Genomic DNA, 72,089 nt, shown 5'->3' on the forward strand with positions numbered 1-72,089 from the left:
AGGACTTTAGATGCCTTAACCAGGATTTTAGATGGGGTTACCCAGTTTTCATGTCTAAACCCTATCCTTTTGGGCGTGTCAAATATTAACGGGCGCCTGATCGGAGCAACAATTGATCCAATAGACGCCCATTAGTTAGATGCCAAGTGCTAACAATTGAATTCCACCTTCTGTGTCAGGAGAGACGCTGTATTTGAGACAGGTCAGACTTGTCGATGTGCGTCGATGTTAACGATATTTACCGTGACATCGGACGCAGATGAGAGGGCAGCATATGATAGGGTAAGCATTGGAACTATTAGCATATTTTCCCTGTTGCGTTCCGTGTGAAATGTTGCCTGCGATCGCATTAGTGCCCATCTCTGAATCAGGCCCTCCATGAGCAACACCGGAGTCTGTGCACACGCTGTGGTAGGCATGCACAGTAGGGTTTCCCTGGAGAATTTTGCCTATGTGCAGTAGCATAAAATCCACTCAACTGCGCAAACATCTGCATTGCGTCCACCTCTGAATCAGGCTCTCTCTGATGGTGATTATATCCACTATCAGATCTAAGCACCAATTATTGCCTCTATTGGGTATGCTAAAAGATGGCCAACAGTGTGATAATTGGTGCTCGGTCGCAGCCATACACTGCATTTAATGGACTGATCAACCGATAATTAGCTGATTGGTCTGACAATTGCACAGTGTATGGCCATCTTTAGCGATGAGTAGGCACCATTTCAGTTCCCACTTCAGGAGGGTAGTTTACTAAGCAGTAGTGTCATATCATTGCCACATATCACAACACATCACCAGTGATTTTCAGCTCCAAATACTAGACTTGCTATTCAGCAGTTTGAAGGGTAAAAACTGAAAGCAGAATCCTCCGGTGATTTACAGCAAACCACAGATTTTCTGGTTTGAAAAACTGCAGATTGAGGCCTTGGTCACTCTTTTCTCCCACTGATGGATGATGGATTGCCTGCAGTATGTGATTAAAGTGTTACTATATTAAACATATGCAAATTAATTTAATTACACAGCAAATACCACATAAATGATGTCTTCCAGGAGAGTAGACCTTAAACTAGAGATGAGCGGTTCGGATTCTGTGGAATCCGAACCGCTCCGAACATAGGGGATCCGAATCCACCCGAACCCTGTTCGGGTGTTCCCCGCCTGACTCGGATGCCCGTTCGGGACCGAACGGCGGCCTCCTGATGTCGGATTCTCACCAGAGAATCAGACGTCAGGGCTCCTCTAGTGTAGGGCAGACCGCTGTGATAGCGGTCTGCCCTACACAGATCAAACACACAGCCGCCAGCGGCAGATGGGTGTTTGTCATAGCAGCCAATGAGAGTCAGGCAGACTCTCATTGGCTGCTGCACAGAGGGAGCCGGTTGGAGCTAACTCATGAGCTCCGCTCTTCCGGCTCCCTCCGTGCATAATAGAGCAGCAGAGCGGGATGGACGGTGGCAGGAGCGGGGATTCAGGTAAGTTGTTTTTTTCTCTTTTTGTTTGTGTGTTTTTAGGGGGGCGCTACTGGGGGCACTGCTACTGGGGGCACTGCTACTGGGGGCACTGCTACTGGGGGCATATTACTGGGGGGCATACTACTGGGGGGCATACTACTGGGGGGCATGCTACTGGGGGCACTGCTACTGGGGGCACTGCTACTGGGGGCACTACTACTGGGGGCATACTACTGGGGGGCATACTACTGGGGGGCATACTACTGGGGGCATACTACTGGGGGGCATATTACTGGGGGGCATACTACTGGGGGGCATACTACTGGGGGCATGCTACTGGGGGCACTGCTACTGGGGGGCATGCTAATGGGGGCACTACTACTGGGGGCATACTACTGGGGGAATGCTACTGGGGGCACTGCTACTGGGGGGCATACTACTGGGGGCATGCTAATGGGGCACTGCTACTGGAGGGGCATACTACTGGGGGGCATACTACTGGGGGGCATACTACTGGGGGCATGCTAATGGGGGCACTGCTACTGGGGGGTATACTACTGGGGGCATGCTACTGGGTGCTAATGGGGGCACTACTACTGGGGGCCTGCTAATGGGGGCACTGCTACTGGGGGGCATACTACTACTGGGAGCACTGCATAGGGGGCCCTACTACTAAGGGGACTGCATAGGGGGCACCACTACTGGGGGCATTGTGTAAGGGACACCACTGCTGGAAGCATTGTATAAGTGGCACTACTACTGTGGGCATTGTGTAAAAGGGTCACTACAAAGAGACACTACTTTATGGTGTAATGTGAATCAGGGACACTACGTGTGGTGTAATGTTAATAAGATTGTGCACTGTGACTCCTAGGGCGGTAGCCCACTTTGTAAACAAGTACTGTGATTCTGCTGGCCGTACCCCACTGGGTAGGTGCACTACTTTTAATTTCTGCCACTGCTGTGTGGCAATGTGTCATTGATGTGCTTTAAACAGTGGTGTCTGTGACGCTGCTTTGTCACTTGGTAACCAGTCAGCTCACTGCAACCTTTGTGGTAATGGTGAAAACTATAATTTAAACTATGAGGTGGTCTAAATTGACTGTAAATGACTGGAAATTAAGGTTATTGAGGTTAATAATACTCTAGGAAGAAAAAAAGCACAATTTATGTGATTTTAGCTTTTTTTGTCAAATTTTGTAAAAAAATCCAAATCCAAATCGAAATCCTAAGCCAGTCACTGCAGTTTGGCAAATCCAAATCCAAAGCCGGACAACGAATCACAACCAAATCCGGCAAAAATGGTCCAGCGCACATCCCTACCTTGAACATCTCCTAGACTATGGATGATACAGGGCCGATGCAAGGTTTCCGGGCACCTTAGGCAACATTTCAACAACCGCCCCTGCTCCCTCCAATTCATAATAAGCCACGCATCAGTCTCCCCAGTTAAATAACATGCCACGCAGCAGTGTCCCAAATTAATAATATACTATATACAATATTACACACAGCAGAGCACCAAAATCAATGTACCTCATCAAATTCTTAATATGCCACAAATTCATTATATGTCACTCAGCCATGAATTATGCCATTTATTTTTTTTTGTATGGGCTCAGCGGCGCCCTCCAGTGGCCACCGCCCTTAGGTTGCCTAATGGTAGCTCCGGCCCTGGATAGCCAGTTTGCCCCTATGATGATAATCCACCACTGCATACTGTACAGTATATGGTATGCAGTCGGGAAGCCGGCGGACCTAATCCCGACAGCTGGCTTCCAGACTGCTTTAAATCTAGACGCCTGTCATTTTACCAACACCGGGAGACCGGAGACCGGCGCCCGGGGGGAGGGGGGGAGGGTAGGTTTAGGGTTCCCGGGGGGGACTTAGGGTTAGGCACTCTCCCGGGAGGTTAGGGTTAGGCTAGGGGGAGGGAGGGTTAGGGTTAGGCACCCCCAGGTGGACTTAGGGTTAGGCACCCCCCGGGGGACTTAGGTTTAGGCGGCGGGGAAGGGGGGGTTAGGTTTAGGCACTTAGAGGGGGGATGAGGGTTAGGCACTGGGGGGAAGGTTAGGGTTAGGAACCCCTGAGGAGGCTTAGGGTTAGGGGAGGGAATTAGGTTAGTGAATACTTACCTGGGTATGATCTGGATTTTCACCCATGTCGAGCAGCCGCTGTCGGGATTCCAACCGCCGGTCTTGCATCCGGCGGTAAATCATACCGCGCCCCTGTATAATTGCTATGAAAGTAAACACATTAAATTAAAAATGTCTGTGAGTGTTTTAGTTGTCCATAAAAAACAATTCCCTATATATCAGCCCAATGACTGATAGATATTATTTACACTAAAATAGTAACATTAGTACTATGCTAATAAATAAAATATCTTCACTACAAAACACAAGCTGTCAATGGATTGCAACTACAAAATACTAGAAGGGAATAAAGCAGATATTGTTATTCTGTAGCGTCTCTAAGCAATGTTCATACTTTTCATATCGCCCTTTGAATTTTGCAGTCTACAGTTGAAAATTGATTCTCTTTGATGTGATGAACGTCACCCAGTGCCTATGTGTGCTGTAAGAACATGATCTCTTCCCTTTTAGTCTGCACAGAAATTATATTAGACAGCTTCAAAATATTTTATGAATCTCTGTAATCTGTACTTTCTATAATATTCAAGAGACAAAAATTATAGTCAGAATTGTATAAATATGAGATTGGGCTCTAGCTATAGAGATTTAATAGGGCCACTGGTATTTAATTGCCTATGTCAGCTTTTAACAAGGTCAACGCACTTTCCTCCGTACAAAGCACATTACCATAGCCTTCAATAATTATGCTTACAAATATTTACCACCAGGGGCGTCTTTAGAGAGGAGGGGGCCCGTGTGCATTCCCCGTCCGTGGCCTCCTCTTCACTAGAGTGTGCCCGGACACCCGGCGCGGGACCTCAGAGAGGTACGTTTTAAATAATATGGGTGCAGGGTGTGCAGTGCGGGCCCCCGGTGGTCCGTGTGCACCGCACACCATGCACCCATTATAGATATGCCCCTGTTTACCACCCCACCCCACCCCACCCCATCCCACCATCTGCCATTTCTTAAAGATATTCAGGGGAATTTACTTTAATAAATAGGACCCTTTAACTGTTTGTGTCTACTTTGGGCACCAGGCTTGATGCTACACCTTTGCATCCCACTGCCTGTTTCATCAGTCCTGGGTTTGGATATCCATTCACATACTCTGATGGCATGTGGGGTGGTCTGATGGCATATACTGAGCATGTGGAAGAGTCTGATGACATACTGTATAATGGACATGTGGACAAGTATAATGGAATATAAGGGGCATTTGGAGTGGTCTGATGGCACAAAAGGCATGTGAAGGAGTGTGACTGCATAGAAGTGGTATGTGGAGGGTTCTGAGATTATATTTGAGCTGGCAAACTAACGCATGCACTAGGCATCAGGCTTTGAGCAAATGGGAGAAATCTGGTCCTGTTGTGTTACCCACCCCCATACCAGGCTCTGGAGGAAAGGCATTCCATCTGTTTTTGACACCCTTTTTCTTCAAATACTTAGGGAGACAAAATAAGACATGGAAACTGAATGTAAAGTGGTTCATTTATATCAGGGGTGGCCAACCAATCAGAGGCAAAGAGACAAAAATTATCTGTCAAGTTAAAGCACCGATAGCAAGCGTGTGCCAAAGGTGGGCGCGCAAAAATGGAGCGTGGCCTAGCTGTCACAAGGACACGCGCCATTTTTCTGTGCATGGCTTTGGTATGACATGTGCAGTAGCATAACCTTGTGTCACACCCCCGTTTTTAGTCATGATGGGGGCAAGCCCAGCACATTGAAAATAAATGAAAGAAGAAGCCAGAGCAATATAGAAAACACTGAAAAGCCACGTTACACTGATACAAGCACGATCCACATAAAATACACGGAAACAAGCCAGATCCACATAAAATATAGTGAAACAAGCCAAATCAACATAAAATACATTTTTAAATCCAGAACCACATAAAATACATTGAAAAAGCCAGATCCACATATTACACACTTTAGCTTCTCCATGTGTCACTCCAGCCCCCTCCTGTACCATTCCAGCCCCCAACTCTCAGACTGTCCCCCCAATGGCTCTCAGACAGTAGTGCCCCATATGCAGTGCCCCCTGTAGTTGTGCCCCATATGCAGTGCTCCCTGTACTTGTGCCCCTTATGCAGGGCACCCTGTAGTTGTGCCCCATATGCAGTGCCCCCTGTAGTTGTGACTCTTATGCAGTGCCCCCTGTAGTTGTGCCCCATATGCAGTGCCCCCTGTATTTATGCCCCTTATGCAGTGCCCCCTGTAGTTTTTCCCCATATGCAATGCCCCCTTAAGTAGTACCCTTTATGCAGTGCCCCCAGCCCAGTACTTACCTGACCATGCTGGCTCCCGCTCCCACTGCCGCTGCCTCTGACTGGATCTAACTGGCAGGCTCATTTTCATGACGTCATCCGTGCACTGCATCACTGGGAACGCTGGCATCTGAGGCGATCACAGTGCCATTGGGGGTCTGCCGAGCCACAAGCCGCATCTCAAAACCAAAAGAGCCGCATGCGGCTCGAGAGCCGTGGGTTAGCCACCCCTGATTTATATACGGAATAAAAATGAGATTGGTTATCAATCTTTTAAAAAGATCAGGTGGAGCACTGTAGAGAGAGGTGTCTCTAGAAGCATTGGAGGTGTCTTTAAAATGTTGCTATGGGATCCACAAAGGCCTAGTTATACCCCTGCATACAACTGTGAATCAGGCCCATAGCAAAGTGTATAGAAAAGAGGTATTAGTGTTTAAAATGTGCTGTTTAATATTAAGTATAACATATACGGTTCCTTGTTAGTGCATACCAAATCATTTTTTTGTCAGTGGAAAATTAAAAAAAAAGTCTTCATCTTTCACTAGGGAAATAGAAAATAATCTAGTAAAACTCTAATAATAGTAATGTGAAGTATCTGAAGGTCCTAAAGTGCACCCTAATATAAACGTCTAACAGTTCAGGATATAGATTTTACCACCTTAGGAATTGTTGCAATGCAGCAGAAGTGCCATCTAGTGGCTGCAGCAAGACATCTATGTGAGCAGCATTACTCAATTTATATACAGTTTGCTGTGTAACACAACTCATTTGCAGTTTTTGCCTGCTTAAAGCACGAGGAGGTTAATTTATGATGGTGTAACTGTCAGTGTGTAGCACAAACGCTAGTCTGCTACTTTGCATCTATTATTGCACTAATGCATCATATATTTTATCTGGAAGTCAAGGAAGTGCCTAATAATTATAAGATAATTTGCACTAATGTAAATTTACACTTTATCTTGCACTTTTAGATGTCTGCTTGCATCTCAGCAGGCCTTATAGAATAGTAAGTTTGACATAATCTCTGCTGCTACTCCCCATTACCTCCCCCAAACTGACTGTCCATCACACTGCAAGTAAATAGTCGCTGCGATCGCCTATTGTAATGTGCCTTGACACATGCACAGTGCGACTTAGACGCATGCGCAGTTTGCCGATTATCGCTCAACTGCAAAAACATCTGCATAGCATACAACTCTGAATTAGGCTCTATATAGCTAAAGTGGATGCACTAAAAACCTACCTATATAGTTCACTGACATAAAATGAAACAATAACAGAATACAGTCCAAACCGGTTGCAGAGAGAAAACAAACAGTTCAAACTACAGGAATAACATAAAAAACTTACCTTTGATGGAGGTTTGACAATTATAATCTACATTGGAGGGAACTACTGTAAGCATCTAATAATGAACTCTCCAGTCTGTGTTCACCCTGGGTAAAAGGAGATGCTGCATCAAATGCACAGCACGACCTATAGACTGTCACCTTCTACCTAAAGTGTGGCCTACCTGCCAGTGGGGTTTGGCAGGCTTAATGCTTACCATACCAGTACTGCACAATAGGAACCGGGGCACAGGCTTCCCAGTGCTGCACTCTAGCAGGAAAAAGGAATTAGAAGATTGCCTAATGCCTTGGGTGAAACTGCCAATATTATGGCCTTGTGCCCTTTACCAAAAGGCTTAACACCTGGCTAATTGCAGCCACAGGCTTTGAGCGTAATACAGTCTATGGGCCTTGTGTCCAGAATCTTCAGGGCCATGGGTCTAGCGCTCGATTAAAACCACTTAGGGTACAAATGCACAGTTAGCAAAAATGCACTACAGGACTGGTGCCCAAATATACAAGCATATACCCTGCTGGTCTAGTGTTGTATTCTAAACATATAATTTTTGGGGTCGCCACTTTCCAAGGATTTCCAGTCCAGGGCTGACCAGATTGGGGCTGGTTTGATGTGATGGCTGGGGACACCACATTGTGTATCACCCTGCTATGGCGTAAGTCCCCAGCTGGTTAATGAACAAAAGGGGGGACCCCACGCCAACCCCCCCCTCCAATTTAACATGACCAGAACAGGCTGAGAGGTCCAGGGCTGGACATGGATTGAAGGGGGGACCCCATGCCAGATTCATTTTTCCATCTTTAACTCTTTATTTGCTTTTTACCCTAATGGTGCGAATCCACTTATAGACGGAGAAACGAGAGCACAATTACAACATTGTAATCGCGCTGTTGTTTCACAGTCTGTGCTGTGCCTACACTGAATGTTCAGTCGTTCAGTGTAGGCACATCCATCATCCCCGTACATGCTGAACCTGACGTGATCGTCAGATTGACCAGCATTAACGGGCGATGATAGATGTCAAAAATGACCAGCGGGCACGTGCATCGCTGGTCGTTTTTGACATTTAAATGCCCGATTTGCGGACGATTACTGAGTGATTGCACGATTACGATGCCGTAATCGTGCAATCGCTCAGTAAGGTCGCATAGTGGACACGCACCTTAAGAAGCCTGCATAGATCATGGTGATCTGAGCAGTGCTTCTGTTTGGACGGGTTACCGTCGTGTTTTAAATTGTATATGCCGTCGGTTTTGAACTGAAAGATCAAAACTGATGGCATTTAGAGCTGCAAAACAGACATCGCCATCGGGTTTCAACTGAAGCTAAAAGCTGACAGATGCTAAATGTGAGATTTCTAGACAGCAACACGCCATCGTTAGCAGTCCGTTTCCATCGATTTTGAAAATGACAGCAAACCAACATTTAGTAAATTTACCCAATAGATTTTAGAAGTCAATATTTATTTACAAGTTAAATATGTTTCTAGGCATATTATTGAGTGATATATAGCAGTGGTTCTCAACCTCAATCCTCAAGTTTTCCCAACAGGTCATGTTTCGAGAACTTATGTATGTGAAAGCAGGTGGGATAAATACTGACACAGCAAAATAGATTAAGGGCTCTCTTCATCATGTTAATTATCGGGGTCTGGGTTCCTACTCGTCGCGAGCACTGGAACAATTCATCATTGATCTGGCGCGGAGACAGCTGATACAAAAATCAGCTGTTTCCCTGAATCTTTTCACTGCTCCTTTTGGAGCAGTGTAACTAGTGCACCTGCATGACCTACAAGTCACGCATGCACACAAGAGCCCCGGCATCAGGTGGAAGAAGCCAATTGGGGGAATAGAATGTTTCAGTGATGACATTAAGTAGCTCCTTTGGCACTGCTTTATTTATGTATACCTACACCTATAGGAAGCTCCCTTAGCAAATATGCATTGCACCTATATTATTGTGAGTACTACTAACCATGTCCTGTCTACCACCATTATTATTATTTCAGGTCTCCTAATATATTTTATAAGAAATTTCAAATAACACTTTGTGGTCATGCCTGGGAACACTTCCATTACTTTAAATGGCAAAGCAGTGACTTATTTTAAACTCATACTTTATAATTGAAGTTTAGGATTTTACCTCAGATGTGTCACTTTTAAGTCCATTGAAACACAATGACTGAATGAGGAGAGAAGGAGGGAGGGGATCAAAGAGGAGAGGGGAGAGGAAAGTGCTGATCAGAGAGGTGTGGTGACAGAAGCCAATAAGAAAGGAGAGGAGAGGGGAGGGGCAAAGAGCCGAGCAGCAGGGGTGTATCTAGGGATCCGAGTGCCCCTGGCAAGGTAATGGACTGGCGCCCCCCATAATTTCAGGAAGTGTCCCCCCAGTAGTAGTCCCCCCTATGCAGTGCTCCCCAGTAGTAGTCCCCCTTATGCAGTGCCCCCAGTAGTAGTCCACCCTATGCAGTGCCCCTAGTAGTAGTCCCACTATACAGTGCCCCTAGTAGTAGTCCCCCTATACAGTGCCCCCAGTAGTAGTCCCCCTATATAGTGGCCCCAGTAGTAGTCCCCCTGCACAGTGCCCCCAGTAGTAGTCCCCCTATACAGTGCCCCCAGTAGTAGTCCCCCTATACAGTGCCCATAGTAGTAGTCCCCCTATACAGTGCCCCAGTAGTAGCCCCCCTATACAGTGCCCCCAGTAGTAGTCCCCCTATGCAGTGCCCCCAGTAGTAGTCCCCTTATACAGTGCCCCCAGTAGTAGTCCCTCTATATAGTGCCCCCAGTAGTAGTCCCCCTATACAGTGCCCCCAGTAGTAGTCCCCCTATGCAGTGCCCCTAGTAGTAGTCCCCCTATACAGTGCCCAAGTAGTAGCCCCTTATACAGTGCCCCCAGTAGTAGTCCCCCTATGCAGTGCCCCCAGTAGTCCCCCTATACAGTGCCCCCAGTAGTAGTCCCCCTTATGCATTGTCCCCAGTAGTAGTCCCCCCTATACAGTGCCCCCAGTAGCAGCCATCCCCCCCATAACATGCCCCCAGTAGCGGCCCCCACAGTACAGTGCCCCCAGTAGCATCCATCCCCCCATAACGTGCCCCCAGTAATGCCCCCACAATACAGTGCTCCCAGTAGCGTCCATCCCCCCCATAATGTGCCCCCAGTAGCGGCCCCCACAATACAGTGCCCCCTGTAGTAGTCCCCCTATGCAGTGTCCCCAGTAGTAGTCCCCCTTATGCATTGTCCCCAGTAGTAAAGTCCCCCCTATACAGTGCCCCCAGTAGCATCCACCCCCCCATAACGTGCCCCCAGTAGTGGCCCCCACAATAGTGCCCCCAGTAGCATCCATCCCCCCATAACGTGCCCCCAGTAGTGGCCACCCACTATACAGTGGGCCCTAGTAGCCACACTCCCCCACTGTGCTGTGCCAGAAAAAAAAAAGTAACTTACCTGATCCCCGCTCCTGCCGACGACCGCCACTGTCCACTCCTCTGGGCCCACTCTCACTCTGCACTATGGGATGGGAGAGACATCATGACATCTCTCCCATCACCCGCTGCGGGGGGAGCCAGAAGATGGAGCTTATGAGTGAGCTCCAGCCGGCTACCTATGTGGACGCAGCAGCCAATGAGAGTCTGTCTGACTCTCATTGGCTTGCTGCTATAACAAACAGACAGCCGCCGCTGGCGCCCACTTGGGGCCCGGGGGACTAGCAGGGTAGTCCACCCGTTGGCTGCTGGTGGCACTGCCAGACGGTGCCCCCGCTTTGGCCAGCACCCCTGGCAAGTGCCATCCTGGCCAATGGGTAGATACGCCCCTGCCGATCAGAGAGGGGTGGTGACAGAAGCCAATAAGAAAGGACAGGGGAGGGGCAATGAGCCGATCAGAAAGGAGTGGTGACAGAAGCCAATAAGAAAGGAGAGGAGAGGGATGGTGACAGAGGCCAATAAGAAAAGGAGAGGGGAGGGGCAAAGAGCCGATTAGAGAGGAGTGGTGACAGAAGCCAACAAGAAAGGAGAGGGGTGGTGACAGAAGCCAATAAGAAAGGAGTGAACAGGGGCAATGAGCAGATCACAGGGTAGAGAGGGGAGGGAATTAAAGAGATGAGAAGTGGATGTAATCAATCTGACAGGAAAGGGGGAGGTGACAGAAGTTGATCACAGAGGAGGGAGGGCTGTAGGGGAGGCAATCTGGGCAGCTTGAAGGAGCATGAAATGTAGAAACGGATCTCAGATCTGTAACTTAGTATTTAAGATATAGAGCAAACAAACTGAGATCAAACTAACAGGCGGCCGTCATACAGTGCAGCTCCCCATGAATTCCGGAACCCTGGATGGTGCCCTCAGTCTATTTTGGTGCCCGGAGCTCATGCTCCACTGGAACTACCCTTGCTACACCCTTGGGGGTAGCCATTGTTGCCAATTGGCTACAATTTTGGATGCTTCTCCAGTAGCCTAGGTTTGCATATAACTCCTGATGAGACTGAGCAAACAACTATTTAGGAGCAGGATTTACAGGACACAAACATACTAAATCTCTGCAATATGCGATGATACAGGATTAGCCTTAATACAAATATTAATAAATAGGCCCCTTAGACTTTCATCTATATATATATACCCATTAGCTTTTTTTATCACTTATTCTTTTCCATATTCCATTAGAACAATGGAATGTGCCACATAACTTGCATCGCCACAAAGCAGTACATTAACATTTTTGTAGCCATCACATCAGCTTAGTTAGAGGACTGTTGGTAAAATTAATATCTGTTAAGGGACGTCACTCAGTGTAGGGAATATGAACGGCCATTGTCGCAGTCTAGGCGTCCAAGAGATATCGTACCCCTCAACTTATTCTGCTTAGCCTTGACACACATTAATAATTTGATATGGTACTGTGGCCCCATTTGTTCTCTGTGCTGGCCCACAAGGCTTTTGACATGGAATTTAATACATTTTATTATACTTCCCCCAAGTCCTCACTCCTCCTAAATGGATTATGGGGGGATTTCATTGAACTGAAAAGGGGAACTTGTCAAGGATGCCCTCTCTCCCAATTATTATTTAACCTTGCCTTAGACCCCCTGTTTTGGTTCCTACAGAATTGGCCTTTGTTTTGACCCGGAAACCACTTTGGAGTCCATTATGGAGAAAATTAGGGATTATGGTTCTACAATGGGATTCATCATAAGCACTAATAAATCTACTGCCATGCTCTTAAATACTATCCTTAAGCACCCATGTTGGGGAGGCTCTATTCTTCTACAATGGGTCAAGACGAGCATTCCATATTTGGGGATCAGACTCCCTAGAAACCCTGGCCACCTTTTCACCTTACACATTACCAGTGTGATTAAAACCTGAATAAGGAATTTAAGGGTTGGAACCCTCTTTTGTTTTCTTTCTTTGGTAGGGCCATTAAGATGATCTCCTTCCCTAAACTAATGTATTTAGTTCCAGTCCCTTCCTATTGTTTTTAAATATATCGTAAATGTATTTGCAAGAGTGGTCGTGCTCTAACTAGTCTGCACAAATTATATCAGCCAAAAATGAACGGGGGGAGGGGGGGATTACTTATCCCAATATCACTGATTATAACCATGCAGCCACATTATGATACTTGCGTGATTGGCTGAAAGACATTTATGTATACTCTTGCTGTGGGCTGGAGCAGGGTTATTAGTTTTTATTCGTTTATTAGTTTTCTCCACCAACATTACCAGGAGATTCCCTTAGATATTTGAGATAATCCTCTATTGTGAGTACCTGTAAAAAGGACAATTTAAATGCCCACAAATCACTTAATCTGTCATTCCTTAACAATCTAATCTTTCAAAATGGCATGGCTTCTTACCCCTTTACAATATGGAGAGTGGGTGAAGCCTCAGACAAATTTGAGTTTTTAAGACCTTACCCTATGGCTTTTCTATAGGCAAAATACAATATTAGTAACACCATCTGGGCTCTCTCAGATTTGGATTGGCATAATTCCCTTGATCCCATCTTGAGACAACCCAAGCCAAGACTGGTATGACCCAGCGGCTGCATCACTTACCCTCCCTTTCCATTCCCCAAATGGTTTGTTCTTTTTATTCTTCTTGTAAACTTCTACCATTCAGCATGTTCACTAAGTTGTTCCTCCACATTCTCCATTATGCTTTTTTCTCACCAAGCAGATACTATTTGATGGGGCTCTTAGACTATCACAGCTGTTCAAAATGTTCTCATAATGAGGCAGATTTTTCCATTGTCTTTGGGAGTGTTGTTTAGTTAGGCGCTTTTGCTTTTAGTACGTAATTACGCAGAAAATCAGCTGGTGAACCAAGTTCCTTTTGGCCTCAGTGGGTTGTATTAGGTTTATTTTGTAATACCTTGAGGTTTACTAGGGGCAGTAAAAAACTGCTATTAGCAATCAGTGTAGCTGGTAGAAAAAACATTCTCCAAAACTGGATTCAGAGGGAGCCCCCTCTGACTCCAAGCTGGGGCATGTGTTCAGGATGGGTTGGATATAGACCTTGTGGGAAAAGGAGCAACGTACAGGTTTCTTTTTGAAGTTTGGGAGAGCTACATTGATACACTTCCTAATGCCACCAGATATCATATCCAGAGCTTGCAACATATCTCCTAGTATGAACTCAGAATAGTTGATAATGACCCTCCAATCTCTCTGTTAACTTCTACTGAAGTTACAATAATCGTCCAACATCCCCACCCCCAATATATAGCTCCCTGGGCACACCCACACATTTTGTATGTTTCTTTTTTCTATGTATTACCCCCTTTCCGGTATATTGGTAGCGGCTTTTCCGCATGTTTGTGTACACCATATGCCAATCCAACATATTTTCTGTCATTTACTTGTGTGTCACTGAACATCTTTTACTGTCTTTGTGCACAAATGTTGTGTCTAATGGACTGTTGCAGTGCATTATGCTTCATTAAAAATATTTAAAAATGTTTTACTATCTGGTAGAATAAGCTATACCAGCAACATACACAAGCCCTACCCAAGTATCTCTTACATTACATTTTTTATCAAACTTTTATTATGTTTAAAATTAGGGTGTGTAGTCCAAGCACCCTCCCCCTTTCCTGTACATTTGTGTATATATTGTACACTTGAAGGCTGAGACTCCTTCTACTTGGTATTAGCACCCCTCCCATCAGCTGTGTTTTTAATAAGCACAGGTTCCTACATTGCTGTCTACATATTAGAATGGGCACTATTATAGGTAAGTCCTAGATAAATTGACATAATGTGTTAGTATTAGGGATGTTAGGGACCCATCTAATGGGGTTCACCTTGGCGTGGTAGATGAACATTTTTGGCCAAACATGTACTAAGAACCTCACTTATACTCCATGTTAATTTTAGAGTTTATCAAAATTATTTTGACTATCATTATTCTTAGTGCTTAGAGTGTGCACCTGGATTTTCTTTTTCCTGCATTACACTACAAGTCTCAGCATGGTAGCAACTCATAGGGGTATATTTACTAAAGTGAAAGTTTTTAGAAGTGGAAGTGTTGCCCATAGCAACCAATCAGTTTCTACTTAACATTTAACTAGCACCTTCTAGAAGATAATAACTAGAAACTGATTGGTTGCTATGGGCAACATCTCCACTTCTAAAAACTCTCACTTTAGTAAATATAGCCCTTATTATGTTTAAAACTAGGGTGTGCAGTCCAAGCCCACTCCCCCTTTTCATCACATATGTGACCTCACAGCTATTACATAAAGAGGATGTCATAGTTGTTTCATAGTTTAAAACATGAAACAGGAAGCCTATACATTATACATTAGCCACCAGCCCCTTGTCGAAAGCAAACAACATCAGATATCATGGCTTATCAACTGATCAGGAGGCACAACCAGAGGAGGTACAGGAGACCTCATAGTAGAAGTAAGTGTGACTAACTATAACTGGAATACAATAGGATCATTAAAAAACTAAAACATAGCATACATTTTTATTAGTGATAAAGGAACATTTATTTACTCTAGCTCCCTCATTGCTTCCGTCCTACTATAGGTCCTAGTCGCAGACACCGTTATTATTATAGGGCAAGACCATACTGAAAACAATGTGAACATTTCCTGATGTTACTGGTGCCAGTTGCTTCTGACATTAATCTCCTGATGGACAATAAGCAGCGAAGAGCACCAGAATGCATGGCTACAAAGCCAGCCACAGCAAGAAACATGTAGTAAATAAACAATCAAGAGCACAATGTGGTCTGTCATAATTTTATAGGAGTAAGCGATTGTAAGCCAAGTGTCACATGGAAGTGTCAACATTTGTAGAAGCTTATTGTGCCATTATGGAGCATGCATTTTTGTATAATGGGCTTATAAGGACCCATGATGGCACACTTTACATATATATAGGCCACTATACAGCCATAACCTCAGATTGGGGAAAGGATTATATGAATATGTCTTTATGAAACAAAGTTTATACTTTCACATGTTATTGTTATTTTTGTAATCATTCAAGGTTATGTTTTTTGTTTTTTTCTTAAGTCAAAAGTCATTCTATATTGGGTACTTATACCATACTTCTTTACCTTTTGATCCTCTATCCCAAGGGTGAGTGCAGGGAGAAAGGGTATGATTATGGGATTCACATCATTGCAGCCCTGAGTATTAGCAGACAAACAGAGGTAAGAGGGTCCTGCTCACAAACTTACAGTCTACAGGATAAGAGTGTGATATATGAGGATAAATGTGTCATATTGCAAATTAATCCAGCTATATTGCTAAGGTAAAAAGTTCTTGGTGATCTATATGATCCAATCCCACATCAATATTGGCCTGCGGTCTGAAGGCTGAGCGAGTATAGACAGATAACACATGTAAGTGTTGTGTGAACTGTGAAGAGAAATAATTGGGTACAACAGCTTATGGAAGTTACATGGTTGGTCCCAGGGCTAGCTCCAGGGGTCGGAGCACCCTGTTCCGGTGCTTAACAAGGCACCCTTACATTGCGCGCAGCGAAACTGGGTGTGTGGCCTAATTACCATAGCCCACGCCCCCTACGTGACGTTATTTGGAGGTGTGTCCGCATGGCACGTCTCCAAATAACGTCAGGCTGGGGGTAAAGCAATTTGTTATGGATATATATTTCACCACTTTAGAATTTGCTACAATACAGCCAGATTGGGGATGGCTATCAACCATCGATAGTTAAGGACCATCGATTAACTACCAATGATGAATGATTTTGCCATCAAAGACAGAAATCCAATGGTTCTTCCCCATTGATGGCAGACAGGGAACCAATGTTTTTTTTCTTCTTCGCACTGAGCTTAGCCCTGCCCCTGTTGGCCTGCTAAGCCCTGCACCTGATGCTGATTGGCCCATGGCCTGCTGTGCCCCCCTCTCCAGTAGTGCTGGCCATCGAGGTATGCAAACCAATAATGGTTCACTGTAGCTGACTTTGTGCCTTCAACGGTAATCAATGATAGAACTATCAATGGTGATCAACAATGGGCAGCCCACCGATGGCCATCCTTAAGTCAGAAATGCCATCTAGTGGTTGCATCTCCATTGTCATTTACTGAATAAATGAACACATTTGTGGGCAGCATTCATTTTTCAAATAAATATAAAAAAATATTTCCTGCTTAACACCATTTTTAGTTAATTTTGCCTACTTAAATAACAAGAATGTTTATTTATTAAAGTAATTCACTAAGCCTACACAATGAATGCATCAATATTTTATGTGGGAGTGCATGATTTTGTATCTTCCCATAAGAGGAGTCTGGCAGAGAGAAACAATCTGATGAGTACAGGCTATGGGGCATATCCAATTAGTTGCGGGGTTTACCCCGCAGCTAATGGTCGCGCTGGTGGGAATTCAATTAGCGGAGATTCCACGCGCGGGTGTCCCCGAGACCCCGTGCATGAGTCCCCACTGTCGGACTTTACCTCGTACCTCATGTAGGTGCGAGGTAAAATCTGCGTGAAGCCGCCCTATTCGGCCTCGTGCGAGTGGGTAAACCACCACGATTCTGCAGTTCTCGCGGAATCAGTGTGTTCTCGCGCAGTCCCGTTCTAATGACGCGGGGAAATAGCTATTTAATTGAATAGCTAATCCCTACGTTGCGGAACTTTTGCCTGACAATTAGCCGCGGGTGAAATCCTGCAGCTAATTGGATATGCCCCTATGTGTATGACTGCACCTACTAAAACACCCAAATGATAAAATTAGATTTTCATTGTGGGATGAGATAATGTAAATTAATCGAAGGTATAGTGAAGGTGCACTTAGAGTGTAATCCGTACTAAGTGACGGCAAACAAATTGTTTTTACACATTCTCCGAAGTTGTGGGGAAAAAACCCTCAGCCTGCACCTTCCAGACGCATGTTATACGGGAAATCGCATTTCTAAGATACATTTTACCAGCGTTTACACATAAAAGTCAGTCATGTAATGAAGACTCCCAATGTCCTCTCACTCTCGGATTCATTTAAGGCATGAATGTCATTATAGGAGACAACTTTTTTAATATGAAAGGGATGCTGACCCTGACCACAGAGCTGGCTCCTTTAAATGACATGTACGAAGCAGTATTTTAGGAAACAATGGAAAGGATGAAATTAATTTAACATTTTTACACTTTCCACTATAGCTGGATCCGTATTACCATACAAGGTCGCACAGAATATTTTTATTATGGCAATAACAATAAATGCTTTTTATTATTAGTAGTGTTAGAATTGTGTATTGGTATTAATAATGTGGGAATACTCTTTGTAGTGCTTGAGACGGACATTTTTGTGCGTTTGCACTAACAGAAATATATTGCATGCTCACACATTTTGTGATGCAAACACATTTTGGGGACTTTTTAACACCCCTCATTTTTCCATAGAACCAGACAATGACAAATAGAAATTGTATTTTCCTATTAACATAAACTAATCGACAATAATTGATAATAATTAATTCATAAAGCAAACAGAATGTTGTCTTGCTGAGAATGTGAGGCTTCTATCTGTTAAGTTTTCCCTGGCCTATTGTGGTGGGTTTTGTATTTTCTTTTACATTCGGGACACAAAATTGTTTACATTATATCCGTTGCGCTTTACAATTGTAAACATTAATAGAACAAAACTGGGTAATAACAGACAGATATATAGGTAGGAAGGCCCTGCTCGCAAGCTTACAAGCTATAGGGAAATAGGCATTGATACACAAGGATAGGTGCTATATATTGCATTTTGGTCCAGCCAGAATGCACAGTTTCTTGGTTGGCTGCATGATCCAGTCACACAGGAATGTCGACCAAATATCATAAGGATGTGAGAGGAAGACGATGTGTGAGATTGTGTGTGGACTGTAAAAAGCTGATGTAATTAGATATGGAAGCTATGAAGGTTATGTGGGAGGTTCTGGAGTTTGATAAGCTTGCCTGAAGAGGTGAGTTTTCAGGGATCGCTTGAAGGATTGGAGACTAGAGGAAAGTCTTATTGTGCGAGGTAGTTCATTCCATAGAGTGGGTGCAGCGCGAAGAAAGTCCTGTAACCGTGAATGGGAGCAAGTAATGCATGGAGATGAGAGACGCAGATCTTGTGCTGAGCGGAGAGGTCGGGTTGGGAGATATTTTGAGATGAGTGAAGAGATGTATGTTGGTGTGGTTTGGTTAATAGCCTTATGTGTAAGTGAAAGTATTTTGAATTGAATACGGTAGAAAACCGGCAACCAATGGAGGGACTGACAGAGCGGGGCAGCAGAAGAAGAACGTTTCGCAAGGAAGATAAGCCTTGCAGCTGCATTCATAATGGATTGTAATTAGGGATGAGCGGGTTCGGATTTCTGAAATCCGAACCCCCCCGATCCGAGTCAGGCTCGACTTTTCCCGCCTGACTCGGATATGAAATCGAGGCAAAACGTCATCATCCCGCCTTCAGGATCTCGCGGGTTTTGGATTCTATAAAAGGTCCCCGCGTCGACGCCATTTCTCACTCCGGCTGTGGACAGTGAAGAGGGAGGGTGGGAGCTAGGGCTGGCTGGGCTGTGTTCTGCTGCTGTTGTCCATAGGGGCTGTGGCCACTCAGTCCATAGGGGCTGACTGGGCTGTGTTGTGCTGCTGTTGTCCATAGGGGCTGGCTGGGCTGTGTTGTGCTGCTGTCATAGGGGCTGGCTGGGCTGTGTTGTGTAGTCAGTTGCAGTCATAGGGGCTGTGTCCACTCCAAAGTCTATAGGGGCTGGCTGGACTGTGTTGTGCAGTGTCCCAAAAAGGCTGTAGTCCTAGAGGGGTGCTGTAGTGTTGTCCAGGGGGTGATCTGTGCATCAGGGGTGCTCCCCCAAAGTGCACTCCAAAAATTTTTTTTTTTTTCTGTGTTTGTGAATTGTGTGCGCAGTAGCCACACGTGCATCAACAAAGTAACGCCAACCGTGCGCCTGTGTCATAAGTAAAGGGCCAGCTGGCTTGACCGTTAAATGGTGCTGTAACCCCCAAAGTGCACTCCAAAAAAAATAAAAAATATATTTTCTGTGTTTGTGAATTGTGTGCACTGTGGCTGCACGTGCATCAACAAAGGAGCAGCGCCAAGCGTGTGCCTGTGTCCCATAAGTCTGTTAAAGGGTGGTGTAACTCCCAAAGTGCATTCCACAAACAATAAACAATTCTATTTTGCCTGTGTTTATGTGCGAAATGTATGCGCAGTAGCCGCAAGTGCATCAACACAGCAGCAGCGCCAAGCGTGCGCCTGTGTCATAAGTGAAGGGCCGGTTTGGACATCTGGTCCGGACTGAAAGACGTGTCAACAATGTCAATTTCTGACATGTCTACTGTCACTGCATATGATACTGTCACCACTGACAGAATGGTGGAGGAATTATTTTCTGTGTTTGTGAATTGTGTGCACTGTGGCTGCACGTGCATCAACAAAGGAGCAGCGCCAAGTGTTCACCTGTGTCATAAGTAAACGGCCGGATGGCTTGTCCGTTAAAGGGTGGCGTAACCCTCAAAGAGCGCTCCACAAAAAATAAAAAATTCTTCTTTTTTTCTGTCTTTGTGAATTGTGTGGGCTGTAGCCGCACCTGCATCCTCAAAGCAGCAGCGACAAGCGTGCATCTGTCTGTTAAAGGATTACATCGGTGACAGCATCCAAGTAGGCATGTCAGACAGTCCGTACCTGTACTGGCAGGAAAAAGAGGCAATTTGGAGGCCCCTGTACAAACTGGCTCTATTTTACCTGAGTTGGCCCCCCTCCAGTGTGTACTCCGAAAGAGTGTTTAGTGCAGCCGGGAACCTTGTCAGCGAAAGGCATAGGAGGTTGCTTCCACAAAATGTGGAGAAGATGATGTTCATAAAAATGAATTATCAACTCTTCCAGGGAGACCAGCCTCCAGAACGTACAGAGGGACCTGTGGTGGTGGATTTCAGCGGGGACGAATTAATACACTGAAGAGGGTGAGGAATCGGTGGATGAGGTTGATGAGGACGACATCTTGCCTCCGTAGAGCCAGTTTGTGCAGGGACAGATTACTTGCCAGCTTATTTTGTGGGGGCTCAAACGAACCAATCATTTCAGCCACAGTCGTGTGGCAGACCCTGGCGCTGAAATGATTGGTTTGTTAAAGTGTGCATGTCCTGTTTATACAACATAAGGGGGGGTGGGAGGGCACAAGGACAATTCCATCTTGCACCTCTTTTTTTTCTTTGCATTACGTACTGTTTGGGGCCTAGTTTTTCAAACTGCAATCCTGTCTGCCACTGCAGTGTCACTCCTAGATGGGCCACGTGTTTGTGCCGCCCACTCGTGTCGCTTAGCATAGTCATCCAGCTACCTCGGTGCAACCTTTTGGACATAAAAACACTATTGTGAGGTGTGAGTGTTCAGAATAGACTGGAAATGAGTGGAAATTAAGGTTATTGAGGTTAATAATAGCATAGGAGCAGAAAAACCCACAAATTCTGTGATTTTAGCTGTTTTTATGCTTGTTTTTCAAAAAAATACACATCCAAAACACAAAACCCAGAACCCAAAACACGGAAGGGTGGTTTTGGCAAAACCAATCCAAATCCAAAACACGAAGAAAAATCCAGATCCAAAACACGAAAAGTAGCCGGTGCACACCCCTAATTGTAATGGTGATAGCCTGTTTTTGGGAAGACCAGTAAGGAGGCTATTGCAATAGTCAAGGCGGGAAATAATAAGTGCATGGATTAGAGTTTTTGCAGTGTCTTGTGTGAGATATGGTCGAATTTTGAATATGTTTTTTAAATGTATGTAACATGATTTTGAGACAGATTGAATGTGGGGAACAAAGGACAGTTCAGAGTTAAGGATGACACCAAGGCAGCGAGCTTGTGGGGTGGGGTGGATGGTCGAGGTATCAACAGTGAAAGAGAGATCAGGTTGGTAACTGTTATTGGCCGATGGAAATATAATTAATTCTGTTTTAGACATATTAAGTTCCAGGTGGTGAGATGACATCCAAGATGAAATGGCAGAAAGACATTCAGTGACACGGACCAATACAGATGGAGATAAATCTGGAGAGGATAGGTAGATTTGAGTATCATCCGCATACAGATGGTACTGAAATCCAAAAGAGCTGATTAGTTTGCCAAGAGAGGTGGTATAGATTGAGAATAGCAGAGGACCTAGGACAGAGCCTTGCGGTACTCCAACTGATAAAGGTAGCGAAGAGGAGGCAGAATCAGAAAAATGAACAGTAAAAGAGCGATCAGATAGGTAGGAAGAAAACCAAGAAAGAGCTGTGTCCTTAAGACCTAGGGATTGCAGTGTTTGTATGAGAAGAGAGTGGTCAACAGTGTCAAAAGCAGCAGAGAGATCTAGAAGAATTAGTAGTGAATAATGGCCTTTAGCCTTGGCAGTGACAAGATCATTTACTACCTTAGTCAGTGCTGTCTCTGTGGAGTGTTGGGAACGAAAGCCGGACTGAAGTGGGTCCAATAATTTGTGTGAGTTAAGAAAGTGTGTGAGGCGGGTGTAGACAAGTCTCTCAAGTAGCTTGGAGGGGCATGGGAGCTGGGAGATAGGACGGTAATTTGAAAGCGTACTAGGGTCAGAATTTTGTTTCTTCAGAATGGGAGTAATCACTGCGTGCTTGAACAATGATGGAAAGTTGCCAGTAGAGAGAGAGAGAGATTACAGATTTTAGTTAGGGTTGGGATAAGCACAGGAGACAGAGCTTTACTGATTTGTGAGGGTATAGGATCTAGAGGAGACGTAATAGAGTAGGAGGATGAGAAGAGTGTAGATACTTCATCTTCGTTTGTGAGATCAAATGAGGTGAATGTGCCAGAGGGTTCAGGTAGGGAATTGAGCAGGTCACTAGCTGAGGAAGAGCCTACTATTTCATTTTGGATCTTACCAATCTTGTCCCTAAAATAGGAAGCAAGATCTTGTGCACAGATAGTAGCATGTGGTTTGGGTGATGGAGGGGTAAGAAGCAGTTTAAATGTATTAAAAAGTCGCTTGGGGTTAGAAGCTTGAGCAGAGATTAGAGATTGGAAATATGTTTGTTAGGCATTGTCCAGAGCAGTACAATAAGAGTTGTAGATAGTCTTATATGTGAGGAAGTCACTTGGAGTATGAGACTTTCGCCACTGACGTTCAACTTTACGCGAGAGTTTTTGTAGATGCCTTGTTAAGCTAGAATGCCACGGTTGACGTCTAACTCTACGTGGTGTGTGATGGGTAGCTGGAGCTACTTCATCGAGGGCTTTTTCTAGAATCTGGTTTAGGTGTGATGCAGCAGTCTCAGGAGAAGTGAATGTAGAAATTGGTGAAAGTTGTTGTTGTAGAGAGGTAGATAGTTGTTGAAGGTTAATGGCATTAATATTTCTACGGGTTTTGGGTTTAGATTTGGTTGATTTCAATGATGTTGATGTAATGGAGGAGAGTGTGCAGGTGATAAGGTTGTGATCTGAGAGAGGGAAAGGAGCATTAGTGAAATCAGAAACTGAGCATAGTCTGGTGAATACAAGATCAAGACAGTGGCCCTCCTGATGAGTAGAGGAGTCAGTCCATTGGGAGAGGCCAAGAGAGGATGTTAAAGAGAGTAGTTTGGAGGCATGAGGAGATTGTTTACTGTCAATGGGCATATTGAAATCACCCATAATGATGGTGGAGATGTCTGAGGTAGAAAGTGAGGGAGCCAGGCAGAAAAGTTTTCCAGAAATTGTTGAGGTGGCCCAGGTGGGCGATAGATAACAGCAACTCGCAGAGAGAAAGGGGTGAAAGTCCTGAAAGAATGCACTTCAAATGATGTAAATGTGAGTGAAGGTACCTGTGGGAGAACTGTGTATGTGAAAGATTGGGAGAGTAATATTCCTACCCCACTTCCTTTACAATTACCAGGCCTGGAGGTGTGTGAGAAGTGTAGGTTACCATGTGAAAGTGCAGCAGGGGAGACAGTGTCTGATTGTGTGAGCCATGTTTCTGTTATTGCCAGAAGGTTGAGGTTGGTTGAAATAAAGAGGTCATGGATGGATGTTAGCTTATTTCAGACAGAGCGTGCATTCCATAAGGCACATTTTAGTGACTTGGATGGTGAAGGGAGGCATGCAATGTTTATGAGGTTAGCTGGATTTATAGTTCGTTGTGGGTGTGGCATGTGGGTTGGGCCTGGATTTGGTGATATGTCACCAGCTAATAGAAGCAGCAGAAGAGAGATATAAATATAATTGTTGGATTTGTCCAAAAGATTTTTATGGCGACAGGTTGTAAATGTTATTGTCAGTGTGTATAGATAAGTTAAAAGCTCATGTGTGTTCATAAGTGGAGAGTAGATTAATGAGGCAGCAATATGTACAGAAGGGTGAGCTGCAGGAAGAGTAAAGGATGTAGTAGCCTTAGAGAGGATTCCATGGAGTGAGATTATAAAAAGATGTTTTTGATACATTGTCTTTTTTTGTATTTGGAAAAAATAAAATTTTCTAAGTAATGGGTTTGTAATTACCTGGTCTTCAATGTTGTTCAATGTTTTTCAACTGTTATTTAACTGTTCAGAAAGCACACTTGACTTTAACCACATCAAGCTGCTACCCTCAGCAAGCTGCCCTAAGACTGAATGTTAAGAAATAGTATGCCTGATTAAGACACTAGCTTACATCTGAGCCAATTGGTCAGCTGGTTGAAATGCAGATTGCAGATTGCACTAAGTTTAAGTAAACAGGCAGTATGGCACTATAAACTATGCTTCAGTGATCCCCATCCAAACACAGGTCATGACTATGGCTAGCAAGTCAAAAAAGATTCAGACATTTAAACAATACCAATTACAAACATGTACAGCATTAAGCACATACTTTAAATACACAGCTAATTTTGCATTAATGAAACTATAGATTAGGAGTTGTGGTTTGCAGGATGTCAAATAATATCACATACATTGCCTAGACAGCTGATGGTGCATGGGGGTTAGTGCAGGCTCTGGCAGTTGTACTCAGCAAGGACAATCACATACGTTGCCTAGATAGCTGATGGTGCATGGGGGTTAATGCAGGCTCTGGCAGTTGTACTCAGCAAGGACAATCACATACATTGCCTAGACAGCTGATGGTGCATGGGGGTTAATGCAGGCTCTGGCAGTTGTACTCAGCAAGGACAATCACATACATTGCCTAGACAGCTGATGGTGCATGGGGGTTAATGCAGGCTCTGGCAGTTGTACTCAGCAAGGACAATCACATACCTGGGATGAGAAGAGACAGATGATAAGTCCATATTCAGTGAGATTCATGAGGTTCATGCAGAATAAATGTTATACAACTGTTCAGAAAGCACACTTGATTTTAACCACTTAATGCATAACCACATCAAGCTCCTACCATCAGCAAGCTGCCCTAAGTGTGTTCAACGTAAAAACAAGTGCCAAGGCTCAAAAGTTGAACACTTTTCTTTGTGTGGACAGGTGTGGGCTATTCCCTCGTTATTTCATTATCAATTAAGCAGGTAAAAGGTCTGGAGTTGATTCTAGGTGTGACATTTGCATTTGGAATCAGTTGCTGTCGACTCTCAATATGAGATCCAAAGAGCTATTACTATCAGTGAAGCAAGCCATCATTAGGATGAAAATTGAAAACAAACCCATCAGAGAGATAGCAAAAACATTAGGTGTGGCCAAATCAACTGTTTGGAACATTCTTAAAAAGAAAGAATGCATCGGAGAGCTCAGCAACACCAAAAGACCCGGAAGACCACGGAAAACAACTGTGGTGGATGACAGAAGAATTATTTCACTAGTGAAGAAAAACCCCTTCCCAACAGTTGGCCAAATCAAGAACACTCTCCAGGAGGTAGGTGTATATGTGTCAAAGTCAACAATCAAGAGAAGACTTCACAAGAGTGAATATAGAGGGTTCACCACAAGATGTAAACCATTGGTGAGCCATAAAAACAGGAAGACCAGATTAGAGTTTTCCAAACAACATCTAAAAAAGCCATTACAGTTCTGGAACAACATCCTATGGACAGATGAGACAAAGATCAACTTGTACCAGAGTGATGGGAAGAGAAGAGTATGGAGAAGGAAAGGAACTGTTCATGATCCAAAACATACCACCTCATCAGTGAAGCATGGTGGTGGTAGTGTCATGGCGTGGGCATGTATGGCTGCCAATGGAACTTGTTCCCTTGTATTTATTGATGATGTGACTGCTGACAAAAGCAGCAGAATTAATTCTGAAGTGTTTCGGGCAATATTATATGCACATATTCAGTCAAATGCTTCAGAACTCATTGGACAGCGCTTCACAGTGCAGATGGACAATGACCCAAAGCATACTGCAAAAGCAACCAAAGAGTTTTTTAAGGCTAAAAAGTGGAATGTTATGCAATGGCCAAGTCAATCCCCTGACCTGAATCCGATTGAGCATGCATTTCACTTGATGAAGACAAAACTGAAGGGAAAATACCCCAAGAACAAGCAGGAACTGAAGACATTTGCAGTAGAGGCCTGGCAGAGAATCACCAGGGATGAAACCCAGCGTCTGGTGATGTCTATGCGTTCCAGACTTCAGGCTGTAATTGCCTGCAAAGGATTTGCAACAAAGTATTAAAAAGTTAGATTTAGGATTGTGTAGTTTGTCCCATTACTTTTGGCCCCTTAAAAAAGTGAGAGGCACATATAGAAACCGTTGTAATTCCTACACCGTTCACCTGATTTGGATGTAATTAACCTCAAATTAAATCTGAAAGTCTGCAGTTACAGCACATATTGTTTTTTTTTCATTTCAAAGCCATTGTGGTGGTGAATAGAGGCCAAAATATGAAAATTCTGTCAATGTCCCAATATTTATGCACCTGACTGTAGATAGAAGATTATTCTGGTGTCACTATCAGTGCATGTTTGGTGTATCTATCTCCTTCCAAACACTGTGCTCATTCAGTTCTTTCAGTGTAAGGAGTTCCAGCGACAGACAAAGGGGCCTAACAGAGATTTGTTTTGTGTCTATAGAAGGAAATTGTCCGACCGATATATCAAGAGAAGTTTGCTGCGACAGCTGAGCAATGCTTGGATCTTCTACAACACAGGCTTTCAACAGTAAGAAGATATCACTTCACTGGCCAATCCAGGTCCCCATGCTTGACCTGGCAGAAGGCATGAAGATCTTCGCCAGAGATAGCTGCCGCCTATCTTAGGCATTTCCACCATAGATACAGCATTTTAGGGCTTAAAACTTTGCCCATATCAGCATATTTCTGTGTGGTCTGTGTCATAATTAGAACTCTGAGGACCTTTTATAAAGACAAAAGAGATTGTCCTGCGCTCAATTTTTGTTTGGTAGTTTTTTTTTATCAACCTTTTAGTTAGGTGATATATTATTAGATGTAACTGTTATATGTTATGTAGTCTGTTCAGGGGTGGTACTCCATACTCAAAAACAGTTTTCAAACATAAATACTTAGGTTTTATCATTTATTATTTTAAAAGCTGTAAAGGAAACACCCAGAGTAAAATAAACAAAATGTAGTTAAAAATAGTTACTGTGAATTAGAAAAAAATTGGATTTTGGTACCTACCGGTAAATCATTTTCTCTGACTCCACAGGGGACACTGGAGGTGCTTACGCTGGGGTATAGAGGTGTGGATAACTGGAGCCGGCACTTTAATTAATTTAGAAGTGTGAAGCTCCTCCCCCTCTATGCACCATCAGCCCTCAGTTTATAAAATGAAGACCGAGAGGAGATGGAGAACAAGCAGAGTAAGAAAAGGAGAGAAGAACACACAATAACTGTATTATACAACATACAGAACAAGCCGAACAGGCATGCAAAGAGCGCAGAGGTGGGCGTCCAGTGTCCCCTGTGGAATCAGAGAAAAGGATTTACCGGTAGGTACCAAAATCCCATTTTCTCTTTCATCCACTAGGGGACACTGGAGGTGCTTATACTGGGGACGTCCCAAAGTTTTCCCCACGGGCGGGAGCGCTCTGAGGCGCCTGCAGAACTAGGTGGCCAAAACGAGATGCCGAAGAAGCAAACGTATCAAATTTGTAAAACTTGACAAACGTGTGAACTGAAGACCAAGAACTGAAGACGGCACAATTGTGACGCGGAGGCTCCTCTACCGGCCACCCATGACGCACCCACAGAAGGTGTGGAATGAGGTGAAATGGACGAAGGAGGCCGACAGTCAGCACTAACATAAGCCTGATGAAGTCAGCAGAATCCAACGTGCCAAAGTCTGCTTAGACGATGACCAACCCCTCCGAACAGCATAATAGAGGACAAAAAGCAACTCAGACTTACGGACGGACGCTGTCCTGGCAAAATAAGTGCGGAGAGCCCTAACCACATCCAAGACATAAGAACCACCAGAGTCCTCCATCAACGATGGTACCACAATAGGCTGATTGATATGAAAAGCAGACACAACCTTGGGAAGGAAAGTGGCTACCATCCGGAGTTCCGCCCTATCAGCATGAAACAGAAGGTAAGGTGGCTTATAAGACAGAGCACCCAATTCTGAAACTCTACGAGCCAGGAGGAGGACCATCTTCCAAGACAGGTACTTAAGATTAACCTCCTCCAAAGGTTCAAATATGGGCGACTGAAGAAACAGAAGCACTAAGTTTAGATCCCAGGGAGCTATTAGAGGTACAAAAGGGGGCTGCACACGCAAGACCCTTTGAAGAGGCGTCTGCACCTCAGGAATGAGGGCCAATTTCCTTTGAAAGAAAATGGAAAGGGCAGAGACCTGCACCTTTAAGATTCCCAGACGAAGGCCAGAATCCAGACCTTTCTGAAGGAAAAGTAGAAACCGGGATAAGCGAAAAGTCCTAGACGGAAGACCCCGACTGGAACACCATGAGATATAAACACGGCAGATGCGATGATAATGCACAGCCGAAACTGGCTTTCTGGTGCGTATCATAGTGGGAATAAGCGCGTCTGGGATGCCTCTGCATCTTATGGTATCGGTTTAAAGAGCCACCCCGTTAAATGCAGTTGCGCTAAGTTGGGGTATATGAAAAGGCCCTGCTGTAGAAGATCCTGGCGCAAAGGAAAGGACCACGGATCGACTGACAATAGGGACCGAAGGTCCGTGAACCAACTTTTCCGAGGCCAGTTCAGAGCCACGAGAATTACAGAGGCTGTCTCTTGTTTTATCCTTTTTAGAAGACAAGGAAGAAGCGGAAAAAGGTAAACAAAGTCGTAGATCCACTGACTTATCAGAGCATCTACTGCTTCCGCCTGCGGATCTCGAGTTCTTGACACGTATACTGGGAGCTGACAATCGAGTCATGATGCCATGAGGTTCACCTGAGGACATCCCCATCGACGCATCAGTGTGTTGAACATGTCTGGATGAAGCTTCCATTCCCAGGGATGGATATCCTGTCGATTTAGGTAATCTGCTTCCCAGTTGTCCACACCTAGGATGAATACCACCGACAGGATTACTGACTGCTTCTCGGCCCACCGGAGGATCTGAGTTACTTCTCGCATAGCCATGCGACTCTGAGTTCCTCCTTGGCTTTTGATGACGGCCATTGCATTGTCGGACTGAACTCTTACCAGATGAGCCTTTAGAAACTCTGTTGCCTCTATCAGAGCATTGTTCATTCTGAGTTCCAAAGTATTTATGGCCCACTTCTGTTCTAGAGGGGACCCTCAACCCTAAAAGTGGTAATCGAGGACTACTGCTCCCCATCCTCGGAGGCTGGCATCTGTTGTTACAATGATCCAGTCCCACACTCCTAATCTCCGGCCCACTAAAAGATTGGTGGACTGCATCCACCAGAGAAAGGCCACTCTGGTAACCCGACTCAGACTGATCTGTCGATGTAGAAACAGATGAGACCCTGACCCCTGTGCTAACAGGTCCAGCTGAAAAACCCTGGAGTAGAACCAGCCGAACTGTAGTGCCTCGAAAGCAGCTACCATCTTTCCTAAGAGATGCAGACAAAGAAGCATTGACGCCTTCTTTGGTCTGAGAACCAGCTGAACTAACAACCAGATATCCCTGGCCTTGTCTGTTGGAAGAAAAATCCTCTCTGATTCTGTATCCAATATCATGCCCAGAAATAGAAGCTTCTGGGACAGTTGAGATTTGACTTCTTGAAGTTGATTATCCAACCGTGTTAGATTGTGATAGGTCAGTAAGACATGATCTGATAGCAGAGATACCGATGGAGCCTTGAGCAACAGATCGTCCAAATAAGTGATTATGGGTCTCATTCAGACCCACTCGCGAGCGATGTACGCTCGCAAGCGGGTCGATAGTGCCCAAGTTCGCATGCGCACGACGGAGGGAGCTCCGTTGTGTGCATGCGTGAGACCCGGCGAAAGACGGGGAAGCCGTCGCTCCAGGTCTCGCACCAAAGGGGGCGTGCTGTCGATGTGAGTGACAGCAAGCCCCCTTTGGTGGGCATGCCAGGGCGTGGCTGCCCAGACGGAGGCGTTCCCATGGGAATGCCTACCGTCTGGGTCCGGCCCCACTGACATCACTAGTGATGTCGATGGGAGTGATTTTGGCTCTGATAGAGCCAAAATCACTCCAGGGCTTGCGGCAACGAGACCCTACCGCAAGGGTCTCGTCGCAAGCCCGATGGTCGCGATGGTCTTGACGCACGCATAAGCTGTGGGTGGTAACCCACAGCTATGCGAGCGTCCAAAAGGCCGCTTCACAATTAAAAAAAACACGCCCTGATTCAGAGCGGGCGCTCGTTCAGAGCGTCCGGCTCTGAATCAGGCCCTATGTTTACTCCTGATGACCGAAGGAGAGCGATCATGACTGACATGAGTTTGGTGAATATGCGGGGAGCCGAGGATAACCCGAACGGCTCAAGATTGGTCTGACTGCACCATCCGGTTTGGCGCACTACAAACAGGTTTGAGTAAAACCCCATACCTCGCTGATGCTCCGGAACCGGAACTAGCACAGATGACACTAATAGAGACCTGATAGCCTCCTGTAGAACTTGAAATTCTTGCAAGCGGGCTCCCACTGCAGGAGACCCCAGGTGGGACAGAAAACCGTCATGCCACCTGTTTCTCAGCCGGTTTAGGCTCTGGTCTATGTGCAACCGTGTGTGGACGACCTCTACCTCTGCCGCCTCTCGGTTGCATGGGAGCACCTCTGGCTCTACCACAAAAGGAATGAGGCGCTCGAAAGGAATGAAATGAAGGTCCAGTATAAGGTCTTCTGGGAGCCGGAGCAGTAGACGGGAGGAAAGAGGACTTACCCCCCGTGGCCTGGGATATCCACTTGTCCAATTCCGGGCCAAAAAGCATGTCCCCCATGAATGGTAAACCCTCAACTCAGGGGCGTATCTATAATGGGTGCAGGGTGTGTGGGGAACACGGGCCCCTAGGTCCAGGGGGGCCCCACACTGCACACCCTGCACCCATAATATTACTTACCTCTCCAGAGTCCCACATCGGCGTGGGGGTCCGGCGCTGTAAAACGACTGGAAAATGTCCATGGTGGCCATTTTCCCATCATTTGCGCATGCGCAGTACAGGGAAAATGGCTGCTGCAGCCATTTTCCCGGTGACCTGTGCATACATTATAGACTCTGGCCACACTCTAGTGCCCAGAGTCTATAACTCCGGCGCTGGCCGCACACAGCTCAGTGCACTGCCAGCTGCCAGACGGAGAGGAGGGGGCCCGTGTCGGAGACTGCACACGGGCCTCCTCCTCTATAGAAACGCCCCTGCCTCAACCGCATGCTTGGACTCTGCGTCTGCCTGCCAAGCGCGCAACCACAGAGCTCTGCGTCCTGATATAGCAGATGCAGATATGCGAGCACTAAACTGACTAATATCCTTAGAAGCTTCTCCCAAGTAAACTGCAGACTCACGGATGTGTTCTGCTAGTAGACGTAATTCTGCTCTGGAAGTACCTGAGTCCAAACCTGTAATCAACTGGTCAGCCCAGCAAACCACAGCCTTGTTAACCCAGGCAGTAACAAGGGTAGGACTAAGTTGAGCTCCCGCTGCGCTATATATAGATCTTATTGTTGTCTCCAACTTACGATCTGAAGGGTCCTTTAAAAAAGTAGCTCCCGGCACCGGAAGTGCTGTTTTCTTAGAAAACAGATGCATCTACAGGAGGAGGTGTTTCCCACTATTCCATCATGGATGATGGAAAAGGGTAGCTAGACGGAAACCTACGTGGAATTTGGAACCGCTTATCTGGCTGTTTCCAGGCCACTGATAACTGTTGTTGAAGTTGTTGTGAGAACGGAAAAACCGCCGAACTCTTAGGTTGTTCGTGAAATAGCTCACACTCCTGGGATGCAGTAACTATCTCCTCAGGCAAATTAAGGACCTTTCTGACTGCCAAGATTAGAGATTCCACCCCAGGGGAGGCGGACTCTAACTCCTGAGGGGTTTCTTGTAAAACTTCCTCCAATTCACCCTCTTCGGTATCCTCTGTGGTGAGGAATTCTTCGTCCGACTCTTCTGACTGGAGAACAGTCGTTAGAGTACACTTTTGTGACAGTTTTTGGTAGGAAGTGGAGGGTGCAGTCACCGCTGTACCCATCGCCTGAACCAGGGTGTCTAGAAACTTGGTTAAGCCAGCTACCCAGGGATGTTGACACCTGCGCACCTCAGCCAACTCCGATGATAAGTCTGACATAACTCCTACCATGTCAGCGGCCCATGGCGGAGCAGGAGAGCTATTATTCGCCATCTCTGAATCCGTTGTTATACAAGCATCACATAACGTGGACCCAGTGGCATGTGGCTTGGTCTGTTTGTTGTTACACTTGGAACAGACAAACAGCTTTTGAGAAGCCTTGGTTCTGTTGGACATGGTACACACAGTCACTCAGAGAAACACAGCATAAAACAGAAAAGACACAGACAAGATAAAAACAAGAAGGCTGTGGGACACAGAGGAGGAGAAACCCCCCTCCCACAGATCAGATTCCCCTGCACTTACACCCCAGTTACTTACAGTCTCTTTACCAGGGATGTAATCAGGGGATGTACTTGTCCTGCAGCACAGGAATGGCAGCAGAGGAATCCAGCCTTCTGTGTCTCTTACACTGCAATCCCCTTTATAGAGATGCAGGATGAGCTGCTGTGTATGAAAGAATGGCAGCCCTGCTGGGAGCCGGGGGATGCGCAGGTGGCTACTCACTGCGTAGTCTCCGATGGAGTCTCTCTGCAGCAGTCAGCACTTCTCTTCTTGTTGAGAATGTGATGTGGCGGTAAGGAGCTGTCAGTGCTTTTTATATAAGCGCTTTGCAATCCTTCCTGCCTTCTATAAGGACAGGGTGCCAGGTACCCGGACCCCACCTTTAGAGAGGTGGCGAAGGGTACCTAAAAGTGTCAAAAGATGTATAAAATAAGAAAACCTAAATAAATAAAATAGATGTGTTGCTGGAGCACACGGATTGTGACCAACTCCTAGTTTTCTAAACTGAGGGCTGATGGAGCATAGTGGGGGAGGAGCTTCACACTTCTAAATTAATTAAAGTGCTGGCTCCAGTTATCCACGCCTCTATAGCGCAGTGTAAGCACCTCCAGTGTCCCCTAGTGGATGACAGAGAAATTGTATATTCCCTACATCCCACATCCACATTATAGATACACTAGTGTGTGTGGGTGTGATGTATGTATGTATATATATATAAATAAAAATGTGATAACTTGGGGTAATTAGCTTGGTAGATTGGTGGATTGGTGCAGTGTTTAGGTGCTTAACGAGGGTCCACGCACAGCTTCCAAGTAAATAAGCTCAATGGTGCTTTACTTCCAGCATGGAAATCAGGAAACAGAAAATAATAAACAACCTAGCCCTTGTTTACCTTGTTTAGGGCACTAGTCACTTCTTGAACCCTCTCTATCAAGGTGCAGCTAGTCTGCCAATAAAGTCTCTGCCTGCTTCTCTATTGCCGGCTCCAGCCTGGCTTGGCTTGGCTGACAGCTATACAAACATAGGGCCTGATTCAGACGGTCGATGGTGGCCCAGTGCGCATGTGCACGATGGAGCCGGCTCCATCGTGCACATGCGCGAGCCCAGATAGCGACGGACAAGCTGTCGCTCCGGGTCTCGTACCAAAGGGGGCATGCTGTCGATGTTGAGTGACAGCACGCCCCCTTTGATGGGCGGGCCGGGGGAGTGGCTGCTCAGACGGAGGCGATCCCATGGGAACACCTACCGTCTGGGGCCGGCCCCACTGACATCACTAGTGATATCAGTGGGAGTGCTTTCGGCTCTGTTAGAGCCGAAAGCCCTCTAGGGCTTGCGGCAACGAGACCCTACCACAAGGGTCTCATCGCAAATCCGATGGTCGCGATGGTCTTGAGCCACGCCCCCGGCACGCCCACCAAAGGGGGCGTGCTGTCACTCACCATCGACAACACGCCCCCTTTGTAGCGAGACCCATAGTGACGGCTTGCCCGTCGCTATGCGGGTCTCGGCATGCGCACAACGGAGCCGGCTCCCTCGTGCGCATGTGCACTGGCCCAACATCAACCCGCTTGCGAGCGCTCAGCGCTCGCGAGCAGGTCTGAATCAGTCCCAGAATCTCCTGCTCACCAGCACCATCTCTGGTGATGCTGCCACAATACACATATGTATATACATACACAGTATATATATTATGATAATTGGGTTTTTCTATATATAGATTCCCTTCATGTGAAATAATATTGAATCATAATACCTGTTATGTTAATCTTAACCTATTTATGGGCAGCGGACTGATGGGTGAGGCCCCATCCAACTCCTCTATGGCTTCTTCCTAGGTATGTCGTTTCCTGTGGACACAACCACAAACAATTTAAGAAACAAAATAATTTAGGATTGTTATAGTAATAGACTATGGACGCAGCAACAATGTGAAAATATGGTAATGCCGCCTGAAGTGTCTGAAGTCAAAAGACGCCCAATGCTGACATTTAAGATCCGAGTGCCGCTGTCACGCTGGGAGGCGGGTTTTTGAAAGCTGAGGTCTGTGGCTGTGGGACGAGGCGAAGGCGAGGGGCCTGGACGTATGATCTCCGCATCCACAAGTCTTGGTCGTTGGCTAGACCTAGTCAATGGTGCGGAGTCTAACTCACAAGGAGGTTTTCGCCAGTGACCCCTCCAAGCGGGATATGGGCTTGTGCGGCTCCCTGTAAGTAGGTCGCGGTCCTTTGACTTGGTGACGAAGGCCTGCAGGGAAAAGAGAGTCAAAACACCCGTGGCCCAAGGGTAATGCCTGGAATAGGCATGTGGGGAGTGGGATAGAACTCCTGGCTGGAGAAAGGCACTTGAGGTGCTGGCTAGAGAGGTGTGGAGATTTATTGGTAGGCTGAGGTAACAGCTGGATATCCCACAAAGTATATACCGGATTGCCGGCCAGAGATCATGCACTAGGGTGCAATGAGATGAAGGGTTAACCTGCACACAGGCTGTGATGGTGAAGGCACTGCGATGAGATGAAGGGTTAACTCATACTTGCCGACAATCAGTTCCCTCCTTCCGGGAGGGAGCTGATTGTCGGCTAACAGCAGGGGGCATGCCCGGCCATGATGTCCCATTTGGGGGCGGAGCCGGGGGTGGAGCTGCGTGATTGTGTCATCATAGCCCCGCCCCCTCTTCACAATGCCATTATTTTTGGCTTTGTGAAGCAGGGGGCGGGGCCACAATGACACGATTCAGCGTGAATCGCGTCACCGGTCCCCCCGCTGTGGGGTTTTTTAGTTTATTCTGTCGGGTGGTCGGGAGGGTTGCCGGCTGCCGGGAGGCTTGCCTGCCTTTCCGGGGGGCCGGGAGCGGCACCCGAAAATCGGGAGGCTGCCGGCCAAGTCGGGAGGGTAGGCAAGCCTGGGTTAACTTGCAAACAGGCTGTGATGGTAAAAGCTCTGCGATAAGATGAAGGGTTAACTTGCACACAGGCTGTGATGGTAAAAGCACTGCGGTGAGATGAGGGGTTAACTTGCTCACAGGCTGTGATGGTAAAAGCACTGTGGTGAGATGAAGGGATAACTTGCACACAGGCTGTGATGGTAAAGCACTGTGGTGAGATGGAGGGTTAACTTGCACACAGGCTGTTGATTAGTAAAGGCACTGTGGAGAAATGGAGGTTAGCTGCCACACAGGCTGTTGATAGTAAAGGCACTGTGGAGAGATGGAGATTAGACTTGCACACAGGCTGTTGATAGTAAAGGCACTGTGGTGAGATAGCTCAGAAGCTCTGGAAGAAACACACTGGAAGCACGGGAACCTAGAACGAGACTCCTCTAGTTACACTAGCGGCAACAATGATTGTTCAGGCAACTACCTGGAGCACAGGAGCCGGATATATACCCCTGGAAGCCTGCTAATAGGCCCACTCCGTCAGCTGACCAGCCGGGCCACTCAGGGAAGGAAGTACTGACATAGGGAAAGTGTCATGGCGGCGCCCATGATGGAAACTGCGATCCCCACTCACCGGGTCGCCTGACACCACAGCTACAGGGTGAATGCTCAGCTCCTCCCACGTCACCGCGCCAGCCGCCCGACTGCTCGGGAAGTCAGAGGAAGCCGGCGGGACGGTAAGGGATGGCCAATCCCCGGCTGGACTCTGACAGCCGCGTCCAAAGACATTGGTCAGCCATCGGCCATCTGAGTAAGCTAAGCTTACTCAGAATAGTGTCGGAACTTCTCTGCCGGGGCCAGGAAATCTGTGTTGGAAGCCACAGACCCTGGCCTCAGCACGCCTACAAAATGGGGGAAACATCTACCACATTTTGTAATACGCTCACTGTTGCCACCCCTGCCCTACCCCCAAATGGCTGCAGCCTATCAATAATGCTGAGGCAAAGGGGGCACTGTGACAGTCGTCGCAGCCAGAGATCGGCACATTCGCCAATTGGAAAACATCTGAATTGTGCATAGCCATGAATCATTGGGTTTACGTAGAACTCTGAATCAGGCCCATAGATGGGCAAAATTACACAATACAAAATGTGAACATATGTGGAATGCAACTAGAACATAACCAAGCTGTTAGATACTTGACTGACACAGTTGTGTCACTAGGTGGGTGCACAGGATGCGTATTGCACGAGTGACACCATCCGATTGGGTGACACAAAAATAGCACACCACACAAACCAGGGGGCGTGGCTTTGTGGGCACAAGACCACACCCCTTTTTGCAGCCTGTCCGAACTCTGCAAACTGCTGCACCAGATGTCACCATATTACATAGTGACACCACTGGACTGTATTTAAAAAAACGTCATTCCCAACATAATGAGCTGGCTATTTACAGTGTGGTAGAGGGTTTTACAATCAAAGGACCATGTTGGACATGGCTTCTGCTGCATTGCCATGATGCAATAACTCTACATTATCTAATAACTAATAAAATAATAAATACAACTATACATTAGCTATGAAAATAAAATAATATATGCACCGACTACTCTCGTATAACGCATTATATAAAAAATACCCACATCTTTATGCATACTTATGCTGGCCATTCTTTCAGCAGATCCTAGCCAGGAACTTTTCAGATTACTCCATCTTCTATCAAGCTGTACGACAGGAACGCCGGGAGTCCAGCTTTTGAAGTATGCGCCATTTTGAGGCCTGATACGCTGCCACCATCGCCTTATTTCTTAGGTACCGCACAGCCATACCAACCTGGCATCCATGGTTTCTATGAGTTGCAGCAGCTCTCTACTGCTGAAACTTGAAGCCCTAGTTTTACTGAATGTGCCTTATGAACAATCTCAATACTGTTTGGCTGCATGTCACGAATATAGTCTTTCTTGATCTTTGCACACAGCTGCAGATCACATAACAGATCTTCAATAAAATGGCAGCTGTATGCACTTTCCTGTTTCCTAGGTCCGCATTTGTACCCAGAGGAATGACAAACGTGAACAAACGATAGCACACTGACTAAATCATTATTATTAGCTTCCACACAAAGTGTGGGATTTCTTTGTACAGTGTGTAGCGTGCAATAGACTTTACAGAGGTGTTGGCACTGTTTGGACAGTGTGTAGCGCGTAACAAGATACACGTATGTGCTGGCTCTGTGAGAACAGCGTGTAGCAAGCAATGAGAGGCATGAATGTGTTGGCACTGTAAGAACAGCTATTGTCTATTATTCTATTAGAACAATGGATTTGTGTTAATTTTTCTTATGCTTGTGTTCTTATTTCTTATGTTGATATATAATTTGCTCGATCAACAAACGATATATTGCGAGGGCATTGGCGGTAGTGTACACCCATTATGTCTGTGAATGACGTCGTTCACAGACATATCAGGTCGGCCCTGCAGTGTCACCTGTGTGCACAGGTGACCTGCAGACTGCCTGTACACTGGCTGCAGGGACCCCTGACACTGACATCACATCTGGGCCGGCAAATTTAAATGACTGCCCAGTTGTGATGTCAGGCCAGACAGATCAACATATCTTCACCATCGCTAGGTTTCTCCTCTAAAGTGTTTCCATTATGTTTATTTTTGTGTGACACTGAGGCCTATTTATCATTAAGGCTTGTAATCAATTTGCCTGCTGGGACTTTTCGCCTCCTTCGCCTATTTTCCAGGCGGAAAAGTATTCCCCGTATTCAGTTCCAAAGTAGGCAAAAACTAGAACAGGCGAAACTTGGATCCGCGAAAAAATACGTGAATTTTCAGGAAATAATTGTAGGACCCCCCCTAAAGATGTCCAGACCTGGGGTGTCACTATGGGTACTCCCGTTTTTGCCTGTAGAAGAAAGTCGGGTTTTTAATTAGCCGTGGCAGGTGTTTTTTCCCTACATTGAAGAAGTGATGTAGAAGAGCACTTAGCTTTTTTTTTCATTTTTAAAAGTGGTCCCATCAAATTTGGGGTACATGAAAATGGGTACTAGCATATTTTTAAGTCCCTAAACTAATTTTAAAAAAATTCAGCAAAAATGCACCTGCCGCTAATAGCCTATTCTAGAAAACACCTGCCGCATACTTACAGAATACCCCTGAACCTATTTTGCTATTTTTAAACAGTGTTCCCCTATTTTTTTTTTGCATCCCAAATTTTTAAATGATTTTTTTGGGCTATCCCGAATTTTTTTTTTATTACTTACTTATGCATATTTCATTTTAAGGGGGCATTCCCAAGGGTACAGGCTATTTTTTTTAAGCCTGCACCCCTGAACCCCAATTCTGCATTTTTTTTCGCGTGCTAAAGGCAGCCGAAAAATTATCCCCGTTTTTTTACATTGACTTTTCACACCGGCGAAAAGTCAATGTAATTGAATAGGGGATATTTCAAATAGGCGAAAATGACGTCATCGGCAATAAATTATCGCCGATTCCGACATTTCGCCTCAAATTGAATAAGGACCTAAATATTTGAATGTGTGGGGCAAAAGAGAGAATGGAGTCAAGGGTGACACCCAAGCAGCGCAGTTGGGGAACAAGGGAGATGATGGTATTGTCAACAGTGATAGAGAGATTAGTGGGGTTGAAGACTCTCTTAGGGGGGAAGATGATGAGTTTAGTTTTGTACACATTGAGTTTCAGAGAGCGCTCTGCCATCCAGGAGGAGATGGTGCAGAGGCAGCTGGATACCTGAGAGGACAGAAAGGGAGAGTTCAGGAGAGGAGAGGTATAGTTGCGTGTCATCGACATAGAGGTGGTATTGGAGGCCGAAGGAACTGATAAGTTCTCCTAGTGAAGAGGTGTACAGGGAGAAGAGCAGGACAGAACCCTGCGGTCAGGGCCGCCATCAGGGGGGGTCTGCCGGGACTGGAGTCCCGGGCCCGCACCCTGGCTGAAAGGGGGGGGGGGCCCGGCCGCTGCTACTGCCCTCCACCAGTCACTGCTACCTACCACCCGCCGCTGCCGACTTGGTCCCGGTACCATTAAGTAAATAGAGGAGGAAGAGGCAGCCCGGACCCGCTCGAGTCGCTCCGCACGCTCCACCTAAAGGAAACTTGCTGGCCCCTGTTACTGTCTATATTTAATAAAGTTTGTTTAGCCGCGGCGCGCGTGATGTCACGCGCTACTGGAGGGCGAGGTCGGAGAAGCTGCGGATCAAGAGGAGCAGCATCTATGCCAGGGAGGAAGCGGAGAAGAAGCCGGAGCCAGAGCGGGGAACTCGGAGCCTTCTTAAAGGAAATAAGGTAAGTGGGTAAAAGCTATGCACAGCGGGGAGATGGCAGATGGATTTAATAATAATAAACAGGATGGGGGGTGGAGTGGTTTGGAAAAAAGAGCTGGGCAGGGCACAGACTGGATTTAACAAACGGGGAGACTGGATTTAATAAACGGGGGAGGGGGGGAGGAAGTGGGGAATGAGCGGGGCAGATCATGGCACATATTGGATTTAATACACAGGGCCGGGGGGAGTGTAGTGGGGAAAAAGCTTAATAATTTTTGCCCAAAAACATTTGACAATTTTTGTTTTATTTTTATTGATAAGGTGGGGGAGGGGGCCCGGTACTGACAAAATAGGCAGTCCCGGGCCCCACAATTTCTGATGGCAGCCCTGCCTGCGGTACACCAACGGGAAGGATGCAAGGGCGGAGGTGGAGCCGGAGGCAGACACAAAAGAAGAGAGGTTGGTGAGATAAGACGGTGGCATGGATGGTGTTAGAGAGAGTCCAACAATCTGAAGGGTGCGGAGGAGAAGAGGATGATCCATGGTGTTGAAGGCTGCAGAGAGGACTAGGAGGATGAGCAGAGAGTAGTGGCCCCTGGATTTGGCTGCGAGCAGGTCATTGGTGACTTTGACCAGGGTAGTTTCAGTGGACTGAGTTGGGTGAAAGCCAGATTGCATAGGATCAGGGATGGAGTTATCAAAGAAGTAGCTGGTGGGGCGGTTGTAGACAAGCCGCTCAAGTAGTTTGGAGGTGAAAGGTAGAAAAGAAATGGGGTGGCAGTTAGCTGGTGAGGACGGGTCACGGTTTTTTTTTAGAATAGGTGTGACAAGAGCATGTTTGAACGGTGAGGGAAAGATGTCGGTGGAGAGATAAATTGAAGAGTTGAGCAAGGTGGGAGCAGGCTGTGGTGGAGAGTGAGTGGAGGAGGTGAGAAGGGAGGGGCTTAAGGGGGCAGGTGCAGGGGGGAGAGGACAAGATGAGGGAGTGACCTTGTCACCCCTGTTAGGGATGGAAGGAGCACAAGGTGTTTTGGCTGGGAGGAGTGGATGTTGGGAGAGGTGGGGCTGCAGCAGGGAGATAGGAGGACATTTTGTGATGGATTGCCTCAATTGTGGAAGAGAAGAACTAGACAAAGTCAATTGCAGGGAGAGAGTATGGGAGGGGAGGGGGGGGGGGGAAGCACTCAGGAGTTTGGCCCCACAGCTAATGCCATCTGAAGATGGTGTTAGCTGCTCTAGCCTATGGAATATACTTCGCAAAATTTAACAGGAGAGGGTTCCTCTGGAACTCTCCATGTCAATGGCTGCAGCACATGCGTGGTCAGTATGCCATGCATGCGCAGGAGTCCCGATAGAGGAGTGAAGAGATCGCTGATGCAGTCACTTCACTACAAACACATTACAGGGATGGGCTCCTTTCATAGCCCCTGTCCCTGCATGCTGTATTTGATATATTCCAGCTGTATTATCACAAACTGCAATGTGATTTTGGGAGCTAACATCATGCCCCAATTGCATTGAGAATGTGATTATTGTTAAATGGGCCCTACTGTATGTGTATGGCTGCTCTCCAGGAATATTCGGAGACATTATTTTCAGGAAGATCTTTTTAAATCCCAGGAGAGTAGTGCACTCTCCTAGATCTTGCTTTTCTTTGTTGTGAAATAGACAGTGCATAGATTATGTATGCTATGGTGCAGCAGGGGTCCTGATGACGTTAATCAGATCATCATGTACCTCTTCTTCTATAATGACGTATTTGCCCCTTTGACTTCCCAGTGGTGCACTTAGGGAATTTTCTGGATACCTGGAAGCTCTCAGAGAGCTGGAATCACCACCTCCTGTTGCCAGCTGCAGCATGATCCACACTATTGCCGGCCATAGAGAAGCAGCGCATGGCTACTCCATTTGAGGAGCACAGATGCCACTCCCAGCACCACCCAGGTGAGGGACACTGGGCCTGATTCAGACCCGCTCGTGAGCGCATAGCGCTCGCAAGCGGGTTGCTGGTGGGGTACCGCGAACGTGCGGCGCGTGCATGTGCAAGCCCCAGAGCGAGAGAGAAATTCTCTTGCTCCGGGACTCACTACAAAAGGGGCGGCTTTTGATGTTGATCGACAGCTCGCCCCGTTTTGTAGGCGGGGAGGGGGGGTGGCTACACGAACGGAGGCGTTCCCGAAGGAACCCCTGCCGTTTGTGGGAGGCACCACTGAAATCACCAGTGATGTCAGTGGAGAGCTTCCTGCTCTGTTAGAGCAGGAAGCTCTCTGGGGCTTGCGACGGACGAGACCCTACCACAAGGGTCTCGTCGCAAGCCCCGATGCTCGCGACCATCACGACCATCACCTGGCCACTCGCAAAAGCTGTGGGTGGTCACCCACAGCTTAGCAAGCGGCCAGGAGGCCGCAACAAAAAAGGAGAAAAAAATGCCCTGATTCAGAGCGAGCGCTCTTAAAGAGCGTCCGGCTCTGAATCAGGCCCACTGTCCCCTCTGCTGCATGCAGCAATGTAAACAGTGCTAATAGTGTGTAGTGACTGCTGTTGCCGCTCAAACCAGACTGTTACAATAAAAGAGTGAGAAGCAGGTGTTTTCCTCGTGCTGCGACAAGATAAGTTTCAGCGGAATAGTTTCAGCGGAATGGGTATGAAATATCGCCGGCCGCATGGAAATCCCGATCGTGGATAGGTGAGTATTTACTAACCTAACCTAACCCCCCTAACCCTAACCCTCCTTACCCCTCCTTAGGGGTGCCTAACCCTAACTTCCCCCACAAGTGCCTAACCTAATCCCCCCTCTAAGTGCCTAACCCTAACCACCCCCTTCCCCGCTGCGTAAACCTAAGTCCCCCGGGGGGGTGCCTAACCCTAAGTCCCCCCTCGGGGTGCCTAACCCTCCCTCCCCCTAGCCTAGCCTTAACCCTCCCGGGGGGGTGCCTAACCCTAAGTCCCCCCCGGGAGCCCTAAACCTAACCCCCCCCCCCGCGGCACCCGGCATCACTACGATCGTGATGCCGGGTGCCGGTCTCCTGGCGTCGGGGAAATGCGGGCGTCTACATCTAGACGCCCAGCATTTCACTCTTGCCGGGATATGACAGTCGGGAAGCCGGCTGCCGGTATTTAGGCAGTCGGCTTCCCGATTGCTTCCCGTTTCAGCAGACTGAGAGAGTAGGGATGGACATCGACTCTCGATAGTTAACAACCATCGATAGTTAACCACCAATGGTTGATGGTCCAATGGTTCTCCACTATCAATGACAGACTGGGAACCAATGTTTTTCTTTTTCCCATCACACAGAGCTTAGCCATGCCCCGGGTGCCCGCTAATCACCAACTCCAATGCTGATTGGCCTGCGGCCCACAATGCCTATCGATGGGTGCAAACCATCGATGGTTCACTGTAGACGGTTTTGTGTCATGACGGTAATCACTAATGGTACCATCGATGGCTAGCCCACTGATGGGCATCCTATGATAGAGTTGATTCTCCTCATTCCCTGCTGTTAATAGAGGCAGGATTTATTTTTAGGTAAATCTCTCTACATCTGTCTCCTCATGTGTGCCTCTGCCCCCCCACCACCACTTTGTATGTGTGTATGTGTGCACATCTCTTTGCCATTTGCATGTCTGTTATCTCTCTCCCCCTGTCTGTTTCCCTCTCACCCTTCTGTTTATGTATTTGTGTCTATTTCTTGCTCCCTCTTTGTGTGTAGATCTGTCTTTTATTCTCCCCTAAGCCTACCTGTACCCTATCTTAATCCCGACGCCGGAAGCCTGGCCCCCCGCCATCCAATTGTCAAGAGCCGGGTAAGTATACTACTTAGTGATGGGGGGGTAGGTGTAGGGACCCCCAGGGGGACTTAGGGTTAGGAAACCCCCAGGGAAGGTTAGGGTTAGGCACCACTAGGGGGAGGTTAGGGATAGGCACCCCCCCCAGGAGGGTTAGGCTTAGGATGCGGAAGGGGGGGTTAGGTTTAGGCACCCCCGGGGAAACTTAGGGTAAGGCACCCCCTGGGAGGTTTAGGGTTAGGCACCACTAAGGGATGGTTAGGGTTGAGGGGGGGGGAGAAGGGAGTTTTAGAGTACTTACCAGCCGGCGTCGGGATGTCCTCCTGTCGGACTGCCGTAGTCAGGATTTGAACTGCCAGCTAAACAGCTGTTGGTATTTCAATCCCATTCCATCCATAAGAGTCATACAAATATACCTAATGTTAATTCCAGGTGCAATTTAAAATCTATTATTTTTATTATATTAAAAGCTCTGATGGCATATAAATGGTCATGAGTTGGCCTTGATGGCATATAAAGGGTCACAAGATGGCTTTGATGGCATATAAAGTTGCATGACGGGGCTTTTAGGCATATAAAGGTCTTTTTTATGAGAGTGGTATGAAAGTGGCCTGAACACTCACAAATAAAATGGGCGTAACTCTACTGCCCTGGCCATGCCCCATGTCTAAGAATTTAAAAATGAAAAGATGGTAACCCTGTGCTTGTCTTTTGTCTCCTTCTCACCTTGAACAACTCTGACACTGTCTACTTACCCATACAATAGGTACAGGATCATTGAGTGCTGTTATGCCTTCCCCATGCGACTCTCCACTGCCTGCTAACTCTAGCTATAGAGAGTTGCCCTACTCCTCCCTTGTACCTGTCAGAGGTTTTATTGCAGTGTTTATATTTATGCTTTGTACTCAAATTAAGCTGTTTATTACATTTGCATTTTTCTGTCTACTCCATGTATTTCACTGTAAAATATAAAATATAAACCATGGGTATCTTAGGTGTGCATGAGACTGCTGCCTATGGAATGGAAACCTGAGTGGTGATTCCCCACACCTCAGTATAACAACTAATACACAAATTTGGAGACCTTCCCACTAGCGCTGTCTGACAAATGAAAGAATGAAGTAAGCTCCTCCGTTATTCCACTGCACACATCTTGTGGCTCATAATAAATATAAAATGATGATAAGATGGAGACTGTCACATACATGGCAAGAGCAATTCAGAGGATTCATAAGCATGGGAGATTCCCAATAAGTCTAAGGGCACTGAAAAATTACTCTTAAAGAAGTAATGTATGTAATTAAGGGGCCTATTCATTAACCGATAAATGGCCCGGTAACCATGCGGAAACGCTAGTATATTTAGGTTACCGGCTATTCCTGATCAGGGGTCCCAAATGGACCCCCTGATATTCAGCAAACTTTGCTTCCGAGAACAAGCGCCATCTTCAGACGGCATTTGTTCTCGGCACTTGATCTCGGGAAGGACAACGGGGAGGAGGTAAGTAACACAGTTACTTCTGTAGCTGCAATACTAACCGAGGGGACAACTGCTTTTCAGAGCAGCTGTCCTCGCACCGGAACAATGATGAATTGCTCCGGTGTCACGTTTCCCCTGCTGCGAGTTGGATACAGAGGCCATACAGCCTCTGATGATGAATAGGCCCCTAAGAGGGTAACAGACTGTATTTTGGAGCCATAGGAAAAATACAAGATATTATTTATTTATTTATTTACTCACAGGGCAGCTTAAACGCCCATAAACAGTACATTAGTCTTCTGTTAGGGGTTGTCTTTAGCAGGCAGGAAGGTAGCAGAACACAATCGCTTATTCAAATACATTATTGTTTCTGTCTCAGACCCAGCAAATATTTCATCATCATATGGTGGCATTAAGCTAGCTACCCAGTGGCTCGTATATCAATTAGGGGTCTATTTACTAAGCAGTGTTAGGAGACAGAGCGAAAAGTGATAAGAAAGTGATAAGGTGCCAGCCAATCAGCTCCCAACTGTAATTTTTCAAATACAGCCTGTGAGATGACAGTTAGGAACTGATTGGCTGGCACCTTATCACTTTTCGTTCTGTCTCCTAGTCCTAACACTGCTTAGTAAATAGACCCCTTATTGCGTGTGCTATTGTCCATTATTCTATTCAAACAATGGAATTTGCTATCTCCGCTTAGCTAGAGGTTTATTGTTAAAATTGCCATCTAGTAAAATATGCTATATACTGGCATATACATATGCTATATCAGCAGTATACACAAGCCCTACCCAAGTCTGACTTACATCACATGTGTGACATCACAGCTACCACACAAAGGGAGTGTCATAGTTGTCTCACAGAGTAAAGCTAGAAACTAGGAACCAACATTACATTAGTCACCAGCTCCTTGTTGAAAGCAGATTACATCAAAGTATCATGGCTTATAGACAGATCAGAAGGCACAAACAGAGGAGGACCAGGAGACCTCGCACTAGAGGTAAGTGTGATTATCTATGGCAGTGATTCCCAACCACGGTCCTGAAGGCACACTAACAGTCCTGGTTTTAGTGATATCCATGATTGTGCACAGATGGTTAAATCAGTATAACTGAGGTACTAATTAAGTCACTTGTGCTCAAGTATGGCTATCCCTAAAACCTGGACTGTTAGTGTGCCTTGAGGACCATGGTTGGGAACCCCTGATCTATGGAATACAATAGGTTCATTAAATGAGAGTGATAAAGAAACATTGGGCCTAAATCAGAGACGGACGCAATGACGATTTTTTATGAAGATTGAGCGATTGTTTGCTAATGGGCATGCATGATCACCGCAGTGCGCATACACAACGATTGCATTGCAATCACTCATACACAGAGGATCCACTTGCAAAGTGAATGACAGTCAGTGTTTGGGGGTGGTAACCAGGTGAGGGTGGTTAGAAAAACACAGGTGTGTCTGACCATTTAAGCACCGTTTTGTGGGTGTGCATAAATTAGGCATTGCAATCTCCTGTGCAGCATGAGACCGCTCTGTGTGTCAGGAGCGCTGCAGTGTTTGCGGCTGGTCAGACATGACTTACGTGCGCATGACTGCCCGATGTGCATCGATGGTACCGATGTTTACGCTGTTGCACATCATTGTACGCATATGAAAAGGCAGCAGTGGGCATCCCTATGCTCGGGTAGGCTTTGGAAGGCATTAGCATATTTTAGCAACTGCGATCCGTGAGAGTATGCAGCTGCGTTGGCATTACCGTCCGTCTCTGAATCAGGCCCATTTATAACTGAATTTTGACTCTAAGCTCTCTCATTGCTTTCTCCTAATATAGGTCCCAATCGCAGACACCGTTATTATTATAGGAGACGTGCCTATTAATAACATGACCATTTCCAGCTGTAACTGGTGCCAACAGCTTCTGACATCATCACCTGGTGGACCATAGACAGCACAGAACACAATGGATGCAAGGCTACAGAGCCATCTGCTACATCACACAGCTGGAAATATGTAGTAAATAAACAACCCTGAGCAGAATGTGGTCTGTTATCATTGTACTTCTAGGTGTAAGAGTCACATGGGAGTGTCATCATTTGTAGCACAGGTTATTATAAGCTTGTTGTGTCATTAGGACTATGGAGATTGTACAGTAGTTTAGTATGAAACAAAATTATTAATCATACGCTAACCGTGACTAATTCATTTGCTGCTGGTATTCAGAAATAATGCTGCCTACTACTAAAGAACAATACACAAAAAATTGGTAAATGTTGTGATTAATAAAGGAATTGACTCAGGCGCAGATTTAATTAATTTCATATTGGCCCTAAGAATTGTTACAATACAGATGTGCCATCTAGTGGTTGCATCTCCGTGTATGAAATATAAAAGAAGTCTAAAAATATTAACGAAGAGCAAAACGTTATTGTCATTTAAAGATTAATATGACTCATCTTTGTGCTGTGGTGCTGTGTACTGCATGCTGTTCTCTACTGTGCTGCTACACATCATATACATTTATATCTTTTTAAATAGTGTTTTATTTAATTAGTTATTAAAGTTACCATCTGGGCAATACCTGAAAGGCTCAGACATGTGACAGCCAATTAACCTTTAATCAGAGCCATTAATATGTCGAAAATATTGCTTACATCTAAAAATTACAGCACTTTATAAGCATTCATTTACTTACTAAACGATCTGCAGAATTATCATGGAATTATCCATTAGTCAGCTATGCTGGAATCAATCATTTAATACATTTCATCCTACAATAGAATTTGTAGAAAGATTAAACAATGCAATATTTTTTAGTACTTAATCATTTCTTCCAAAACAATTCACTTATGTCAGATATTTAAATAACTTTTTGCAACAAACCAGTGCTTCCTGACAGGGGCGTAGCAAGAGAGGAGGGGGCCAGTGTGCAGTCTTTGTCACGGGCCCCCTGTCACAATCCGAAGCTAGGAATTCCTCTGAGGAGGACAGGGAGCTGGAGGGTTAGGATGGCTAGGAGGCAGTGAGGGGAGTGACAGTGCTAGTATCCTCAATAGAGGTCAGTCCCAGGTGTTGGCTAGACCTAACTATAAGCATGGAGTCTAACCCACTCGGTGGTCTTCACCAGTGATCCCTCCTGTTGGGATATGGCTTTCGCCACACCGAGTGAGCAGGTCGCGTCCCTCTGGTTAGGGACCTGGGAGTGACGAGGTGACTAGGAAATGTCACTGCAATAATGAGTGGAAATGATGCACTATGAGATGTTGTTGGACACACCAAGAAGTAACACAGAAGGACAGGAACAGACCAGTTGGGAGTGACAATGAATAATGGAAGGTCAGGTACTGGATGCTTTGGGTAACTCAGAAGATGTGGATGCAGGGTAGTGTAAAGATACTCTATAGATCCAGTCACGGAATGGACATACCGTGCAGGTAGCTCAGACACTGTTTACTGCATATTCACTCTGTAGGTCCAAGTAACTGTCGAGGGAACTCAGACACTGGTTAGTGAACTTTGGGCCTGATTCAGACCCACTCGCAAACGCGGCTGTCCGCTCGCAAGTGGGTCGATGCTGTGCACTGCGCATGCGCACGAAGGTGGGAGCTCCGTCGTGCGCATGCGCCAGACGCGACGAGCGAAGGACTTTCCTTTGCTCGTTGTGTCTGATCAAAGGGGGTGTGCTGTCGATGTTGATTGACAGCACGCCCCCTTTGGTGGGCGTGCCTCCCTGACGGGGGCGTTCCCAAGGGAACGCCTACCGTCAGAAGCCGGCCCACTGACATCACTAGTGATGTCAGTGGGAGTGATTTTGGCTCTGATAGAGCCAAAATCACTCCGGGCCTTGCGGTTGAAAAACTCAACCGCAGGCTCCGGGTCGCAGTGGCGATGGTCGCGATGGTCGCGATGGTCAAGACCATTGCGGCCATCAAACTGCACTTTCGTATATGCTGTAGGTGGTGACTCACAGCTATACGAGCGTCCAGGAGGACGCTCCATAATTATGGAGGACGGCCCTCATTCAGAGCGTGCGCTCTGCTCAGAGCGTACGGCTCTGAATGAGGGCCCTTATACAATGAAGATTCAGTCTCGGAACTGTGCAGGGAACTCAGACACAGGTTGGTGAACCTGATACACAGAAGATTCAGGGGTCTATTTACTAAGCTGTGTTAGGAGATAAAGTGAACGGTGATAAGGTACCAGCCAATCAGCTCCTAACTGCCATTTTTCAAACACAGCCTGTGACATGGCAGTTAAGAGCTGATTGGCTGGTACCTTATCATTGTTCACTTTATCTCCAAAGGGATGTGCAGGCTCGGATTTACTCGGTTCTTATCGCCACTTTACCGCAAATTCGGATTTATTATATTGGCTATCCAAAACACATGATAGGCGATAGCCAATAAAATGCAGTTTTGAGATCCGAGTAAAACCGAGCCTGCACATCCCTCAGCTTAGTAAATAGACCCCTCAGTCACAGCATATAAGTGATTTGTGCAGGGAACTCAGATACAGGTAGTGAACTTGATATACCGAAGATTCAGTCACAGCATGCAGTAGCTGTGCAGGGAACTCAGGTGCAGGGAAAGCTACTGAAACTAGTGCTTGGGAACAGTACAGGAGGAGACACAGGAAACTTGGTAAAATGAGCCAGAACTGGGATAAACTGAGACAAGACTTGAGGTAAAATAAACGCAAGACTCTAGGGGGTAAATTTACTAAAGTGAGAGTTTTTACAAGTGTGTTATAGAAGAGATGTTGCCAATAGCAACCAATCAGATTCTAGCTATTATCTTCTAGAAAGTGCTAGTTAAATGTTAAATAGAATCTGGTTGGTTGCTATGGGCAACATCTCTTCTAAAACTCACTTCTAAAAACTTTCACTTTAGTAAATTTACCCCTAGGAATCCAGACGCGACTATGCTCAGGAAGGCACAGGTGACAGAGATGCGAGCTGGATCCAGTAGTATTAAAGAGCCAGATGCAGACTAGCTGTGATATACGATAAGAAAGTAACTTCCTGTTCTTGGAATCAGGCTAAATACTCTTAGAGCTATTTCACATTTGCCGGTTTTTAGCCGGCTGTGAAATATAGTAAAGCAGGGAATCCGCTGGCTCCTTTCACGCGGCACAGCCACGGCACAGTCGCTATGTTACAGCCGGAAATATCTACTGTGCAGGACGGCTGACGTGCCATGCCTGTGCTGTCCCTGCACGCCAGTGGTGTAAAGGAAACAATGGCCCTCATTCAGAGCCGTACGCAAACAGCAGTACTCTCGTTGCGTTCCGATGTTGACTAACCGCGCATGCATCGGTGTAACACTGCGCATGTGCGTACGGCAGATTGCGAGCTTATTTTGTCTCGTTCGTAAAAAAGCGTACAGGAAGTGACATGTCCAATGTGATTGACAGAACAGGGCGTTTTTGGGTGTTGACGGGGGTGGAGATGGAAAAACGCAGGCGTGTCGAGGCGTTTTTGGGGCGTACATACATTAGCAGATGCGAGCGTAAAATGTGTACGGACCGACTCATACGTCACTGGATGATCCTCTTTCCCTTCAAAATGCTCGCAGAGCTTAGGGTCTGGATTACTCGACCACATTGGCGATGGCCTTCTCCTCCATCCCGGCACTCCACGATGTTGCAGCGATTAATCGCGGGTGGTCAGAACAGCAATTAGTGTTGGATTGAAAACCAGCTTGGTATGTGTTTTTAAAGCAGTTTTTTGGGTTAGCACAAAAGCGTACGCAGGTGGAAATCATAGCTGCTAATGTCATGATTACACAATCAATTTGCGTACATTTGTGGGTGTTTCTTTTGGGCTCAATTTGTTGGTTAGGGCCTATTGTAACAATAATGTCATCATGTTTTTTTTGTTTTTACCTTTTTCTTTTGGCCTGTTGAATTTGTATCGTTATGTTACATTTTAAACGTTCCTTAAAGAGCCCTTTTTTTTTTTTCATGTAAAATGTGGTTTTTGCCAGTTTTTGCCTTTTGGCCCAGGATTAAATGTAATCCATTTTGACAATAATGTGAGAATACAATGTCAGATTTTTTTTTTATTTTTATTGCTCAAACAAAAACTAAAATAAATAACTGATTTTTGGCAAAGATTTTTTGCAGGGTTCATTCCCAAAGTTACAATAATTGGGCCAACATAAAAGATTTATGAAACGTAGAACACAAAATTAAAAACAATTCACAAGAAAGGAGAGGGAAGTTTTGACCAGAAAGGAATATGAGCCAAGCACAGAAGGAGTAGGGGAAAAGTCGCCATTGCTGTCACCGTTTTTTCACCCGTTTGGCTGGGGGAGGGAGAGCGCCAGACCGTGTCTGGGATGTCATCGGGCTGGCCTGTCCAGAGGCAGATGTTGTGGCCTCTGGACTAGGCACAGGGCTAGGCACATTTGGAGGATTGGCTGATGTTGTGCCAGAGGTGGAGGATCCTGATGTTCCGGCAGGAAGGGAGGTCGGCTCCACCATGTGCTGGCGAACGAGCTGCTCCAGGGCATTGGCGATGCGGATGTTGGCCCTGGTATTTTCCGCCAGGGCCTGACCAATGGTCACGTTGGCCGCAGCATTTTGCTCCAGGGCCTCAGCCACCCGTATCAAACTGGCGTCCATCCTCTGCAGAATCTCCGTATGGAAATCCGATTTGAAATTGAGTTCTGTGAGGAGGGCCACTGCCTGCGAGGGGGATTGCCCTGGACTGGCTTCAGCAGGGTCCTCAGCCGGATGTACTGGTTCCTCCCCTGCAGAGCCAGCAGAAATTCTGCGGCCAAGGCTCCCCTCTGGAGCAGACTCATCCGCCTGTGTCTCTGTTTGGAAAAATGAGAAAAGACTCACACTAGAATCTACATATTGGCACAATAACATTTCAGAGTTGGTGACATCACAAGATTTACCTGGGACAACATGAGGAGCCGCAAAGTCTGGCATGTACGTATCCATGTTGGACACGCCAAACACCTCCACAGGCTGCACACACCCCTGTGCCAGCTCTTCTAAATCCGTCAACTCCAATGACACAGGGGTGGGACCCCCACCTGTCCCCCTTGCATGCCTAGCCCTGTCCGCCAGTTTTTGCTTTAGGCGATATTTGAAGTCGCCCCATCTGTGGGATAAAATTGGAACCATTATCCTTTTGTTTAAAATGGGGTTTGTTTATAGGGGGGGCAAGTGTTTACTTACCGCCGTTTGACATCCCGGGCTAGACGGACATAATCACCCACCCTATTGACAGCAACGGCTACCTCTTCCCACATTCTCCACTTCTGGCTTGTACTCATATTCCTGTCTGCCTGTGGCAGGATGTCCACACACTTCTGAATCAAAACCTCCATCTCCTTTCTTGTGAAATGTGGCTGCCTTTTCTTTTTGGCAGCTTTGCCCGGAATACTGGGCCCAGCAGCCTCTTCCATGTCATCCTCCTCACCTATTTGTGTAAATATGCAGATTTCTCAACTTCACAACTTGCCCAATATTATGTTTCAAATTAATCATTGAGACAAAATGCATGAAAGACTTACCGCCTGACTGTTGTCCATTGTTTCCCTGGTCTGTAGCCATGTCTGAGCTCCAAAAAAGAAATACACCAGAATTTAAATGTTGTTTCGTGACGTATTTATACATGCGTCCTTATTTTGCGGCCGCATCATTGATTGTGCGTTCCTATGATCCCTCCTTAATTTTTGCGGGAAACTAAACACTATTTATGGCTTGGTGTGTCTCGAGTCGAGGTGGCATTTTTGGATTGTTGGAGGTTACCTTGGTTGGAGTTTCTTGTTTGCGGATTAAGGAGTTGGCGTTTGGAGTTTATTTTGTTTGCTAGAGTTGCGTTTTTATTCTCCGGTCGCTTTTTTTTGGGATTTTTTTTTTACCTCGTTTCTTGATTTGGTAAGTTTTGTGAAGTCTAACTTTGGTTCAATTGGTGTCTCCTTCTGTTTGTTATTGTTCTTAATTTTTTTACCCCTAATTTCATCTCTTTTAGGTTTTGTTTTCTTTCGGCCCCAAAGACCTTTTGATTGGGAATCTTATATATTTGCTCTTGGTAAGTCCATTTTTTTACTTGCATTGGCAAACTAATTAGCGCATTTTTCTCTGTTTGTATAGTGACTTGTATTGGCGAACTAATTAGCGCATTTTTCTCTGTTTGTATAGTGACTTGTATTGGCGAACTAATTAGCGCATTTTTCTCTGTTTGTATAGTGACTTGTATTGGCGAACTAATTAGCGCATTTTTAAATGCTTATTCATCCTGTAAAATTGTTTGTGTTTTCCCTTTAGCATTTTTGGCTTACATTTGACCCCAATTTGACGTACTGTGTGCAATGTCATTTTGCTCGTTGCCCAAATGTGTGTTTTGCCTATTTTATGTTTTGTCTTGCACCAAATTTAGAAACATAAATGCACAGACTAAACTTTTTTTTATTAATATTGGGAATATTTTCAGTTTGGACGTATCATGACAATACCCCGGCATGTAAGCAGCAATGGATGGTATCATCAAGCTAAGTTGTTTTAATTTTCTTTTGGGGTGGGTAAAAAGCCTTACATTCAAATCTTGCCATTTCAGGTTTATCTGGGGCGGATTGTTCTGGCCATGCTCCCGGAAGCCGACCAACCTCAATCTCGTCCCAGGCGTAGGCATCGTAGGCGTGCAAGGCCCCAGATATTTCGAACACGTGTCACCCTTTTTGGAATGCCCGATGATGAGGTTTTAAGATGCTACCGTCTTCCTCCCAAAATCATCATAGACACTCTCTCATTAATAGAGAGTGATTTTGAGCGGCAAATTGACAGTCCAACAGCAATACCACCACTTACGCAATTTATGGCGGTGTTACATTTCTGTGCCTCAGGATCATTTCAAACAACGGTGGGAATAGTGGCGGGCATCTCACAATCCTCCTTTTCCAGGATCCTGAGGGCAGTGATGGAGGCACCTTTCAAGCACCTCCATCATTTTATTAAAATGCCTTTGGATATGGGTGCCCTTAGTGTGGCCAAGGCCAATTTTTACCAAATAGCTGGCTTCCCACACATCATAGGGGTTGTGGATGGTACTCACATACCACTTCAGCCTCCAGCACGGCTGGAGGCCATATTTCGCAACCGTAAACACTATCACTCCCTGAATGTAATGGTGGTATGTGATGCCTCCCTCCAGATCCTGTCCCTGAATGCAAAATTACCAGGAAGTGCACATGACTCCTTCGTCATCCGGCAATCAGGGATATGGCACAAATTAACCAACCTACAAGCTGGTGATGCGTGGCTTCTGGGTAAGTGGATACCTTTAGTACATAACAATGCTAAGCTTGATACACAGTGATCCTGATGTTGTCTATTCTTTTTCACAGGAGACAGTGGCTACCCTTGCATGCCCTGGCTGCTCACTCCTTATTTGGCTCCCACACCAGGCCCACAAAGTGAGTTTAATACCGCACTTACAGCCACCAGGCAAGTGGTGGAGCGCTGTATCGGCCTTTTAAAAGGCCGATTCAGATGCCTCCACCGCTCTGGTGGCGAGCTCATGTATTTGCCGGATATGGTTTCGAAAATTGTGGTCCTGTGTGGGATATTTCACAACATCGCCATAAGGAGTGGTGTCCCAATGCAGCCAGAGGATGCCTTACCTGAGGATGGCCCCCCCGAGGTCAGTATGTGGGGGGGCCATACGCGATGACGTGGTGGCCCGATATTTTAGGTAATTATTGACCAAACAACAGTGTTTATACCCAATGTGTTACGGTTTGTTTGCGTTCATCTTTTTTTAAATTAATTTTTGCCCCATCTTCTGTTTGTTTGCATAATCTTTGGCACTCCCACGATGACTACTTCCTGCTACCCTTCAAAAACCTTTATGTGGAAACTTGTGGAATATATTATGTCACCCATATTGCAACGCCATATTTGTTGAATCATGTGGGCATGGACCTTCGTCAACCAGTTCTTGATTTGTTGTGTGTTTGTTTCCTGTTTTTGGTAAGTGGTGTATTTCTGATTATCACTGTGTGTTTTGTTTGTGAGTGACCACTTTGTTTTTTGATTTCTGTTGTGAATAAATATTTGGAGAGTGTAATTTGTTTCCTTTTTGGGCACGTTAGAAGCAAGTGTAACTAAACTCACAAACGTTAAATTTGTCTAAGGGGTAACCCAGTAATGAAGCAAGTTGAGCTAAAATGTAATATGTTTTCGGGGTACAAACCAACACACCAAGGAATCCTGTACAATCAGTTGGCTTCGTAAGATCGGCCTAAGCAGATTGCCCACCAAATAGGAACCTGTAAAATGTTGTAAACTATAATGTTGCCCACCCCAAAAAAGGAAAATGACATTGGTACTGGTAGGTGTTTCTTGTGCCTGTTTGCATTCAAAATACAACACACAATCTGTAGTGAGATTAATTGGCAATCCTTGCTTGAAGAGTCTACTTATGTCAGTGTAAAGAATCTTGGATTTACACAAAACGCATGAGACAGAGCGTTAATTAAAACTGATTTATTTTTAAACAATTTGTAAAAAAAAAAAAAACTAATTCCTAAGGAGGACCGCCAGATGGTCAAGGCCCTGCAGCAGCCCGGTGACCTGCTCCCGCATACGGGCCACACACTGACAGATTTCTGCCTGATGCCTCTGTTCCTCTGTGGGTGACAAAAGTTTGGGGATTAATACATCAATAATGAAGCAACATTCAAAAACAACACAAAACAAGCAAACCAAAACTTAAAAGCTTGTGCCAAAAACCAACATTACACGGATAAAACCCAGCTACCGAAAATGTCGTAGGCCAAAAATACAAGGGCCCAAAAAAAATGCACACATGTGTGATATGTGTATGGTGAAATCAGCACGAACAGGTAAAGACAACCCCCAAAAATTCCAAAAGGCGACAGAAAGCCCACAAAAATGGGGACGACACATGATTACATACAAACAGTTTGTGGTGCACAAAAAACAAAACAAAAAACATACCGTCCTGCAAAACGCCAGAGCCAGAAGCCACTCCCTCGACCTCCTCGGAGGTGGCTACATTCCCCAAACCTAGGGGCAGGGTGTTTGCAGAATCCTGGGAGGGGGTATTTGGAGGAGGGGCGGTTGGAGGAGAGGGGGAATTGGGCTGGAGGGGAAGTAGCCCCGAAATCTCGGCCACAGGGTCTGGGGAGGAGGGGGTAATTGAGGAATTGGGGGTTGGCGAGAGGGGCCGTGACCGGCGTCTTGTCTGCCGATGACGCCGTAGTCTTTGCTGTGCCCCTAAAAGATGTAAAAAATATTGTGGTTAGTTTCAACATGAATCCAAAAAAAAAAAAAAAAAAAAAGAAAACATGCACATGCAGACATGAGTACAAGGAATAAATAGGACAGACATGAAAACATGCACACGCAGTTAGGGCCCACAAGATAAACTTGAAAACCACAGTCCATAAAACTTACTTTCCGCGATCTGCATGCGAAAGCATGCCAGCAAGCGGGGCGTCCGCCGGTGCAGGTCCGACCACCAGCGCTCCAGCTGGCCAATATGTCGGCGTGAGCCGAAGGAGCGCAGGCGGCGACGTACCTCCGCATATGCGGAACGCTTTCTTTGATTTGTGATGGGTGGAGGCTGCCTGGTGATCCGCCTGTCCATCACCTCCGTGAGCACCAGCAGCTCGCGCTTGGTGAATGCGGCGGCTCTCATGATGGCAATGGTGTATTTTTTAAAAATTTATTTTAATAAAGCACCAAAAAAAAATTTGATTGGCTAATGTATTTGGGAAATTAACAGGACAAATTCTATTGGTTAGTGTATGAGTCATGTGTTCGACAGGGCCAGAAATCTCTTGAGAGTTATGATAGGCTTGATGCAGTGACATGCGTAAGCAAATTAAAATAAAGAAATGAACCACAGAAAATTTGCAGGGATCCAAACAAATAGAACAATTGTTTAATTGGGGCTAACATGTCTTTTGAACAATAAAAGCGAATGTTTAAGCCGTACGTATTCTGCGGGTAAACACAAACACGGACAAGATTAAAGTTTATTGCATTGTGTTGAAAAAAAAAAAAAATTAAGCTAATTGATACATTGATTGCCATGGTACGATTGAGGGAGGTAGGCAGAATAAACGAGCAGGTAATCGGAATCTGACAGGCCCACTTCCGGTTTGTCCCTTCAAGCCATTTCGGGGATGTACGCTCGCTATTTGGTGTTCACAACATCCAGTGAGTCAAGTGTAGATGAACTTAACCTGCAATTGTTACTTAGAGACATGTCAAGCATGTCCTAACAATATACAAGATGGATTTCTGAAATCCGAACCCCCCCGAGCCCCCCCGATCCGAGTCCGATCCGAGTCAGGCTCGACTTTTCCCGCCTGACTCGGATTCTGAAATCGAGGCAAAACGTCATCATCCCGCCTTCCAAGTCTCGCGGGTTTTGGATCCTATATAAGGTACCCGCGTCGACGCCATTTTCTCACTCGGCTATGGACAGTGAAGAGGGAGGGTGGGAGTTAGGGCTGGCTGGGCTGTGTAGTGTAGTGTAGTGTAGTGCAGAGTAGTGTTGTGCTGTGCTGTGCTGCGTTGTGCTGCTGTTGTCCATAGGGGCTGTGTCCACTAATTCAAAGTCCATAGGGGCTGGCTGTGTTGTGCTGTGCTGCTGTTGTTAATAGGGGCTGTGTCCACTACTTCAAAGTCCATAGGGGCTGGCTGGACTGTGTTGTGCAGTCAGTTGTCCATAGGGGCTGTGTCCACTCCAAAGTCCTGTGCAGTGTCCCAGTCCTAAAGGGGTGCTGTAGTGTTGTCCAGGGGGCGCTCTGTCCATCAGGGGTGCTCCCCCCAAGTGCTAAAAAAAAAATATTTTTTCTGTGTTTGTGAATTGTGTGCGCAGTAGCCGCACGTGCATCAACAAAGTAGTGCCAAGCGTGCGCCTGTGTCATAAGTAAAGGGCCGGCTGGCTTGACTGTTAAAGGGTGCTGTAACCCCCAAAGTACACTCCAAACCAAATAAAAAAATTTTTTCTGTGTTTGTGAATTGTATGCGCAGTAGCCGCACGTGCATCAACAAAGTAGTGCCAAGCGTGCGCCTGTGTCATAAGTAAAGGGCCGGCTGGCTTGACCGTTAAGGGTGCTGTAACCCCCAAAGTACACTCCAAACCAAATAAAACATTTTTTGCTGTGTTTGTGAATTGTGTGCGCAGTAGCCGCACGTGCATCAACAAAGTAGTGCCAAGCGTGCGCCTGTGTCATAAGTAAAGGGCCGCCTGGCTTGACCGTTAAAGGGTGCTGTAACCCCCAAAGTACACTCCAGTCCAAACCAAATAAAAAAATATTTTCTGTGTTTGTGAATTGTGTGCGCAGTAGCCGCACGTGCATCAACAAAGTAGTGCCAAGCATGCGCCTGTGTCATAAGTAAAGGGCCGGCTGGCTTGACCGTTAAAGGGTGCTGTAACCCCCAAAGTACACTGAAACCAAATAAAAAAATATTTTCTGTGTTTGTGAATTGTGTGCGCAATATCCGCACGTGCATCAACAAAGTAGTGCCAAGCGTGCGCCTGTGTCATAAGTAAAGGGCTGGCTGGCTTGACCGTTAAAGGGTGCTGTAACCCCCAAAGTACACTCCAAACCAAATAAAAACATTTTTTCTGTGTTTGTGAATTGTGTGCGCAGTAGCCGCACGTGCATCATCAAAGTAGTGCCAAGCGTGCGCCTGTGTCATAAGTAAAGGGCCGGCTGTCTTGACCGTTAAAGGGTGCTGTAACCCCCAAAGTACACTCCAAACCAAATAAAAAAATATTTTCTGTATTTGTGAATTGTGTGCGCAGTAGCCGCACGTGCATCAACAAAGTAGTGCCAAGCGTGCGCCTGTGTCCCATAAGTAAAGGGCCGGCTGGCTCATTTCTTAAAGGGTGGTGTAACCCACAAAGTGCACTAGTCTCCAACAAAAATAAAAAATTATTTTCTGTGTTTGTGTGCGCCTTAGCCGCACGTATATATCAATATAACATAAATGGAGGACCAAACTTTCTCCGATAAAAATAAAATAGGGAAAGATGAAGAACCACTTCCTCCTAGTGCTGAAGCTGCTGCCACTAGTCATGACATAGACGATAACATGCCATCAACGTCGTCTGCCAAGGCCGATGCCCAATGTCATAGTAGAGGGCACATACAATCCCAAATGACAAAGTTCAGGAAAATGACCTTGAAAAAAACATTTAAATCATCTGAAGAGAAACGTAAACTTGCCAATAAGCCATTTACGACACAGAGTGGCAAGGAACGGCTAAGGTCTTTCCCTATGTTCATGACTAGTGGTTCAGCTTCACATGACGATGGAAGCCCTCCTCCCGCTAAAAAAATCAAACAAGTTAAGCTGGCAAAAGCACAGCGAAGAACTGTGCGTTCTAAGAAGATATCACAAATCCCCAAGGAGAGTCCAAGTGTGGTGGCGGTTGCGATGCCTGACCTTCCCAGCACTGGACGGGAAGAGGTGGCTCTTTCCACCATTTGCACGCCCCCTGCAAGTGCTGAAAGGAGCACCCACAGTCCACTTGCTGATATGCAAATTGAAGATGTCACTGTTGAAGTACAACAGGATGATGATACTGGTGTAGCTGGCACTGAGGAGGAAGTTGGCGAGGAGGATTCTGATGGTGATGTGGTTTGTTTAAATCAGGCTCCGGGGGAGACAGTTGTTGTCCGTGGGATGAAAAAGCCCATCACGGTCATGCCTGGGCAGAAGACCAAACATTCCACCTCTTTGGTCTGGCAATATTTCTATCCAAATCCGGACAACAACTGTCTTGCCATATGTACCATATGTAAAGGTGAAATAAGTAGGGGTAGGGACGTTAACCACCTAGGAACATCCTCCCTTATACGGCACCTGCAGCGCGTTCATAAAAAGTTACTGTCAAGTTCAGAAACTTTGGCTCAGACCGTAAGCAGTCCAGGGTCACCTAAATCCCTTTTTCCTGTTTTATCCAAGGAATCGGTGGATGAGGAGGATGAGGACGACATCTTGCCTCCGTAGAACCAGTTTGTGCAGGGACACATTAATTGCCAGCTTGTTTTGTGGGGGCCCAAACGAACCAATCATTTCAGCCACAGTCATGTGGCAGACCCTGGCGCTGAAATGATTGGTTTGTTAAGTGTGCATGTCCTATTTATACAACATAAGGGTGGGTGGGAGGGCCCAAGGACAATTCCATCTTGCACCTCTTTTTTTTCTTTGCAGTATGTACTGTTTGGGGCCTAGTTTTTCAAACTGCAATCCTGTCTGCCACTGCAGTGTCACTCCTAGATGGGCCACGTGTTTGTGCCGCCCACTCGTGTCGCTTAGCATAGTCATCCAGCTACCTCGGTGCAACCTTTTGGCCATAAAAACAATATTGTGAGGTGTGAGGTGTTCAGAATAGACTGGAAATGAGTGGAAATGAAGGTTATTGAGGTTAATAATAGCATAGGAGCAGAAAAACCCACAAATTCTGTGATTTTAGCTGTTTTTATGCTTTTTTAAAAAAAAAATACAGATCCAAAACACAAAACCCAGAACCCAAAACACGGAAGGGTGGTTTTGGCAAAACCAATCCAGATCCAAAACACGAAGAAAGATCCAGATCCAAAACCAAAACACAAAACACGAAAAGTGGCCGGTGCACACCCCTAGTTATAAGGCACAATGGGGGAGATGTATGAATCTCAGAACGGTATGTGCGCTGATAGCGCTTCTGCCCGATGTGTGATCGGGAGAGTTTGGTGGTAAATGACAGGGGCGCTATGCACCCCTGTCATTATCGGCGCTGCTATCTACAAGATAGCAGCGCCAAACGGCTGGGCATGTATGAACAGTCAGTTCACCTGACCGTTCCGCCCGCTGTAGCTGTCGCTGTAGCCTGGTGATGCCCTATCCCCACAGCAGGGACAGCGCTCCAGAGCTGCATGTGGGATCTCATCGTTAGTGCTTCCTGCTTCGCCTCTGTTAAGAGGCAAAGCAGGAAGCGATATAGCGGCACATTAAGTGCCACTATAATACATCTACCTCAAAGTGTTATATTTTAAATGTTTTTAACAAGGAAAAACCCACAGGTCAATGGGGGGCATATATTATAGCGGCACTTAACGTGCCGCTATAATGCTTGCTGCTTCGCCTCTTTACCGAGGCAAAGCTGGAAGCACTAACGATGAGATGTATGAACATCTCATCGACCGAAGCGGGGGAGTGTTAACTCCCCTCCTCCGCGATCCCTGCCTGAGTACACAGCACATCAGCCTAGTGCTGACATGCTGTGTCTCAGTCCTGGCCGGCACCACTGAGCATGTGCTGGATCTCGCAAGTATCACGAGATCCCGCGTGCAGCCATGGAGCTGGCAGCCGCCGCAGCAGGGACAGCGCTGATACCGCTTCGGAGCTTCATACATCTTCCCCAATGACCCCTATGGCTACATGAATTTTCTGAAAATTATCAGTGTGTTTTCATCAACAAGTAGATCTTACTAATTGCTTTGGGGCTCATTTACATATGGTTGGAAGTAAATTTTATGACACGTCTCCCAGATGTAGCAGTACACGTCCACTGTAACGTGCTCTCATAGGTGGTGCTTTCACAATCTTCCTGAAATGCTTTTTCAAAAGTAGGCAAGTATGATCCAAACTGAAATCTAAATTGCAGTGTAAAAATAGTCCAGCATATGTGGGCTACATGCAAAAGCAGTCCCATGTTTACCCCACATGCAAAAAAAAAAAATTTATGTATACTATTTGCATCCTTGCATTGCAACATGGATTGTCCAGGTGTTACTTGCTCTATCTCAGTGTTGGCTAACCTTGACACTCCAGCTGTTGTGGAACTATATATCCCAGCATGCCCTGCCACAGTTTTAGCATGCCCTAATAGCAAAACTGTAGCAGTGCATGCTGGGTTATGTAGTTCCATAACAGCTGGAGTGTCAAGGTTAGCCAACACTGATCTATCTTACTCTATTCCCACGTCTGGTCCAGGCCCTTAATCAGTACTGCTACAAGACCTGTTTGTTATAATAACACCATATGAGGACAGCGTAACCAGAACGTAGGAAGTACAGGTTAAGCCTCCCATATCCAAATATTCTTTCTTTCACACTTGCTGCAATAACCTGGGTAATAATATTGCACCTGAATGTGCAGGTTACTGTGCAGTGTGAAAAGACCAGGCATTTCAACCCAGGTAATGAGCAGGTTCAACCCGGCTCGTGATGCAGTGTGAACGGGTAACTCGGGTCGATGTGACTCGGGTCCCGTTCACAGCATAGGAAGAGCCAGCGCTTGAAGATGATCTCATTTACTACTGTTCTCTCCTGGAGTAACCCTGGAACATATACGACTGCTCTCTCCTGGAGCAAATCAGGCACATATATTTCTGCTCTCTCCTGGAGTAAGCCAGGCACATATACTACTGCTCTCTCCAGGAGCAAATCAGGCACATATATAACTGCTCTCTCCTGGAGTAACCCTGGTACATATACTACTGCTCTCTCCAGGAGCAATCAGGCACATATATAACTGCTCTCTCCTGGAGTAACCCTGGTACATATACTACTGCTCTCTCCAGGAGCAAATCAGACACATATATTACTGCTCTCTCCTGAAGTAACCCAGGTACATATACTACAGCTCTTTCCTGGAGCAAACCAGGCACCACTGACATCACTAGGGGGTGTGGACCACATCGGGTGACACCATCCGAAGGGGTGACACCAAACTAGCAGATATGCTCTGCTATTTTGGGATCACCCGGTCAGATGGTGTCACCGAGAAGCCAGAACGTGGAGAGAGACAGAGGAGAGACTGTGGGCTGCCCCAGCAGCTGATGGAGCGCTGGTAAGCCCACTGTGTGCCGAGACTGAGGGACGGTAACACCACCAAGATCAGCACACATAAGGAGGAGTGCCTTCTTGAAGCGATGCCACGTCCCTTTTGCTAAGCCTTTTGCTAAGCCACGTCCTTTTTGCGCATACAGATGAACTCCGACCAGCCAAACTGTCGTCCCGGGTGACACCCAGGTAAGTGTCACCTCTGCCAGGTACATATACTACAGCTCTCTCCTGAAGAAAACCAAGCACATATATTAGAGCTCTCTCCTGGAGCAAACTGGACACGTACTACAGCTCTGTCCTGGAGTAACCCAGGCACATATACAAGGGTTGTTCAAAAAGTAATGCCTAAATGCTCATAACTCTGAAATAATATTCAACATTTATTTGAAACTTTGTCAGTTAGTAGTTTAATATGTCTGCTAAGTATATATGTAGTTTTGTTTAGGTAGTCCAAGAAATACCATGGAATCCAAGATGAAACAAAGAGCCATCACTGAATTTCTGGAAAAAGAAGGCTGCAGTGCTACAGAAATCCACAGAAGACTGAAAAAAGTGTATGGTGAGCATACAATTGACTATAGCAATGTGAGAAGGTGGATGAAGCATTTTCAATTGGGAGAATAGTCCGTGTGCGACAAACCTCTTGGTGGCAGACCATCAACTGCAGTGACAGCAGAGAACTGACACAAAGTCGATGCCATGATTCAGAAAGACCGTCATGTGACCATCAGAGATATCAGTGATAAACTTGAATGTAGCCATGGCACTGTAAAAACACTAATCAATGATTTGGGATATCATAAAGTATGTGCTAAATGGGTTCCAAAGCAATTAACCAGGGATCATAAGGCCCAGAGTGTGGAAGTGTGCAATGACCTTTTGACCAACTTTGAAACCAACCCTGAGATCTTTTTGGAAAATGTCGTTACAGGAGATGAGACCTGGGTATTCCTTTATGACCCAGAAACAAAGGCCCAATCAAAGCAATGGAAACACCTAAGTTCACCTAGGCCAAAAAAGTTGAAATCACAGCGACCTGTAAACAAAGTCATGGTCCCATTCTTCTTGGATTGCCGAGGTGTTATTCTCATCGATTACTTGGAACCAAACCAACAATCAACAGTGATCGATACATTATTACACTTAAAAAGCTGAAAGAAGCCATCCGCAAAGAAAGGTCAACAATTCGACTGTCAAATGTCATCTTACACCACGACAATGCCAGACCTCATGCTTCGATGGCAACATCTGTAGCCATTGCCAAAATGGGGTGGGCAATAATGCCACATCCACCATACAGTTCTGATTTGGCCCCTTCTGACTGTCATCTGTTTGGCCCTCTCAAAAACTGTTACCATGGTCAACATTTTGAAGACATAGAGGTTGTTAAAAACGCCATACGTTCCTGGGTCAAACACCAACCACTGGAATTTTTCCAAAGTGGATTCACAGCTTGGGTTGAAAGGTGGAGAAAATGTTTGAGGGCAGATGGTGAATTTTTTGAGTAGAGTCATTCTGTTACCAAGACTTCACAGTATTTTACTGCAAATTTTAAAATCTGTATCTATAATAAAATTTGAGTTGTGAGCGTTTAGGCATTACTTTTTGAACAACCCTCGTACTACTGCACTCTCTTGGAGTAACCCAGGCACATATACTACAGTTCTCTACTGGAGCAACCAGGCACATATACTAGAGCTCTCTCCTGGAGCAAATGGCACACATACTACAGCTCTCTCCTGGAGTAACCCAGGCACATATACTACTGAACTCTCCTGGAGCAAACCAGGCACATATACTACAGCTCTCTCCTAAAAAAAAAAATCAAGCACATATACTAGAGCTCTCTCCTGGAGCAAACGGGACACATACTACAGCTCTCTCCTGGAGTAACCCAGGCACATAAACTACTGAACTCTCCTGGAGCAAACCAGGCACATATACTACAGCTCTCTCCTGAAGAAAATCAAGCACATATACTAGAGCTCTCTCCTTGAGCAAACTGGACACATACTACAGCTCTCTCCTGGAGTGACCCAGGCACATATACTACAGCTCTCTCCTGGAGTAACCTAGGCACATATACTACCGCTCTCTCCTGGAGCAAACCAGGCACATATACTACCGCTCTCTCCTGGAGCAAACCAGGCACATATACTACAGCTCTCTCCTGGAGTAACCTAGGCACATATACTACCGCTCTCTCCTGGAGTAAACATTACCATTTTGAATTTCATGCATAAACACGATCAGAAGCTCTGGAATAAATCAGGTACATGTGCAACTGTTCTCTTTTGGAGTACACCAGACACATATACTACTGTTCTCTCCAGAATAGGGAAGGAAAATAGATACAGTACGGCAACATCAAATGGATGACAGGCAATAGGTAGACAGGGTCAAAAAGATGACGGGTTCAAATGGTCGACAGTTAAAAGGTCAACATGGACTAACGTCAACAAAGTGACCGGCTTTGAAGTCAGTGGTAATAAAGGTGAAAACAGCAATGACGAATGTTGATGATAGTAAACCTGTGTCTTTTGTTTGTTGACCTATTTATCTTGAAAAACCCCTTTGTGTTGATATGTAAACAATTGTATCGCTGCTTATCACAGCAATAAAAAAAATCTCCTTATCGCCAAAATTTATTTAAAAAATCTCAGCAATACTCAGCTATCATGACAACACTTCTGCTGGAAAACCACTCTCCCCCTGACTACTGTAGTTTTGTCACATATTATGTAGCTTTTTCCAAGGCTTTTGAAAAAGCCACGTGATACGTGACAAAACTAGTCAGAGAGAGATAAGGTTTCCAACAGGAGTATTATTGCACCTTCTGCAGTCGCAGCAACAGAGTTAAGAACTTTTATCTTTTGCACAGCATTGTGAAAGACAGCGATCAGTACCTTCTCCAGTGCACTAATGAGCGTTGACCATCTTGCAGCTTCTTAATTATCAGCCCTTATCACCATCCTTTACAGCAGTGGGGGCCATACCCGGGTGTCACCCGCCGAGGGGTGACTCCAAAGTGCCGACTCCCCCTCAGTGACAAGAGCCGGGTGCTGCACTGTAGCATTATGTACAGCACTCGACTTCTGACTTCTGCAAACACACTGGTCACCAGGGATAGTCCGCACATCGGGGGTCCCCGGAGAGACTAAAACGGGGGGATACTAGTGTCTCCTAAGAAGTGGACCACCTGATTGATTTATTTATGATGTTGGATGGTGTCACGATCCGGTGCAAATGTTCATCTGTGGAGGTTGGTGAGCCAGGGGGTTCGGGTGACTATGGGAGTGACTGGACTAGGTCTCCTAGTTACGGCTAAACCCAGGTTTGGCTAGACCTGCCCAGAGGTGCGGAGTCTAACTCACTTGGTGGTTTTCTCCAGTGACCCCTCCAATTGGGATTTGGTTTTCCACTGCACCAAGTGAGCAGGTCGCGGCCCTCTGGACAGGTACCTGGGAATGGCAGAAGACCGGAAACTATAATGAATGCTATAATACTGGTGGTGAACCGAATGCTTGAACTCTGGAGATCAGAATACTTAGAAAACAGGGAAAGAATCTGGATGCTAGAACACATGCATGGACTGGAAATAGTTAAATATATTGGTGCTGATTTGCACAGACAAGATACAGAGCAGAGTGGACAAAGGCAAATACTGGGAGTGCTGGAAATGCTGGTACTGCTTTGCACAGACAAGACACAGAGCCGAGTGGACAAAGGCAAATACTGGGAGAGTAACAGATTCTGGAGCTGATTAGCACAGTGAGACACAGAGAGAAGACAGGCATATACTGGGAAAGCTAGGAATGCTGGTGCAGATTTACACAGACAAACACAGGGCTGTAGACTGGCTGGGAATGCATAAAGAGGCAGCTGGGAGCTAATTAGTACTAGTAGGTCGTCTGACACCTCAGTAGCACATATACAAAGACACACAGACATAGAAAAACATGGTACTAGGAGAGAACTAACTCTCAGACTGAGAATAGCAAGGAAGCTAAAGCTGGAGACTTTAGAGAACTGTGAGCAGGTTGCAGCAACTCTCTGCAAGAATAGCACAGAGCAACATAGTATCACAGGTACTGGAACAAAGAAGTTGAACAGCAGTTACTTGTTCCTGGAGTCAGACTAAAATACCCCTGTGTGGCTGATCATTGGATCAGAGGATCAGCTGAGTGACCACAGGACTATCATTGGGAGAGACTAGTCAGGTGATATGAGCCAACATGGCTGCGCCCATGCCCGGCACCCCGGAAACCAGGACGCACGCACGGAAGCCCTAGTGGACCCCAGGGAGAATACTCAGTCACCACTCACCTCCACTCCCAGCATCTGGACACCTAAGCCCAAGGACACCAGCGCAGAGGTGAGTAGCGGCCGATCCCAGGCCGCATCCTGACAGATGGTTTAATAGAATAATCAGACACAAGTTCCCAATTTATCGCTGAGGTTATTGCCATATATTTCAAACAGGATAAAGTATCTAAACTGCCGATGTCTTGTACCCCACCAATTCATACCCCTTAGCTGCCGAAGTGTTATCAACAGCTCTTTATATTAACTTTATGTGCATTTTTTTTTACTGCAAATAGATATTTCAGCTGTAATACTTTTTGCTACATTTGCATCATATGTTTGCAATTGATTGGTGAATATGGCCACCTTGGTTTTTCTAAACTACATTTTAATAAGTTATCTATAGTGAGACTATTTTATATTGGTAATAAATAATTAGTGTTGAATTTCTGACTCCTCATATTTACCACAGCAGATCACTGCCAACGCTGACTGTTTGATCTTCGTCTTTTTCCCAGGTGGATGGACTCTGCTCTCCTGCACTGCTCCGGAGAAGATAGAGGTGAAGTGGCACTGTCAGAATACCAGCTGCAAGATAGGTGGTCTTCAGTGTGACGTTTATCACTACCTCTGGCTCTTCAACATTGTGGAACTATAAAGCACAGCATGTCTTGCAAGAGGACAAGCTAGAACTTCCAAAATAATTTGAGAACCATAGGTTACACCTGCATACAGCCATCCACATAATATACTTAAAGTTGAACTCATGCAGTATGAGCCAGCGCCGTGTACTCACTCCCAGGCTAAAATTTCACAGACAGTCACTGGGGGTGAAGCTCAAATCAATGCTGCCTGCCCTGATTGCTTCCATGTCTTCCTTGAACTGGTCACACTACCTCTGGTGGCTTCATGGGATCCTACTATTGCATTCCCCTATTGGGCCCTTCATGGCCAAGTCTGACACTGCAAGATTTCATTTTCACTTTAAACTGCCCCACATGCTGACCACGCTCCCCTGCATTTCAAGCATTGCCTTTCATTCTAGTTTATCTAGAAATTATTATTTATTTATTTTTGCAATGAGTCAACGATGGTGGGGAAGAGGAAGGAGAGGTGGCAACCAATAATTGCCTAGGGCCCCATGAGTTGTTGATCCAACTCTGGCGTAGGTGGATTTTCCATCATTAGTGTCATTCATGTGGTCTCACTGCTGCAAGAAAAACAAGGCAAGTAAGGCTGACGAATAAGGCTACATTTAACCAGTATTAAACATTGCAATTTTGTTTGTATTTTGCACAATACCCTTATTTATATTGTATAGTTCCTTTTTTAACATCATATTTATATTTCTGTGATCAATTACTTGATGTTTATATTCTAGTAATATAATATCCTGTATTTTTTTGCAGGTAGCACTGGTTTCATAAGAAATCTCACAGACATACAATTATGTAGTAGTTTCTGTGTGAACACAATAATTGGTGGGTGGTTGGGCTGCAACTTAGGTGACACCAGCTAAAATCTTTCTTAGGGCATCAAATTGGTCAGGGCTGGCTCTGGTTTTACACATACTTACCAACCCTTCTGGAATATCCAGATACTCAGGGTTTTGTACCTGACTCCAGAGAGAGTGAGCATGTCTCCTGCATGCTGAACACTTCCTGGGTGGAATGGTTGGCCTGGGGTTATGGTGATGCATTTCGCATTCTAATGTATCATTGTGGCCCAGCCCCCACTCTAAAATGCCCATGTGCTTTGAACTGTCAGGGGTGGAGCTATGATGAGTCAATGTTGGTGACTTCCCTCCTGCTTGCACCTTAGACCTGGTTTACTGCCTCAGAAATCTTTCAGAGGGAGTTTTCCAAAAGTTGGCAAGCATAGTGCTTCATTTTGCCAGACACATGTTTGATAGGAATGTAGAGAAACTGGTAGAAGGGATATACTATATGTGTCACCCAGGTTTTCTTCATATATGACAGCAACCGGGAGTTTTAATTATTCAGTAGTGAGAAAGGCCTACTTTACCTGCTATGATTTAAGATAACAGATTTAGGGATATATTCATCATCACTTAATTTTGACAAAAGCATGTGAAAATTAAAATTTCAAGCTATTCATCAAGTTCCAAAAAAGCATTTTTTTTAGAACTTGATGGTGCTACTGTACACCATGCTGAGATGGCGTACAGGCCCGATAGTCTTCATAGGCTGCAGCTGCCTAAATGGCAGCCTCTGCAGTAGAGGGATCTATTCAGATCCCTCAAGCTGTGTCTCCCTCCTTACCTTTGGTGGCTCTGGGCTCCGGCAAGCAGGTCATCTTGATTCTGCAGCCTCTCCTGCAGGGTGCCGGGAACTTTTATGATAGACACCGGTGGGGGATGTTACAGTGGTGGCCGCATCGGCGGCATGTGGGTTCAAACAGTGCGGCTGTGGGACAGACAATGGGTGGTATGAGGCTTCATACAGAGTGGCAGTGGTAGCCACGGAGGGTTGGCTGGAACAGACACCGGCATGTGGGTGCATGCTGTGGTGGCCACGGGGGAAGTTTACATACAGCGGTAGTGGTGGCCATGGGGTGAGGGGGGGGGACAGGCTCCAGTGGGGGAAGTGATTACACACAGAGGCGAAGGGGCAGATTGACCTGGTACAGACACCAGTGGGGGGGGGGCACAGACCAGGTGTTGCGGGCAGGGGGAGGGGAGACACTGAGCAGGGACTGTGGGCAGGGAGGGGGAGGCATGGAGCAGAGACTGTGGGCAGAGGGAGGGGAGATACTGAGCAGGGACTGTGGGCAGGGAGGGGGAGGCATGGTGCAGAGACTGTGGACACGGAGGGGAGACACTGAGCAGGGACTGTGGGCAGGGAGGGGGAGGCATGGAGCAGAGACTGTGGGCAGGGGGAGGGGAGACAGGGAGCAGGGGCTGTGGGCAGGCATGGAGCTGGGGCTGCAGGCAGGGAGCATGGAGACAGGCAGAGGCTGAGGGGGCTTAGATAAAGGAGAAAAGTATCACGATTCCGAAAAGCTGGCTCCGCAAAAAGAGCAGCTTTTCGGAAGTGATATTTTAGTCTATGAGGCATGATGAATGCCTCCAAACGATTCTTTGAACTTACAGCAGGTTCAAAACATAATTATCACTAATGATAATTGTGTAAAGATGAATAGGCCCCTTAGTGAGTTAGTGAGTGATGGCAGGATCCCTCAGTTGTCAGTTAAAGGCAATCTTACTTGTACATATAGTAGTTCGTATCAGTAATAATGGTAGTTAGTAAATATACCCCTTATATTAGAGAGCACATTTTTATTTGCAATTCTAAGTTTGCAAAAACGTTTAAATGTTTGATATGGACACATTATAGGCAGTCCTGATGCCTACTTATTCTCATGGTTATTTTTTAAGGCATATATGTATTTAAGGGGGAAATATTACAGAATAGTTGGTCGTCCTTTGAAATTAGCATTTACATTTTCCACCATGCCCAGAGTATTTTCATGGGAACACTTTCAAAACCAGGAATTAGGAAGACAAATATTCACATTTGCTTGTACTAATGCATTTTGCAGTTACAAAATTACTTTACCGTATTTCTAAATGTATCCACTAGAGGGCAGACAATGTCTCTAATAAGCGAAGCATTATGCTACTAACATTTAAACTATTCAGACCAGGAAAGACTTAAAAATGTAAATGCCCAACTTAGTTTGTGGCAGATTAATTATATTTTTAATACACAGACAGCAATATGATTGCAATAATCTACTCCATAGGCACTGAGCAGAGGATTGGCAATACAATTATTGTAATATGGAATTTAATGATATTAAAGAGCAGATTCAATTAACTGTGATGTTTTGTTGGAACCTTTCCTGCTAATACTCTGCAGGATATTAAGTCTGGAAAATTTCACTTGTTTTTACTTGTTTCCATAGAATTATGAGAAATAAAGGTTTTCCAAATGTCATAACCGCAAAGATATGCAGCGGCAAATTGCACAAGGTTCTACCGAATGTATTTGCTTCTAAAATTGAAGCAGCTAAGGTTTTAGTGTTAGAAGGGACAAATCACTATTCCATACCCTCCATCCAGGACATAACCACAAACAATACATGAAAAGGTAAGAAGCTTGGATTATCTGGGCTTAATTAATGAATTTACTTGTCATGTAGGAAAAATAAAATGCAGGTACACACACTAAGCACTAAGGGTCCCATTTAACAATGAGACATAACCCCTTTAGGACTCCCTAAGCAGGCTATGCCCTCCTTTCAGTATTTAACATACTGTACAGTAGTAAGGTTAGCTTACAGCTGTTTGTCACTGTACCATTCAATAAATGCGATCCTCATTGCTGCCAACGGTGACCCAGCAACAGCCTTTCTGGCCATTGCACATGTGTATGACACCATAGCTCATCGCTGGCAGCGATAGGCTGTCAGCAACAGCGTGGAGGATGCCGCCAAGGAGGTGAACTTTGCTGGACCACGAAAGAGGTATATGTAATGTTAAATACCACCAGCATATTTGTTAGTATCACTGCAAAACTAAACTAAATATGCCGCTGGTAATAAGGATCATTATTAAATTGAGCCCTAAGAATACTGATAATCAAAATAATGATTATAAACTCTGCAATTAACATGGAGTATAAATGAGGTTCTTAGCTCATGTTTGACCAAAAATGACCATCTACTACGTCAAGGTGAACCTCATCAGATGGGTTCCTAACAACTCTAATACTGACACATCATATCAATTTATCCAGGACTTACCAAAATAGTGCCCATTCTAATATATAGACAACAATGCAAGGACCTGTACTAATTAAAATCACCTAAGGGCAGATGGGAGGAGTGCTAGTACCAGGCAGAAGTGAACTTTATATACACCAATACAGAGGAAAAGGAGGGGGGAGCTGGATTGCACACCCCAATTTTAAACATAATGA

Source organism: Taudactylus pleione, unplaced genomic scaffold (assembly GCF_031769625.1).
Source record: "Taudactylus pleione unplaced genomic scaffold, aTauple2 ptg000342l, whole genome shotgun sequence".
Classification (NCBI taxonomy): Eukaryota; Metazoa; Chordata; class Amphibia; order Anura; family Myobatrachidae; genus Taudactylus; species Taudactylus pleione.